Here is a 72,089-nt window from a genome sequence, read left to right as displayed (position 1 = left end):
ACATTTAATAAATAAATAAATAAAATAAGATATTAATTTATTAAGATATAAAGTGTATGTTTTTAGTATAGAGAGTATTAATATATATCAACACCCATATTTGACCAATTAATGTGAGTTTAATGTCAATAATCATAATAAGTGTAGATACTAGGTTACGTAAGCGCCAAAAAAGAAAATACATTATTTTAACTGATGTTGACCAATGTCTAAATTCTTTGTTATTTCCTTATTTCATATTTAATAAAGAAAAACTCAGTTAAATAAATATTTATAATAGCTATCGGTACGTAGGATCGAGCTTTTTTATAGAAGAAAAAGTTGCTTGCACATAGAAGGAATTAAATAAGGGATGTTCAATGCTTATGGTTTTATTTACCATATTCAAAATTTAATAATATATTTTTCTGACTACTTTTTCACATCATCAATATACACTTAACATTCTAAAATATTAATATTTTAATTGATTTATTTTACATTTTAATTTAAAATATTATTATATTATTATAAAAAGTTGGGAATTGTAACATCCTAAAATATTAATATTTTTATTTTATTTTTTAATTAAAAATATTATTATATTATTATAAAGAATTGTAAAGTGTGTGCTTTAGTATGAAAAGATAAGTTTTTCTTTTTCATGTAAACATGTTACACTATCTTTTCTAACAGGAGTAAATGTCCATAAGTCAAATTTAGCAGGCGTAAATGTCTCCAGAAGTAGTATTGACTGTTATACTGAGACTCTGAATTGTGAGCAGATGAGCATTCTATTTACTTACCTTGGCATAAAAGTGGGGGGAAATCCAAGGAAGAAGAAGTTTTGGGAGCCGGTTTTGAATAAGTTGAAATCCAGGCTCAATGTGTGGAAAGGAAGGTTCTTATCTATGGCGAGTAGGATATGTCTCTTAAAATCTGTTATCACAGCTATATCGCTTTACTATTTGTCCCTATTTAGAGCACCGGAGTCGGTATGCAAAAGCACAGTTAGCATCCAAAGAAGGTTTCTATTGGGGTGGGGAAATGAGAAGAGATCGATCTCATGGGTCAGTTGGAAGAATGTATGTAAACTAAGAGAGGAAGGAGGACTGGGCCTCATGGACATCCGCAATTTTAATACTGTGCTCCTGGCTAAATGGAGATGGCGCTATATCTATAATGAGAGAGGGAGGTGGAAGGAATGCTTGGAATCTAAGTATGATATGGATCTCGATAAACCCCAAACATCAGTAAAACTCCAATCCTGGTGGTGGTGGAGAGATTTAGTGAAGATATGTAAGGAGAGAGGTGGTGAAGGTTGGTTCCAAGAAGAAGTCAGATGGTCACTAGGAAAGGGTGATAAAGTGAAATTTTGGGAGGATGTGTGGATCGGAAATCAGCCCCTAAAAACCTTATTTCCTAGATTGTTCTCTATATCTTTAAACTAGGGTCAAAGGGTGGAAAAGATAGGTGCGTGGGAAGAATCGGGGTGGCGATGGAATCTGCCGTGGAGGCGAGGAAGATTTGAGTGGGAAATTTCGATGGAAGTGGAGCTTGGCATGCATATATTTATGGCAAATGTATCTAAGGATGAGAAGGATGCCCAAATGTGGAGAGGTGATGAATCTGGGTGCTTCTCGGTGAGCTTTGCATATGAATGCCTAACCAAGTATGAAAGAGGCCCTCAACTTGACGTGCTCAAGTATTTGTGGAAGATTAAGGCGTTCCCAAATGCGATGATCACAGCTTGGAGGGTGCTGCTAGGAAGAATGTCAACAAGAGAATGCTTGAGTAAGAGAGTGGTCTTGCTAAACACAACTAGTTGCGCCTTATGCCAAGTTGAGGAAGAATCGTATCACCACCTCTTCATAGAGTGTAAATATGCCTGGTGTGTTGGGTCTTTATGCTTTAAATGGATTGGAATCTTATCTGTACAACATAAAGAGATAATAATTCATTTTGAGAGCTTTCATCTGGCCCAATGTAGCAGTAACCAAAATCTGGTTTGGAAAGGGATATGGGCAGCTGTTGTGTGGTGTATATGGGAGCATAGAAACTTTGTTGTGTTTGACTAAGGTGTTGCAGATGCGGAAGAAATCTTTTCAAAAGCTAGCTCAAATCATGGCTTTGGATGAAGCATAAGGCACGTAACTTTAGCTATTCTTATGCAGAATGGGTCATGAACCCTTTATCATGTATAAGGAGTTGTAAGTAAGTTTCCTTAGGCGGAGCTATAATGGTTTTGAGTGGCGCTGTAAAATGTGGCCTAAGAAAGTTGGTTCTAATTATCCTGGTTTGGGCTTATGTAGCTCCTCTGTGGGGGGGAGCTGGGTTCATGGGTCATTGGTCGGGGTGTTTCTTGGTTGGTGTATGGTTGTTGTGGGGGTGGTATTAGGGGTGATGCAGAATGATTCTACTAGGGTCTATTATGTTCCTTGCGTTGTGGTCCGGATGGTTTTCCCTGCTTAGGGCTGGTAGGGTGTTATCCCTGTTGTTGCAGGAAGGAATATGGTTAGTAGGTGCACAGAGAACTTTGGAATTGTCGTAGATGAGTTGGTACATGGTGAGGTGTTGTGAAGGGTCTCATGGTGCAATCCCTTGCTTGATGCCAACAAAGCCTCATATAGATGTTGATGTAAGCTGAAGAGGAATGTATGCCCTGGGAGCATATGGAGCATAATGGCGTAGGCCTTCTCGAGGAGGTAAGTAGGTGGATATGTGGAAGATACATGGTGTAGTTTTTCCAACTGGTTCACGTGGAAGGTCTCTGTCACTGGCTAAAGGGAGGTTAGGCAGGTTGGCTACAGATGAAGGAGTGGTGGATGGGTAGCTTATGCAGGTTTTGTTGGAGGTTGCTGGTGTGGAGGAAATTTTAATACATGGCGCAATCTGCAAAGTAGATATGTAGAGGTTTCTGTTGCTTGACACCAATAACAAGTTGGCCTGCGGGTTACAATGGCTATTTGTCTTCTAGTGGACTTGGTCGCCCTTCAATTGCGCAGATGCAGTCCTTCTGGAAGTGTTTTTTGGTTAAAATTTTATTGGATTGGATCCATTGTGTTGGAATTCTCTCAGTTCCATATGTTCATCATCGTAGGGTCGACTTGATGGATTTGGCGCTTGGATGTTTGGTTTACTTTTGTTTGCTGACAAAGACTGAGTTTAGTTGTTGGACTTTTGTGTCTTGTCTTGAGAATGTGTTCCTTTGGAGGGTTGATGTAATTGTATATTGATGTGCTCTTGTATCTTATTATGGTATGTTAATGTTGTTGATGTGTCGTAATGTCTATTGGATCTCTAATTGGTTGGGTGATAAAAAGCTTGTGTTGGGATTATTTGTATAAGGGTTGGGACACCCTTGAGTGCCTCATTTTATTTTATTTATTCTTTGCTAATAAAAAAATGGTGAAAATACTCCATTAACTAGCAATACCATGGGAATGAGTGAGTTTAATACAAAAACTTACACAAGAAACATTTCCTCAATTGCAATTTCATATATGGATTGCATCTTATATGGTTAAGAGAGTATTGACTCCAAAACATGAAGTTGCTAAAAAAAATTAATGACATGATTATTGATAATTATTCGGGAAAACAACACCATTTATTGTCTTTTGACGAGGTTGAAGGAGACGCACATAATATATACCAACAAGAGTATTTGCACTCCATTGCTTTAGATGGCTTGCCACCCCATATTTTAAAGCTTAAAAAAGGGGGCACCATTCTTGTGAAACATAGACCCTAAATTTGTGTTATGTAATGGGACAAGATTACTATGTTGTGGATTTTACATGAACATGTTGGATGTTGAAATCTTAACAAGTCATCATGCTGGGAAAAGATCTTTCTCACCTATAATTAAACATAAAACAACAGAAAATGCAAGTCTTCCATTTATTCTTCTTAGGAAACAATTTCTCGTAAAATTAAGTTTTGTCATTACTATAATAAATCATAGGGACAAATTTCTCCTATGTGTATAAGAGAATGCATTTATTCTAATTCATTGTTTTTTCATATAAACTCATAGTTGTTGTAGCCATTTTGCAAAAAAAAAAAAACAAAAAAAAAAATCTACATTATGGTTCTTCCTGTTTATTCAATCTTTTATTATAGAATATATACTATTATGTTTATTCAATCTTTTATTATAGAATATATACTATTACCGTGTCATAAATATATTACATTATTTTCTTTTTATGTAATTTTTTAAAACTAAAGAAATTATGAATGATATGTTGAGGACGATCTTCACTTTCAAATTATGAATGCCTTTTGATTAAAAATAATTCATGGTTTATATTTATTTTTACCAATACACATAAATTCATAACATATGAATTAACATCATTTTAACTAAAACTAACTTAAATAAATATTAAAAATATATTATACTAGTGTTGACTTAATCGTCACTAACTTAAATAAGTAATAAAATAAAGAAATTAATGTTGATCTAAGTTACACTAACTTAATAAATATAAATAATAGAAATAGACAATAAATAATATTAGCATCAACTAGATTTATGCGAACCTTACTGATGGAAGAGGTCCAAGGACAAGTTCAAATACAAGTCCAACAAAAAGAAGATTCGGGCCTACCACTAGAGTTATGGCCAAGAAGATCCAAGAAGACTGGGATATGGCTACTGATGGTAGAGAAACTTCCCAATACATGATCAAAGATGTTGTAACTCTAGTTTAGAGTAGAATTTAATTAGAATAGGAAATTATTTGTATTTTTTCTTAGAATTAATTTTGGCACCTAAAACACCAACCTAGGTTAATTTAGGGTTTCTAAAACCTCTAAATTAACCAAGGTCGGTTTAGAAAGCTCATAAAGGGGGTGAGCGTACAACACTAGTCACACCCCTCCCATGTGTTTCATTAGGCGCCACTTTTTGGTGGAAAGTTCATTTGAATTTACCTCCACTTTCATTTGAATTTTCAGCCCTCAATTGTTATATAATGAGTGGCTTGGTTCATGTATTTGCAAGATTAATCATATGAGTGAATTGCTGGTTCATCTTTTTTCTTTATTTGGGTAATGTGCATAGTAACCAAAGGCATACAAGCTAACAGCTGTGGGGAGACCATTCCAATTCACGAGAGTTCTTTTTTGTTGACAACCAACTCCATCAACTGTTGCAGTCCATATTTTTGAAAGGATGATGACAACAGAAGCAAAGACACCACTTGCAGATAAATAAAAGAGTATACTCAAGTTATCCAACCAAACTGTGGGCAAGAAGATGAGGGCAACCATTATCACAAAGAATTGCATCCCACCAATTGCTAAGCCAGCCATCTGAACCTCCCCAATGGGGAACATGTTGCTCAGATTACCACCTTCAAGAATCAAGAATCCAATTTAAACTAATTAGAGTTCGGTGTACATGGATACTGACTATATCAGGGAAGATTCTAATGTTTGAGTTCTTGTCCATACATCGTTTAATCAGAAGGCCTGTGTAAAATGCAGCAGCGGCAATAGAAAACAGAAGAGCCAAGCTTAACCAGCCTCCTGATGCAAGAGCATATGGAACTGAGAGAATTCCAACACAATGGATCCAATCCAATAAAATTTTAACCAAAAAACTCTTCCAGGAGTATTAGGCTGTTAGAGTGTGTTTCTGTTATCACCGTTACAACTACATACTCTGTGTATATATATCCATGCCCCACGTATCTCAAGATACAGAATATAATAATAATATTCCTTCCAATCTATCTTTCTCTCTCTACATCTTCTAACATGGTATACAGAGCTTTCTTCTCATGATCTCTTCCGCTGCTTCTTCTTCTTCTTCTTCTTCTTCTTCCTCCCCATCCTCTTTTTCCTCTGTTTTTTCGCAACCAAACTCACCCATGGCTTTACCCTCCTTACATCATTTCTCTACTCCGATTACACTCAAACTCACAGATGAAAATTTTCTGACCTGGAAACAACAGATCCTTGCCACCCTCCACGGTCTTGACCTCATGCACCTTCTTGATGGCACTGATATTCCATCAGAGTTTCTTCCTTCTGATACTCCAGATCAAGAACCCACTGCAAATCCTATTTTTCTACACCATCATAAGCAAGACCAGTTGCTTGTAGCCTGGTTACTTGCCTCAATGTCATCCTCCATTTTAACAAAAATGGTAGGTTTAGACACTTCTACTGCCATTTGGAGTTGTCTGTCAACGTATTATGCGTCTCACACCAAGGCCACCGTCAAGAAGCTGCGTCTTCTTCTTCGAACACCAAAAAACGACAGAAACATTACCAACTATCTTCTTGATATCAAGAAGACTGTTGACTCTCTCTCCGCTATAGGTGCTTCCATTTCAACTGCGGAACACATTGATGCAATCTTAGATGGTCTCTCGGAAGAGTATGATAGTTTCATCACGGCTGTTCTCTCTCGATCTGAACCTTACACTGCTGATGAGATCGAGTCTTTACTCCTTGCTCAAGAAGAAAGGTTTGAAAAACACAAACTCTTGCAAAACTCTATTATTCAAGCTAATCACGTTTCTACGTCATGGTCTTCTTCTCGTCCGAACAAGAAATCCAATCTTCAACACAAACCCTATCGTGGTGGTCACACACCACAACGTTCCTCGCATCCCACAATGGTCAACTCTTTCCATGGATCAAGACCCAGTTTTCGTCCTCCTACACCTTGGAATTCCACCAAACCGCACTGTCAGATCTGCCACAAGCAAGGCCACACAGCTGATACTTGCTGGCATAGGTATGATCCCCCTGTTCATCCTTCTTACAATGTTAACGTATCCCAGGCTTCGTTCTCAGCAGATGATGACTGTGCTCCATCCATTCTGGGTGCACCTTCCACCATTGAGGATCCTCTTTGGTACCCTGACAGTGGAGCTACCAATCATATAACCAAAGATTCTTCTGTTTTTCACACCAAATCCCCTTATCAGGGATCCGAAACTTTAAAGGTTGGCAACGGCCAAGGTATGCACATTATACACACTGGCTCTGCTTTCTATATTGCACCAAACACAAACACGAAATTTCTTCTACGTAATCTGCTGCATGTACCGCATATTACCAAAAATCTCATTAGTGTTGCACAGTTTACAAAAGACAATAATTGTTATTTTGAATTTTATCCTTACTCATGCTTTGTTAAACATCAGGACACACATCAAATATTACTTCAAGGATTTCTTAAGGATGGTCTATATGTTTTTCCTTCTTCCACAGTTTCATTCTTCCACACTGCTAATCATGCTTCCTACAAACCGCATGTTCCTACCTTGCAACTCTGGCATAACAGACTTGGACATAGTAGTTTTCCTGTTGTTCAACATGTTTTAAAATCTTGTAATATACAATACACTTCTAAGAAACAGTTTTGTAATGCATGTGTGATTGGTAAGTCACACCAGCTACCTTTTCATGCTTCCACCACACATTACACTGCACCATTACAATTGGTTTTCATTGATATTTGGGGACCCTCTCCTGTATGTGCTTCCAATGGCTCAAGATATTACATTTCATTTCTGGATGCTTATAGTCGATATACATGGTTGTTTCTTATCTCACATAAGTCTCATGCTTCTATTGCTTTATCTCGCTTTAAGATCTTTGCTGAAAATCAAACTGGATATAAACTAAAAGCGATACAAACGGATAATGCAAAAGAATTTCTAAGTTTCAAACAGTTCACCATTGATTTTGGCATTCATCACCGTCTCACATGCCCTCACACACACGAACAAAATGGATCTATAGAGAGAAAGCACAGACATGTTACTGATATGGGGCTCACCCTTCTTTCTGCTGCTTCCTTACCTATCAAGTTTTGGGCTGAAGCTTTCATGACCGCTGCTCACATCATTAATTTAATACCCTCTCCTGTTCTCGGAAACAGATCTCCACATTCCCTTCTTTTTCCAAGTGCACCTGACTATACTCTTTTACGCACCTTTGGTTGTGCATGCTATCCTCTCCTTCGCCCCTATAACAGGTACAAACTCGATTTTCGTTCCTCATGTTGCATTTTTCTTGGATATAGCATACACAATCGTGGCTACATTTGTCTTTCTTCATCTGGAAAAATTTACATCTCTCGTCATGTTGTCTTTCAAGAAGATCTCTTTCCTTATAATATACCCCAATACAATTTTATCAAACCCTCTACCACTGACAATGCTACTTCTCATTCTACGTCCATTCCTTTAATTCATTCGCAACCATCATCTGTTATTCCTCATACTTCTTCATCTCCCCCCCCGTCTCCACCAACTCATCACACTGATAATAATTTTCCTACCATAATCGAGTCCTCTTCTTCCCCTGATTCTTGCAATGATCCAAACACCAATAATCATCCAATGACCACTCGCTCTAAAGCGGGTATTTTCAAACCCAAAACTTTCACTACTAAAACTGACATGCACTGCTTTATACCTGCCACTGTCACTGAAGCTCTTCACTCACCACACTGGTTTCAAGCTATGCGCATTGAATATGATGCTCTTCTTCAAAACAAAACCTGGAATCTCACGCCTCTTCCAAGGGGATCCAAAGTTGTTGGCTCCAAGTGGGTTTTCAAAAACAAATATAACGCTGATGGCTCTTTCCAGAGGCACAAGGCTCGCCTGGTTGCCAAAGGATTCAGTCAAACTGCAGGTACCGACTACACTGAAACGTACAGCCCTGTTGTCAAGCCAGCAACCATACGTGTTGTTCTCTCCCACGCTGTTTCTTCTGCATGGCCCATACATCAAATTGATGTCAACAATGCATTTCTGAATGGTGATCTTCGTGAAGACGTGTACATGCAGCAACCCCCAGGATTCGAATCTTCATCTCCTAATCTTGTGTGCATGCTACAAAAAGCCATATACGCCCTAAAGCAAGCACCACGCTCATGGTTTGAAAAGCTACGTTCCACTCTAGAATCTTTTGGTTTTACCTCTACTAAGAGTGATCCATCCCTATTTGTTAAGTTTCATCAATCTTACACTATTTTCATTTTAATTTATGTAGATGATATTGTCATTACAGGGTCCTCACCTACTCAAATTCAAACCCTGATACAACGTCTTGGCTCCTTCTTTGCACTAAAAGACTTAGGTCATCTCCACTACTTTCTTGGCATTGAAGTCCTGCATCTCAAAGATGGCAATCTTCTGCTCTCTCAAACCAAATATATCAATGACCTCCTTCAGCGCACTCACATGACAGACGCTCACCCTGTTCCCACTCCCATGCAGTCTGCGCTTCGTCTTTCCAAAGATGCTTCTCCTGCTGTTCAAGATCCCACCTTATACCGTTCTGTTGTTGGTGCTCTACAGTACATCCTCGTCACACGTCCCGAGCTCTCCTACGCTGTCAACAAAGCTTGCCAATTCATGCAAAATCCACAGGAACACCATTGGAAAGCAGTCAAACGTATACTCCGATACCTTGCTGGAACCACTTCGCATGGATTGCTTATTAGACGCAGTCATTCCATGGACATTCTTGCCTTCAGTGACGCAGACTGGGGCAGCGACGTTGACGATCGAAAATCTACAACTGGGTATTGTGTTTACCTTGGAGCCAATATTATTACTTGGTCTTCTCATAAACAGAAAGTGGTCTCGAGAAGTAGTACAGAGGCAGAGTACCGAAGCATCGCAGCTGTTCTCACTGAAGTCATTTGGATTTGTTCTCTTCTTCATGAACTGCACATATCCACTGGCCAATCCAAACTGTTTTCTGATAACCTGGGTGCTGTTTTACTCAGTGCAAATCCTGTCATGCACTCTCGTACAAAACATTTTGAACTGGATCTTCATTTTGTAAGAGACTACGTTCAAAAACAATTTGTCCAATTAATCCATCTTCCTGCTCGGTTTCAGGTTGCGGATGCCTTTACAAAGTCAATATCTGGGCCTTCATTTTCTAGCTTTCGTAGTAAACTTATGGTTACTATAAAACCATAACTTTAAGGGAAGGATATTAGGCTGTTAGAGTGTGTTTCTGTTATCACCGTTACAACTACATACTCTGTGTATATATATCCATGCCCCACGTATCTCAAGATACAGAATATAATAATAATATTCCTTCCAATCTATCTTTCTCTCTCTACATCTTCTAACAAGGAGGACTGCATCTGCGCTATTGAAGGGCGACCAAGTCCACCAGAAGACAAGTAGCCATTGTAACCAGCAGGCCAACTTGTTATTGGCGTCAAGCAGCAGAAACCTCTACAGATCTACTTTGCAGATTGCGCCATGTATTAAAATTTCCTCCACACCAGCAACCTCCAACAAAACCTGCATAAGCTACCCATCCACCACTCCTTCATCTCTAGCCAACCTGCCTAACCTCCATTGAGCCAGTGACAGAGACCTTCCACGTGCACCAGTTGGAAAAACTACACAATGTATCTTCCACATATCCACCTACTTACCTCCTCGAGAAGGCCTACGCCACTATGCTCCATCTGCTCCCAGTGCATACATCCCTCTTCAGCTTACATCAACATCTATATGAGGCTTTGTTGGCATCAGGCAAGGGATTGCACCATGAGACCCTTCACCGCACCTCACCCTGTACCAACTCATCTACGACAATTCCAAAGCTCTCTGTGCACCTACTAACCACATTCCTTCCTGCAGCAACAGGGATGGCACCCTACCATCCCTAAGCAGGGAAAACTATCCAGACCACAACGCAAGGAACATAATAGACCCTAGTAGAACCTATGTAGCACAGATACGGATAAGGACACTGACACGACACGGATATGGATACGGAGATAAGTATAATCTCTAAAATGTAGGATACGGAGATACAAATCTATATATTATATAATTTTGAATTATATAAATTGAAAATAAATATTTATGTGCAAAAGTATGTTCCAGATTCTTTGGGGAGCAGGAAGATATTTTTCATGACTGGTTCAAAAGAATTTGTTCTTATTTTTATAATCATAATAAAAATTTATACAATAAATTTGAGTTTTTAGAAAGTTATTGTATTTATACCTTTTAAAATTGTGTTAGAACCGTGCTATAATTTTCAAAAATCCAACACATATTTTTTTAAATTAAACACTTCACCAATAAGTATCCTACGAGTGTCGTACGAGTGTCGACACGGATACGTGTGTCCGACACGGATACGCCATTAGTGTAACATGTTTAAATGAAAAAGGAAAACTTATCTTTTGACACGAAAGCACACATTTCACAATTCTTTATAATAATATAATAGTATTTTTAATTAAAAATAAAATAAAAAAATTAATATTTTAGGATGTTACATTTCACAACTCTTTATAATATAATAATATTTTAAATTAAAAATAAAATAAAAGTAATTAAAATATTAATATATCACTTCTCAATAAAAAAAAGTTATCAGAAAAATATATTATTAAATTTTGAATATGGTAAATAAAATAATAAGCATTGAAAATCCCTTATTTAATTCCTTTTGTTTCCAAGCAACTTTTTCTTTATAAAAAAGCTAAAAATATTTATTTAACTGAGTTTCTCTATATTAAATATGAAATAAATAAAAAATTAGACATTGATCCATATAAGTTAAAATAATGTAATTTTTTTTAGTCCTTACATTTTTTTTAATAAAAAGAATTAAAAATAAAAATAAATCACTTCAGGGGTGTTCCTACCCTTATACAAACAACACTTTAAATTCTTTCTCACTCCCACAATACTAACATAAGACTCTCACATCAAAAATTCAAACTCATAAATCATTGGATCCAAACACCAATTAGAAAAAGAAAACATCCTAAAACGAGACTTAAAATAAATCCAAGACCAAATCTTGACTTGAACCATTGCAAACATTTCAGACACATTGACCTTTCCCCTATTAAAAATGACATTGTTCCTATGTTTCCAAATTTCACTCACGACTCCAACACAAATTGGGGAGGGAAGTTTGAAGATCGTTTGAATTTGGAGGTCGGAAACGGGAGAGAGGTTATGTTTTGGTCAGACAATTGGATAGACTCAGAAGACTTGAAGAGCAGATTTCCCAGGTTATTTTCTTTGTCTGTTAATAAAGAGGCATATTTATGTGATTGTGGAATATGGGAGAACGGGACGTAGGAGTGGAACCTAAGGTAGAAAAGGGGCCTGTTCACTTGGGAAGAGGGGCAAGAAAGTCAAATTTTAGAGTTGATCTCTAATAAGACGCTAGAGATGGAAACAGTCGATAGATGAGTTTGGAAGGATGATGATTCAATAGAGTTTTCAGTTAAGTCCACTTATGGGTTTTTAAGGGGAGAAGGAAGTGAGGAAGACTTAAAAAGATATAAATTTTTCTGAAAAATTAAGGCGCTCCCCTCAGCTCAAGTCACAGCTTGGAGAGTGATTGAAAACAAGGTTGCTTGTATGGTTAATCTGGAGAGAAGAGGAATCGAGATCGAGAGTAATCTGTGTTGCTTGTGTAGGAGGTCAGATGAGACAACAAATCATTTGTTTTGCGAATGCAGAGTTGCTTGGCTAATTTGGAATCTTTGTTATGACTGGTTAGGAATAAGATCAGTCGACTGTATGGATCATGGGTCTCATTTTGAACATTTCTAGATTCTAGATGCACCTATTTCACTTAATCTTATTATGGGCAACTTGTGGATTGCGTTGGTTAGCGAGATATGGAGCAATAGAAATAACTGTTTATTTAAAGGTGGAGTGGTTGATCATACTGAGGTTTTCTCTCTGACACATATTAAAGTTTGGTCCTGAATCTCATCAAAGATATCGTCAACTAATTTCTCATTCTCTGATTGGTGTCTTGAACCCTTGATATGTATGCATTCAATTTAGTTTTATTTAAAAGGTTGATCCTCGTGATTCTTTTATTATTGGTAGAGATGAGATAGACAGTAGGAGGCATTTTTGGTTGATATGTATATGGAAAGGTTCTTTGGGAGCATCATTTTGCTGTAATAGGGTTGGACCACCCGTGAAGTGGTCTCATTTAGTTTCATTGCTATTTGCTGAAAAAAAAACATAATAATTAAGAATTAGTGTTAAAAAAGTCTCCTTTTTTCTCATTAACATGGATTCAAAACCCTATATATTGTGTACAGTTGTGACATTCATAGAAAGTCTCTCTGTATCTAGTGTGATAGACATTGAATAGCATCCTCCTTCCATCCAACTTTTATTATGCTCTCTTGCACAATAGATTATCCATCAGCCCTATGATGATCTACATTTGCAATAAATTGCTACATATCCATGTTTTTCTTTTTCAAACACTTACTTACCTTTTCTCTTTTATTTTCTACAACCATATTCTTGAATTTCTTGTGTTTTAAGAATGATTCTAAAAATGTTCACAAGTCACTATCTCTTTGTTCTTTTTGGCATTCCAACTTTCAAGCTGTAATATTGTTGATGGCACTGATTTTTTCTTCTCACCACAGGGAGACTATGACAAAGTTGGGGTGTATTACATGGCATTTTTCAAGGAAGTCAACAAGCCCCACGACTTTGTATTTCCTTAATAAGATCAGTTGCTCCATAATGTTTGAAACTCTACCATTTCTGCAACTTTGAACGTACAATTATTAGATATGAAAGCCAATGTTGTAAAATCTTCATTGCTTACATGCTTTTGTACCTACCAATTGACACTTTAATAGCTTATGTTTATTGTGTTCTTTAAATAATCAATCTGCTTTTGTTTGATGACGTGATTTGGAAGTTATTTTCAATATCTATGATATTTTCTGAAAATTAGTTTCTGTTTAATTTTACAGTTTAGAAGATTCTTACTATCTATGTTACAATCCTACAACTAACAATCTTTCACCCCTTCCCTATCCTATATGAAATCTTCATTTTGACAACATTTCTTCAACATTGCTCACCTAATTCACTATTTTAATTTTTATTGCTTCCAGGTATGGGACAAGTGCAGGTAAAGTTGAGAGATTTTAAAAGTGCACTAAACTTTGAAAAAGGTCCTAGAGGTATACCCGGATAATTGTGAGACATTGAAAGTAAGTGCTTCAAATTGAAAGAAATTTTAGTTCACAACCCTCCCCCTCCCTCTTTTGCATCATTTCTCTTTCTAGGGCTTGAATGCTTTTGCAGCAGCAACCTAAGACTATTTTAACATCTAACATTAGGTATGCCATAGTGAAATGTGCTAGATTGGATAAAATCAGTTGGGTACGCCTCTTTCTATTTGGAGAAATTGGTTTAGACCATAAATTGTAGAACAATCTTTAAAATCATGCATTGTTGAACTTCAATAACTCCAAATTTCATGATCATCTATATATTTATGTATGCTAATAAGCTTACAATAATTGTTTTCTTCAAATCTGTTTGGGAAAAGTTGAAGAAGGAAATTCTTGGTAAAAATATTAGTTAAAGAAGGATTGGTTTACAAAATGTGAAAGATTTAACATTCATACACCAAAGTGGTCATTCACTTACTCATTGACCAATTAGGTTTATTAATTATTATTTAATTCAAAACATTTTTAACAAAAAAATATTTTTATAATTTCCCCAAATTTTCACAGAAAGTTATTGAATGATACCAAAGGTAATCAATGTAAAAGAAAGTTGTAGACTAAGGTACAAAATTGATGATTAAGTTTGTGCATAAAGTGAAAGTTGTTAGAACAACTAGATCATCTCTTTTTATCTGTCATTGGATGTTCTTTCTTCCATCTCTCGTATTGTTGTGTTGATATATTGTCTTTTTCTATAGGCGTTTGGGCATATATATGTTTAGCTTGGTCAAACTGACAAAGGCAAGACTTTATTAGGAGAGCTACAAAAATTGATCTCCAGATGCCTTGGTTAATGCTTTTGGTATTTTTTTTTTAATTTATTGAACACAGTTTGCATAGATATTTTTAATTATTTAGTGTTCCATGTGTTGTGCAGTATAATGTTTTGATACAATATTGTTTCATTACTCTTTGAGTCCTTGTTTTACGATGAAAAACTTTATCAGGTTCAAGTTGTTATTTATGTCTTTATTTGAGTTGGTGGAGATATTTAAAATTTCTTTTTCTAAATATGAGACTAGATATATTAGAATAAAAAAATTTATTTGCTCGGTGTCTTTTGTTTTTGGTGAAGTATTTTTTTTCAATTAATATTGTTGTTAGCTCTTCCTTTTTCTGATGCAATTCTTCATTTCTTCGTATATAATTTCATTAATTAAAATTCAATAGATTTCGAATTGATTCCTTTGGTGTTGCTAAAGGTGAAATTGATAATCGGACCAACATTCTTGATCTAGCTTCATCTTTTGGTTTGTTCTTGAAAAAGATTCATTATCTTGCAGGCATTTCTTGAGCTGGGAGAATTGTTTATTCTTTCCAACACATGAGTGCATTAAAAAATGTGAGGGATTAAGAGCTTATCATATGTTCTCTTTTTGGTTTGGAAATTTTATCTTTATGAATAGACTTTTGAAGTTTCATAATTTGTTATGATATAGATATTGTAATTGTGGTAGAGGCTCAGACTGAAGAGAGGTTAAGAAGTACCAATTGATTTACTAAATAATATTGGTGTGCTTCACTTTGAAAGGATTCAAGCTTGATTTTTTTAGTTCTAACTTATATGTCGTTCTTTTTTCTCAACATAATAGTTGTTGAATAGTTGAATTTAGAAGGGGAAAATATTCACTTTATTATTCAATAATGAGAATATAGTGTTACTATAAGGGCTATTTAACAACATTGTTTGAGAGAATGTAGTTCGTAGGTTCTACATATCATCCATATTTTCAGACTTTGGTTTATTTGAATAAACTTCTCCACAAGTTTTTTTTTTATACTAACTTGCCCAAAAATGTATTTTTTTTTAATTTTTTTTGCGTAAGGTAGTCTTAGCTTATTAAAAAACCTTATTGCATTTTTTATTTTTCTTTTATTTTCTCTTGTAAGTGTTCCTTTAGTAAATATTATTTCCTTTCCTAGGCTAATATTAATCGAGTGCAATTTCTCAGATTCACAAATACCCATATTTGTTGTATTCATAGCTGTATTAGAATTTTGGTCAACGTAGAATAGGTTCCAAGTAAATATGCATTGTCTGAAAAAGAAAACATTATCTATTTTTTTTTAGATGATAACATTGTTTATTTTCATAAATTTTGTTTGATAAAAATTATTAATATAATGAATTTATTTTTTATAAAAAAAATCAAACATAAATCTTTATGTATATTATTCTAACACCGGTCACTAAATGGATCTTAATGAATAAGATGAATAATTTAGTAATTTATCTTTATTTAAGAAATATCAATATAATTATTTGGTATTAATACGAAATTACTCCTATATAGTAAATAAAAAGTTGAAGAAGTTGAAGGACAATAATGTATTAATGTTTGGTGGTAGAAGAAGAACAAAGGGTTTGAGAAAATTGTTGGGCTATTTTGACTCAATATTTTTATTATTTATCACCTATTTTTATTTATATATACACCTTCTATAAGTAACGTGGGTTTAAAAATCGCTGATAACAATGAGTTAGAATTATCGAAAATAACATGATTTTAAAATCGTCGGGAATAACAGAAATTTAAAAACCGTCAAAAATTATGGAAATTCTCAAACCGTTGAGAATTACAGAGTTCTCAAACTATCAAGAATTACGAGATTCTCAAACCGCCGATAGTAATGGAGTTTCCAAACCGATGTAAAAACTCTTAGTCATTACAAAAAATAAAAAAAAAATCACATGTAAAAGCTCCTAATCATTACATATGGAAAAAAATCTGAAGTGAATACTCGTAATAATTATTACATACGGAAAAAAAATTCATATATAAATGCATCTAGTCACTAGGAAAACAAAATTCGTACGTAAAATTTCATATATTATTATTAATATTATTCTTAATAATAATATTATTATTTATTATTTTTATTCTTATTGATAATAATAATAATAATAATAAATATCATTACTACTTATAATAATAATAAAATTAACAATAAAAAAAATTATTATTATCATTAATAATAATAATATGATAATAATATTAGTAATAGTAATAATATCAATATTATTACTATATAAATTTAGTTTTTATATTATTATTATTATTACTATAATTATTATAAACATTATATTCAATTATTTCTCAAGACGAATCTCCAAATCTATCAACCCACACTACCTTCACCATACTGATGTTCATGCCTTTGAGCTGGGTACTCTGATGATTTTCAATCTTAATTGATTTTACTTTAAAAGACATGTTATCTTTGATTTGCACATTATCCATTTCCAGTTGCAAACTCCAAAGGCTTTATCCTCTAATCTGCATATGATTTCTGCCTACTCTGAGAGGCTTTCATCCTTTCATGTATCTGTCTCACCTTCTCAGTGGTATGCTTTAGTAACTCTGGCCCAACCAATGATGTCTCATCATCTTGGTACCAACCTAAAGGAGTTATGCACTTCCTCCCATACAGAGCTTCATATGGTGCAATTGTTGCAACAAACCACTAGGTCTCTAATGCTCTACATTTGCCTTCTTACATGTCAAGCATGCAACAACATATTGAGTTATTTCTTTCCACATGCCTGACCACCAAAAGTACTCCTTCAGATCTTGGTACATCTTATTCATAATGGGAAGTAGATTAAAATGATCCTTGTGACCCTCCTTTAGGATCATTCTCTTTAGCTCTTCATTTGCAGGTATGCAAGTTCTGCCCTTGAATCTTAAGATCCCATCTTCCCCCATCACAAAGTTCCTAGCTTGATTTGTACCTAGTAACTCCATTGTATTCTTCTGACTAGAATCCTCTAACTTTTTTTCCTTGATCATTCCAAGGAAATCATTAGTTATTGTTAACTTACTACAACTAATATGATCAACAAAGAATTTTTCTCCCAAATTCAGATTTCTAAATTGCTCAATCAACTTCTGCTCTTTATTTTTCATGGTTGACACTTGTATGACTTCCTGTTCAAAGCATCTGCAACTACATTAGCCTTCCCTGGATGATACATCAACTGAAAATCATAATCTTTCATAAACTCCACCCATCTTCTCTACCTCATATTCAACTCCTTTTAATCAAACAAGTATTTCACACTTTTGTGATAGTTAAACACCTGTAATTGAGCTCCATACAAATAATGTCTTCAAATCTTCAAAGTAAACACCACAACTACCAACTCTAAGTTATAAATAGGATAATTTCTCTTATGAACTTTGAGTTGCCTTAAAGCATATGCAACTGTTCTCTTCTCTTGCATTAAAACACAATTCAATCCTTTATGTGAAGCATCATAATAAACCTCGAAAGATTTTTCTATATGAGAAATCACCAACATTGAAGTACTAACAAACCTTTTCTTCAACTCCATGAAACTCTCTAGTATCTGTTAGTCAAAGCAAAAGTTTGATTTTCAGAAGTTAATTGTGTCAAGGTGCCTCCTTGAAAAAAATATCTGAAACAAAACTAGATTCACAAAACTCCTTATTTATATGACTATCTTATATGTTTCTTAGATATTCCTTTTAAAACACTGCCTTCCACCTCGACCAAATCTACGGAGATTTCCTTAGCTGATATCACATTCGCAAATAAATTAACTTCCTTAAGCTAGAACATCTCACTAAGTTGTATCTGTATTGTTATCAGAGTTGAATCTCGTTTCCTCTCTCAAACAACCCACAAGTTGTATCTCTATTGTCAGAACAATTGTCATATAATTCAATCACATTTTTAACGTGAGGCAACACGGAAGATATTCCAGCTACATTTTCTTTGGCTCTCGTTTATATACGTAAGTATTACGATGTGTTGGAGATCCCACATCGACTAGAGATTAGAGCCTTTCATTGTATATAAGTGGGTGCAAACTTCAACCCTATGAGCCGGTTTTATGGGGTTGAGTTAGGCTTAAAGTCCAGTTCGTAATATGGTATCAGAGCAATTTCGAGCATATCCTAGCATGTGTTTGTGTTGGGTCTATCGTGTCACCCGCTATCAGGCCGCTATCGGACCACCCATAATATATAGTCCCACGCATGAGTTGACAGTCTCGGCGTGAGGGGGGTGTTTTGGAGATCCCACATCGACTAAAGATTAGAGCCTTTCATTGTATATAAGTGGGTGCAAACCTCAACCCTATGAGTCGATTTTATCAGGAGAATTATCATGAATAAAATCATTAGTAAAAACATAACTTTGGGGAATGGGAAGAGATAAATTGTTGGGTCTTTTATTATTATCAACATTCAATTTATAAGGAAATTGATGTTCATGAAAAATTACATGCCTTGAGACCTCAATTTTTTTATTTTTGAGATTTAAGAAAACATAGCCTTTAGTATGAGGCTGAAAACCCAAGAAAACACCAGAAACAACACATGCATCAAACTTTTTTCTATTAGCAGTGATAGTGCTAGAATGACAAAGGCATCCAAAAACACGAAGGATAGTTAGATCATATGATTTAGCATGCAATTTCTCATGAGGAGATTTATTGTCTAATAAAGGAGTCGAAGTGCAGTTTGTCAAAAGAACAACATGTAAAGCAGCAAAATTCCAAAATAAAGGATGTAAGTTTGCTTAAAAAATGAGAGCACGAGTTACATTTAAGATATGTTGGTGTTTTCTTTCAGCAATATCGTTTTGTTCAGGTGTCTCAACACAAGTAGTTTGATGAATAATACCTTTAGAAGAGAAAAAAATTTCTTGGTAAATTCTACTTCGTTATCAGTACAAATAATTTTAACACTGCTTTCAAACTGATTTTTAACATATGCAATAAAATTTTCAATATGAATTCTAGTTTCAAATTTAGTGACCATGGGTATAAGCCAAGTAAAACGTGAAAAGTCATCAACAATAGTTAAAAAGTACTTATGACCATACATAGAAGAGACAGAACATGGACCCCAAATATCCATATGGAGTAATTCAAAACAGAAATTAGTACGGGAACTACTCAAATTGAAAGACAATTTCTTTTGATTTGCTCTATGGCAAGTATCACACACATGGGTTTTATTTGTAGTAATAAAAGGAAATTGAGTTCTCAAAACAAATAATCTCTCATCAGAAATATGACCCATTCTATTGCGCCATAGATTATGATTTTTATCAGTAGTACTGTAAGAAGAAGCAACAGTTTTGAAACTAGAATTACAAAAAACAGCAGAATCAAGAATATACAAGCCATTTGTGGTCTTAACTGTACCAATCCTCTCGTTGGTAAAATTGTCCTGTATTTCACATTTATTTGAAGAGAAAGTTAATCTGTAAACAAAATCAGAAGTAATTTTTTAGACAGATATCAAATTAAAAGCAAAGTTTGGTAGATACAGAACATTGCTAAGGTAAATTTTTTTATTAAAGACAACAGTGCCAAAATATTTAGCCAGAACATGATGACCATTTGGAAGATTTATAGGAACAGGTTTATATGAGGCAAAATTTGATAAAGAAACACATACATGATCAGTAGCTCCTGAATCCAAAACCCAGCAAGAATTAGTTTTGATAGAAAGATTACCTGTTGAAGGTTGATCCGTCACTTGGTGAGCTGAATGTGTGGAGAAAGATCCCACCTGATTCACTTGTGTTGGATTGATCATATTGTTGTTATTAGCAGTACCTTTACTTTGCTTGAATATGTCTGAAAGAATCTGGTACTGCAAAGGAGTGAGGGTAATGTTGCCCTCTTCCTGTCCTTTTTGACAATTTTCAGAGGAAACATCATCAATAGACACAATACTATTAATCTGACTGGGTTTTCCACCATTTGAAAATTTATATCCAGGAGGATAACCATGCTTCTTGTAGCAATTCTCAACAGTATGACCACTTATACCACAATGAGTGCAAATTTTCTTATTATTGTTGTTTTTGTACGTTCTATTGTCCTTATTGGGAAAGCCATTCTTTCGAAAACAAACTTTTTCAGTGTGACCAATCTTACCACAAAAGTTACAAGTAATAAAAGCAAAACTAGGGTTGCAGTTAACACTAATATTACTAACAACATTGTTAATATTGGTAACCAAGGTATTACTAACCAACTGATGTTCTTGTTGTACCACTAGAGAAAAAAATCTTTGATATGGGAGGAATTGGTTCCATCAAAAGAACGTGAGACTTGATGTTGTGATATTGTTCATTTAGTCCACGAAGAAACTGCGTTGCCTGTTCTTCAAGCTTTCTTTGATTCAGAAGAGTCATAACATCACAATAACAAGCGCAATTTGTCTTACAAGCACAGGTTAGGTTAGGTCTAAAATTCTCAATTTCATCCCAAATAATATGGAGTTTAGTAAAATAATCGGTAACAGATTGGTCTCCCTGACATAGGGTAGCAGCTTCCATTTATATATTAGAAAATCTAGAAAGTTACCTTGGGAATACCTAGTTTTGAGATCGTTCCACACATCAACAGTTGAATCCATCCAAATGATGCTCTTCCTTTATCGAAAGAGAGACTGAATGCACCAACCATGACTCCACCATGTTGTTACAACGATTCCATGCGGCATAAGTAGAATAATCCTTCGTTGGGCAGGGATGCGTGCCAAGGACAAATTCTAGTTTATTTTTCGCACTCAAAGTTGTCATGATTGATCTACTCCAGGAATGGTAATTCGTTGAATCAAGAACGGGTGATACCAAGCAGATTCCAGGATTCTCATTAAGATGCAAAGACAGATAGGTCTGATCAGATGTGGGATGATCAGACGTTTCTTTTGCCGCTTCTGCCATGACTGTGACGTTCATTGGGCGGAGAGGTGCTGCTAGGCTCCTTCATGCAATACAAAAAACAGCCCAAAAAGGGGACAAAGGGCAAAGCACGAAAGCGGAAGAAAAGGGAACAAAAGAAGATAGGAGCCCTAGAAGAAAAGAGGTGCTGGAAAGCTAGAATAGAGTAAAGATGAAAGGGGGAATTTTTTTTAAATTCTCTCAAGTTCCGTACAAGCAGAGAAGCGGAGAGTATATAATACATGTAAAACAAAAGAGAGAATGGGCCCTAAAACTATATGCAGCCCAATAACCCAAGAGAGAAAAAATAACATATATAACCAAAAATTTCATTAGCCCCCCTCAAGCTGGTAATAGATATTCTTCATTCCTAGCTTGGAATGTATTAAGATAAAGGTGTTGTGGGGAAGTGGTTTGGTTAGAATGTCCGCAACTTGCATGGAGGAGGAAATGGGAAGAAGTTTGAGAAGCCCAACTGCAACCTTTTCGCGAACAATATGGCAGTCAATTTCTATATGTTTGGTACGTTCATGGAAGACTAAATTGTTGGCTATTTGAATTACAGATTGGTTGTCACAATAGAGGATAGCAGGTTGAACACTAGTAACCCGAAAGTCTTGGAGAAGGTACATTAACCACTAGATTTCACATGTAATAGCTGTCATGGCTCTATAATCTACTTCTGAGGAGCTTCTTGAAATGGTCTGCTGCTTTTTGGATTTCCATGCGATGAGCAAATTGCCTAAAAAAACTGAAAATCCAGTAATGGGTTTCCTTGTTGTAGGACATGTTGCCCAATCAGAATCACTAAAGCATTTTAATTGAATGGAATTAGAAGAATGGAAGAATATACCTGATCCTGGTGCAACTTTGAGATACCGTAAAACATGAAAGGCATCTTGTTGATGTTCAGAGAGGGGAACACCTTGGGATGGAGAGAGTCGAGAAGAGTGGAGCATAGGAGTGGGCATGGGTGCACAATCCAACATCATGTAACAGATATAAAGTGTATTTTCTTTGACAGAGATGAATACCAATGGAGTTGTGTGCCACCTCAAGACCCTAGAAGAAGGTGAGGTCTCCAAGATTTTTTATTTTGAACTGTTGGTCCAGCAGATTTGTAATGTGAGAAATTTCCTCAGCATCATTTCCAGTGTGCCTTCCCGCTTGTCGAAGACCATACAAATCGTTGTAATTTGCAAACATGAGTACTATTAGGAAGAAGAAGGCCCCATGGAGGTTTCATGTAGACAGTCTCTACAAGGTCTCCATGTAGGAAAAAATTGTTGACATCCAGTTGTTTTAAGGGGATTGTGCCTCATTAACATGACCATCGGATTCAAAAGAATCACCAGATTGAATATGAACATCATTATTTCCAATGAAATCAATATTACCAGTCACAAGATTTTTCTCAGTATTATGAGCAATGTTATCGGCACATATGGTTGATGTTTGCATCCACTTATATACAATGAAAAACTCTAATCTCTAGTCGATGTGGGATCTCCAAAAGTAACAGAGTAACTGAGACTGAATATGTGCTTCCCACAAACAATGCAGCGTACGTAAACTGTTATATATATTCATCATATATATTCAAAATCTACCCCAACATAGCACAGTTACAAAACTGAAAAGTGTGTCTGCATTACAATATTAAAAGTATTTAGTCTCGTACATGATCATGAGTAGCAATGTGTACTAAAAGTACTTATGAACTGATTATAGTATTTCGAATTTGATAGAAATTAAAAATTAACTAGTACATTAGGAAATACTTTAATTTTAATTCGTTCAATATTATTGATAAAACTATCTTAAAAACTTTTCCGTGATTAGGATTTGATGATAATCGTTAATTTATAACATTCATAGTAGAAAAGATTTCATTAGTATAACATGTTTAAATGAAAAAGGAAAACTTATCTTTTGACAGTAAAGCACACACTTCACAATTCTTTATAATAATATAATAATATTTTTAATAAAAAAATAAAATAGAAATAATAAAAATATTAATATTTTAGGATGTCACATTTCACAACTCTTTATAATAATATAATAATATTTTAAATTAAAAAATAAATTAAATTAAATTAAAATATTAATATATCACTTCTCAATAAAAAAAAGATGTCAAAAAAATATATTATTAAATTTTGAATATGGTAAATATAACAATAAGCATTGAACATCCCTTATTTAATTCCTTCTATGTGCAAGCAACTATTTCTCGTATAAAAAAGCTCGGTCTTACATATAGATAGCTATTAAAAATATTTATTTAACTGAGTTTTTCTTTATTAAATATGAAATAAGGAAATAACAAAGAATTTAGACATTGGTCAACATCAGTTAAAATAATGTATTTTCTTTTCTGGCGCTTGCGTAACCTAGTATCTACACTAATTATGGTTGTTGACATTAAACTCACATTAATTGGTCAAATATGGGTGTTGATATATATTAATACTCTCTATACTAAAAACATACACTTTATATCTTAATATATTAATATCTTATTTTATTTATTTATTTTATAATTTAAAATATTATTATATTATTATAAATAATATCAAATGTATATTATTTACTTTAACAAAAAATTTAGTCAAAAAATATATATACATTGGCACATTTGTCGCATCTTGCTTAAAATAATATAAAAAGCAATATTATAATAAAATAATAATTTATTGAAATATAAAGTAAATGTTACAGTTTAGGATGAGTGGTATAACATCAGACTCCAGACTACTATAAATTAGGGACTTCGCATTGCTCATTCTCAAATTACAATTCTCTTATCAACAACAAACCATACATAGAAATGAAGTATCTAAGCTCCTACTTTACCTATGTTACTGTCATTGCACTCTTTTTTTCCTTTCAACCTTCTTCAGCAGATTCTCATGAAAACTTTGTTCGATGTCTTTACAATTATCCCCACATAACCAACACAATCTCCAATGTTGTTTACACCCAAACCAACTCTTCATACTCCTCTCTCCTAGATCATACCATTGAAAATCATAGATTCTCCAACTCAAGCTCAAAACCCCTTGTCATTGTCACACCACTGGATGTTTCCCAAATTCAAGCCACTATAATTTGTTCCCAACGCCATGACCTGCAGATTCGAACCCGAAGTGGAGGCCATGATTACGAGGGTCTCTCCTACGTTGCCCAGGTTCCATTTGTCCTCCTTGACCTCTTAAACCTTCGACAAATCACAGTTGACGAAGAAAACCGAACTGCATGGGTTCAATCTGGGGCAACCCTTGGTGAACTTTACTACAGCATTAGCCAAAAAAGCAAAACGCTAGGGTTCCCAGCTGGTTTGTGCTCTAGTGTGGGCATTGGTGGTCACATCAGTGGAGGTGGTTATGGACTCATGATGCGTAAGTACGGTCTTGCTGCAGACAATGTCATAGATGCTCACATAATCGATGTGAATGGTAACCTTCTTGACAGACAAGCCATGGGTGAGGATCTGTTTTGGGCCATTAGAGGAGGTGGTGGAGCAAGCTTTGGAGTCATTGTGGCTTGGAAGGTAAAACTGGTTCCAGTTCCATCAACCGTGACAGTGTTCGATGTTTCAAGGACATTGGAAGAGAATGCAACCGAGATCATTCAAAAGTGGCAGCTTGTGGCCCATAAATTGGACGAACGCATAATAATTAGGGTGGACATAGCAAGGGTTAATTCAAGTCAACATGGAAAGCTAACAATACAAGCCAGATTTGTGTCCTTGTTTCTGGGAGGAGTAGAAGAGCTTATTCCATTGATGCAAAACAGCCTCCCAGAGTTGGGTTTGGACAGAAACGACTGTAAAGAGACGAGTTGGATTGGCTCAGCTGTTTTCAACAATGCTTTGTTGATTGGATCTTCAGGAAATGAACCCCCCGAATCTTTGCTCAACAAAACTCAAATTCGTTATGGAAATTACAAAGGAAAATCTGATTATGTGAAAAAACCTATTCCTATCGAGGGATTACGAGGATTATGGCGTTTGCTTTGTGACGCTAAGGTTGAATATGCTCAACTTCAATTGGCTCCTTATGGGGGCATAATGAACGAGATTTCAGAGTCTGAAATTGCGTTCTCGCACAGATCTCAATACATTTTTCATATACACTATTGGGTCACCTGGCAAGAGGAAGGGGACGGGATAGCACAAAGACACATGAATTTTATTAGAAGAGAGTATAAATATATGGAACCTTATGTTTCAAATTCTCCAAGAGCTGCATATATAAATTACAGAGACCTTGACATTGGGGTAAATAACAATGGTTACACAAGCTACACCCAAGCCAGCATTTGGGGTTTGAAGTATTTCAATAATAACTTCAAGAGATTGGCTAAAGTGAAGACCAAGGTTGATCCTAAAAACTTTTTCAGGAACGAACAAAGCATTCCTATACTGTCCATGGAAGAATATTAAATTATTTTAAAACCATCTAGTATGTAGAATTCAAATAAAATAAATTTAATGAATGGTAAACCATCTAGTATCTACCCTTCAAATAAAATATGTTGTTATGCTTCTAATTTATGTTTTTTTATAGTAATTCAAATATTTAGAGTTACACTTAATAATAGTGTTCAGAAAAATGTCATGTTTTTAGAATATTATTGACAAAAGTGCAATATTATAAATTAGAGTTGATGACTACTCTAAAATGATAAAAAAAGTTGATAAACATAAAATCATTAGATTTAATTTTATATTTGTGAAATATTTACGTCAATTAAACTGATACTCGTTATTAAAAGAGAGTCAACTTAGCTAACTGTAAGTCAATATTAACTTTTCAATAAATAAAAGTATTCGTGTAAATGTCAAATTAATATTGGATTATCTAAAACTAATAAAGTTCACTTAATAAAATCATCCTTTAATAATTAAAAATATTTATATTAATGTTAAATTAGTGTCAACTTAGTCGATGCTAGGAGTCAATATTATTTATTTATTATTTATATTTATTAAGTTAGTGCAAGTTAGATCAACATTAATTTTTTCTAATGCTTATGGCAAAGGCAGATGAAACGATCTATTAAGATGTAAATTTGTTATACAGTCTTGTAATATTAAAATTGTTAGACGGTCTCTCAGTGTCAAACTCATTAGACAACACCTGGGTGTTTCTATGTTATTAAAAGAATAGTAAAAAACATATAAAGTATTGATTCATTAAAATATCCAACTATGCATAAACCCACTTTTTTTTATCTGTAAGAAAGAATAATAAATATGAACCATTTCAGGGTTGATCAAACCCTTATCTACCTCCTAACAACTGTGGAGGGCACACCCACCTACACCCAACCAAGGAAAACAAAACTGAAAAACACCTCTAAATCTAATACATGCAAGCCAAAGGATCAAGACACCATTCAGAATAAGAGAAAACAGTTGAAGGTACCTTGGATACAACCCACGACCAAGACTTTAGTTGAATAAGCGTAAACACTTTCGAAACATTCACCACTCCCCCTTTAAAAATTACCTTATTCTTGCGTCTCCAAATCTCGTTTACTACAGGAGTCCAAATGGTTCGCCAAATCACATTAACAGATTCTTATGCATTACACATCCTAAACTGTAGGAAGTGAAAGAAAGCATCAGAGTGGTCCACGGACGCCAAACCTAACCAAGCGTAACACTGACTCCTGACCAGCCAAGCTATTCTGCACTAAAAAATGATGATAGGACTCCTCTTCCACCCTGCACATAATACATAAAACATTCCTGAGCTCTACCCCTCTCCTTGCCAAATTTCCTTTGGTGGCTAACTTATTTTCAAATACCCTCCAAGCAGTGACGTGGGCCGAAGGAAAAGCCTTAGTCTTCCAAAACATAACAAACCCAGTATTGATCCCCCCTTCAGGCTCACCCCTTAAGATAACATAAGCAGAATTAACCGTGTACGTAGAGAACTCACCGTCCTTTCAGACCCAACCATCATCCATATCCAAAACTAGCCCCAATCCTTGGAGCACCTAAAAAAGTTGCCTTTCCATATCCTTTTTCCACTCGAACAGGTTCCTTCTCCAAACAAGATTCCACTTCTAGACTTCGTCAACCCAATACCCACACTCAGTCACTTTAGACTCTGGCAGACAGCTTAAAGAACACAATCTTGGAAAAACACTCTTTAGGTTACCGCGCGCCTCCCAATTGTCTTCCCAGAAACTGATAGACTTCCCATTTCCAATCTTCCACTTGAAACAATCTTCAAACCTCCTTCCTCAACTCTCCAACTCCCAAACCTCCTTCAAATATTTCCACCAAAGGGACATCTTAGTAGGACTCATTTGTTCTCTCAGACTTTTCCACCCTTCGTATTTAGACTCAATAACATCCTTCCATAAGTCGCCCTTATCTATCCCCAGACCTCAAACCCATTTCCCTAAAAGTGTTATATTGAAAACTTTCAAGTCAATAATACCAAGACCACCTGCCTCATGAGGCTCACAGACTTTCTTCCACGCAGCCCAAGCAATTTTCCTCCCCTCCGACCCCCACCCCCAAAAGGAAACGCCTATGAATTCTTTATAACTCCTTTAGTACAAATGTAGGCACTTTATAAAGGGAAAGGTAGAAAAGTGGAATTAACGACAACACAGACTTAATCAGGTAAATTCTCAGCCAAAGAAAGGATTTTGCCTCTCCATCTTCTCAACCTAGACTCCAATCTCTCAATCACCCCACCCCAGAAAACACCCCTCTTGTGATAACCCTCAACCACCAACCCCCAAGTATTTAAAAGGTGTTGTCATTACCTCAACACCAAGAATAGTCACGAATCGTTGCAACGTAGTCTGATCAATCCCCAACCCACCAATTCTACTCTTCATAAAGTTCACTTTAAGCCCTGAGCACAATTCGAACATTTTAATGTCACCTTAATGTTGAAAACACTCTTAGCATTAGCTTCACAAAAAACAAAGTATCATTTGCATATTAACATTAACTTTCTTATCTCCAATTTTCAAGTTGTCAATCAATTGTTTCTCATCTGCCATCCTTGACACATCTGTCGGGCCTTCAGTCGCAATAAGAAACAGAAAAGGTGTTAACGGATCCCCTTGTCGCAACCCCTTTTTTGGAATAAATTCCTTAGTGGGGCTCCCATTAACTAGAACCGACACTAAGGCAAACTCTAAACAAGACTTAATCCAATTAATCCATCTATCACAAAACCCAACCTCTCCCAACATATAGTAAATAAACTCGCAAACAATAAAGTCATATGCCTTTTCGTAATCAACCTTTAAAAAAACACAACTTCTCTTCTTTCTCTTCATTTCCTCAAGGGCATCATTGGCCACAAGCACACCGTCCAATAAACTTTGTCCTTCAAGGAAAGCAGACTTCCTAACATCAATAACTTTGTCAATCACCCTTTTCAATCTTAGAGATAGTGCTTTTGACATAATTTTATACATACATCCAACCAGAGAAATAGGTCTAAAATCATTAAGCTGTTGAGGATTGTCATTTTTAGGAATCAGGCATAAGAAAGACACATTTGACCCCCTAGGCCAGACACCTCTGGTCGCAAAATCATTCACTGTCGACATAACGTCCTCCTTAATGAACTCCCAACTGAACATTAAGAACCCAAAATTAAAACCATCCGGGATGCATATACCCACTGGACAGTCTCATAGTAGGACATGCCAGACAGTCTCTAAAGACATATCTAGTTAGATGTCTCTAGAGCTCGTGGAAAGTTCAACGAAACAATGCTACTGGTCATGCTAGATGGTCATTAGAGCTTATACATGATAGATTGTTACTTCATCTTCTACATTAATTCAACCCACATAAGTGATGGGTATGAAAGAGGAGTAGAAGAATTTATACAATTTGTGCAACGTAATGGCAACAATAGTGGTGTAGTAAACTTTAGGTGTTTGTGCATTAATTGTTTGAACGAGAGAAAATTGGATGTTAACAAAATTAGGGAGCACCTTTTATAATGGCTTTCTACGATCTTATACAACTTGGACTTAGCATGGTGAATTATTACATTCACCAAGTGTGTTTGTATCTCAAAAATATGTTTAGTCCATCATGGATGATGCAGTAGATGATGATGGATTGGACATGATTCGTGATGTTGGAGGCTGATTCTTTTACAGAAGTGCATGGATATGGAATCGATGCAGAGACTCCACTATATCTAGGATAAATTTAATTTAATATATTAAATTATTTGTTATGTTTTAACTAATTATACTTGTAGGTATTTGTATGGACTTTTTAGTAATTAGGAGAAATATGATATCTAAGGATTAATGGATCCCCAATTAATTAGTTCAGTGGAAAATAAGCAACTTGAAACGCAATCATACACCACCAAGTTTCTAGTTACAGAGGAAAACATATATATGAGTAAATACAATGTTTAAGTCGTTAATTATTATAGTATTTTATCCTTTAAAGTTTTACTAATTGTTTTCAAGAATGACGCAAGCGTCATTGACAATTACTTGTTATATCATTAATTGATAACACTGTTGTGTGATTATGTTCATTGCATAAGAAGTCACCGACATATTTCAAGTAATTAGTGGACATGTAATAATATTATCAACTTACTTGTGTATATTACTTAAACGTCTCCTAATAAGTTTGTTTTTATTAATTAGCTCATACATTGGATATTACACAGTGAGAGGTCAACCAAGTGCAATGTCCTAGAAGCTCACATGCTTGAACCTAAAGGTTTGTAATTTTCATTAATTAATGTTTTGTCTTTTTGTCTTCCTTGTTTGTCAAAATTTCAATATTAACTTTTCATTAATATTGAATTATAGTGTAATAAACAGACACGGGGTATGAGTGTGGCTATCATTATAAGAGTTAACATTAACAGAGGTTGGAAACAAGTAATCATATTTAAATTATTGTTTATAATAAATTATGTGTACATTAAACACTAATTTTAACTTATTTTGTGTTGTAGTATTTTATGGATGCTCAACCACTAAATTCAGAATCAATGAACTATGTGAAGAATGTTTGGGCCACATATTTCATTAGGTTCTATAACTCTAGGATAAATGATGAATAGTATAGGTTTAATTTATATGTTCTTAAGTGTTTTTTTTATATTACATATTTCTCATGTATAGGAAATTAGCCAAATAGATAGGAATATATATTAGTGGATATACTCATTTTAATTGATTTATCAATATATATATATATATATTTATTGTATAAATAAATGTGAATCTGGTTGTCTGAATATATTGTATATCTAGTTGGACTTTTAAAATGAACAGGTTAACTAAGAGGAGGAAATGCATTAAACAAATTGAACTAATAAACAAACTCATCGTGCACTACGGTTTACCGGTATGTATATGTGGAGCAAAGCTCTATGGAAAAGAAGGTGTCTGCAGAAAATTCTATGGAGCAAAAAACAGGATGAGCAAAGCTATATGTGAATCAATTTGGATGCTTGTTGTGCTGATAGATATTAACATGTAATCAGTTTGCTCTGTTTGTTTGATGTAGGATCTTGTATAAGGGTTGAGACACCTCAAAAGTGTCTCTTTAATTAAATTCATTCATTGCTGATATAAAAAATGCATTACGGTTCTGGCTATAATTATAGTTTATGATGGCTTCATGCAGTAAAATATAGAAGACTTATAGAAGGATATAAGCTAACGATTTTGTTAATAATCTTTGTCTATACCTTTGTATGAGTCTTCTATTTTTTATTTCACTTACAATATATACAATAATTCTGTTAATAATCATCATCTATAGTAATGTAATAGACTACGATTGTTTGGCTTTCTTGGCTTTCGTATATAATTCTAAACTATAAACGACGTGTTCATAAGTTACGGTTCTAAAATCGTCGTCTAGGGACTTTTAAAAATTGCTATCTAAAAGCATTTTTATAGTAGTGTTACCTCACTCATATGTTTACCTCATTTGACAACTTGTACATAAGTCTTGTTTGCGCCCTTCCTTATCGTCTCCTTGTGTTGTGCTTTCCACCCTTTCCAGCACCATTTATTTTGTACTCTAACCTCACGAATCCGAACCTCTCCCCTTTCTGATTCAGTTTCCTGGCAATTAATACCTCATGAATTCCCCAGCATTGAAAGATCCTTCTCATATCATTTTCTCCAAAGTCATTGTTCCATACAAAAAGTCATCCCAAGTAAGCATCAGGATGACCCTTAGAAATATTATTAAGCAACATCTCAAAATACCTAAGCCAAGCATGAGTTGTATGTAATAACTAAGGTTGTTATCAAACAAGATAAAAGTAATCATTCTCTACGATAAGAAACACAAAACGCAAGATATATCTAACAAGACACTTCTATTTGCTGATGGGTAGCTTACGTAGTTGCTGATGGAAGACTCTGGTTTTGTGAAAGCATGGTCTGTAGTTGTGGTCAATATGGATGGCGTGTCATTCCACTTACAGAGAGTGCTGATAAAATGTGTGACGGGGGAACTGAATTGGCAACCTCAACATGGGAAAGTGACTTGGCTGTCAGTGCTGGTGTTGATTGGCAGCTTTTATTGGCTGGACTGAATTTGGATGGTTTATTGAGGGCATATTCTTATGTATGGGACCCTGGAAGGAACATTTGTTGTGATGCCAAAGCTGGGAGGGGAAAGGGATGCTGGATTACATGGATGTTGGCTTAACTCATGATGCTGCTCTTACCAAAGAAAAGAAGGATACACTCAAGGGTCATATTTTGCCAATGATGTCATAACTGCTGGTGTTGATGTCAAGGCAAAGAAATCTATGTTGGGATTGTCTTGAAGGAAAGCTTGTGCTGGAACAAACTTAAAGACAGCAAGCAACATCTGCCGGAATTCTGTTAATTAACGTTTGTTTGTAATTTATCCAGGTATAACACAATCAAATTGCAGGGATGCAGGGTGATGCACGCTGAAGTGCTGGTGCTGCTGTTATAGATAAATTTGATGGCAGCCGAGGTAGCTTCTTTCCAAGGTGTAAGCAAGAGTTCTGCAGGATCAAAGTAGAGATCATGACATGAAGTAAGAAGGAAGAAGTAAGTGGCCAGGGAATATATCTAGCGGTAGAGGCTAGGGTCTTATCTTTGCCAATTTATGATGCTTTAAGATGCAGCTGGCCCTGTCAAGATGTAAAGGGATGGGAGGGACTTATTATCTTGTGTCTTTCCAGCAGCTGCTAATTACAGTGGTCTGTTTTTTATGCTGGTTTATGCGCAGAACAAGCTCCTTGGATTGGGATTCCTCCGTAGTTTAAGCCTTCTAGTGTTAGTGCTTTAAATCTTATCTCATTTTATTCTATTAATTTTTTTCTGATAAAAAAAACACTTTTATTTAGCTCATGTTTAAAACACGTAAAATGAGACTCTATATGTGTTTGTTACAAAATATATTTTTTTATCAACAATATTTTTATTGAAAGATATTTCAATCCTATTACATACAAAAAAAAATATTTTTTTTTTTTACTGTTCAAAATACTGCGTCCCTCATATCTCAGTTAGATCTGATGGTTCCTTATACAAATACAAAAATACAGATCTAAACTATAATGGAAAGCAAATATAATTGCTTCTATAAAAAACAACTGTGAATTTGAGTTTATACATTTCAAATCAAACAAAACAGTACATCCTGTCAAATAGTGATAACTGTAAATAGATGTTCGTAAAAGAAATCTCATACCTTATACTTTGTTCTTTAAAACAGTTTGAATTCTGCTACTATGTAACACACATAAACTATTATATGATTCAATAATTTTTAACGTGATAGTTTATTCTAAATATATCTATTGAAAGTTATGTTTATAAATTCTTTTATTGATACAAACATATTTAATACCTCATTTATATATCTACATATATATTAAAAATGTTATAATATATGAAACCTTTAAAATATATAAATAACCATTTAATTATTTTCATATTTTATTTATTTTTATTAAATTTGACATCAACAAGGTAATATATATAGGTATGATACAATTATCTTAATAAAATTTTCCATCATTATGATTTGATGATAGCCGTTAATTTATAAAACCCATATAAGAAAATATTTCACTGATGTAACATCTGTTGTTTAAGTATTTACTAGGATCTTATCAGAAAAACAATATAATATTAAAGTTCGAATTAATACTGCAAATAAATAAAAATAAGCGTTAAAAATCCTTCTTTAATTCCTTCTCGTACAAGAAACTACTTGTATAAAAAGCTCGATCCTACATATATACCGTCATCTATTAAAAAATATTTTTTAGCTGAATTTTTCTTTATTAAATATTAAATAACAAAATCATATATTAAAAATCGTAGTCTCTTTTAGAATAGTATTAAAAAAGGAAAAAAACACTTCAGTACCTTCCATGCATCTGTAAAGTCAAAGTAAGATAAATGGTAGTTGAGAAACCTTTGTTAATTCACTTTTAGGATAACATCGCCATTAAAAAATAATTTTTTTTATTTATAATAAAAATAAAGAATAAAATAGTGGATGCAAAATGAATATAAAAATTTATGAGGTATCAAAATATTATAGTGCAATAAGTAAACACATCTAAAAACATGAGATACTTAACGTTACATTTACTATTTTATTCTTCATCTCGTTTTTTTTTACAAATACAAAAATTTAGTTTTTAATAACACATCACCTCTATAGATAATTAAAGTAATGAATTTTTGACTTTTTTTATTTTTATATAACCATCTCATAATCTTAATATAATAATAAGATATCTAAGAAAGACAATTGTTATTACTATTATATATATAAAGACAAATATTATGAAAATATTTTTTTTTGTATTTAAAAAAGGACAGAAAATGGGAGTACGAGCATAAAATTTCTTTGAATATCGAAGGCTTAAGACAATAACAAAAACATCTTAAAAAAAATAATTGTTCCATTTTATGAAGGATTTTCAAAATGATGCAGTCAACATTCTCTTGCACATTGCGTGCGCATATGGATGAAATGCAAGTTTTGTCATCGAGTACTTCTTTTTCTTCTTCGTATTATGTCATCGTGTGAAGCTTCTCCACCACGTATAATATGTAGAATAGTCTTATACTACTTACTTCTCGTACTTGAATTGTCTCCTCCCATGTGGTACGTTTATTTTATTTTATTTTTGGATATATAGGCAAACTTTTTATGAATGATTTGGTTAAAATTCAACTCCAAACTACTATAAATTAGAGACTTCCCATTACTCTTTCTCATACCAACAACAAACCATCCACAAAAATGAAGTGCCTAAGCTCCTATTTTACCGTAGTTACTGCCATTTCTCTTTTCTTTTCATTTACACCTTCTTCAGCAGATACTCATGAAAAGTTTGTTCAATGCCTTTACAATTATTCTCATAACACCAACTCCATCTCCAATGTTGTTTACACCCAAACCAACTCTTCATACTCCTCTGTCCTGGATCTTACCATTCAAAATCTTAGGTTCTCCAACTCAAGCTTAAAACCCCATGTCATTGTCACACCACTGCAAATTTCCCACATTCAAACCACCATAATCTGCTCCCAACGCCATGGCCTACAGATTCGAACCCGAAGCGGAGGCCATGATTACGAGGGTCTCTCCTATGTTGCCGGGGTTCCCTTTGTTATCCTTGACCTCCTAAACCTTCGACAAATCACAGTTGACGCAGAAAACCAAACTGCATGGGTTCAATCTGGGGCAACCCTTGGTGAACTTTACTACAGCATTAGCCAGAAAAGCAAAACACTAGGGTTCCCAGCTGGTGTGTGCGCCACTGTGGGCATTGGTGGCCACTTCAGTGGAGGTGGTTATGGATTCTTGATGCGCAAGTACGGTCTTGCCGCTGATAATATCTTAGATGCTCACATAATAGACGTGAATGGTAATCTTCTTGACAGAAAAGCCATGGGTGAGGATCTGTTTTGGGCCATTAGAGGAGGTGGTGGAGCAAGCTTTGGTGTCATCGTGGCTTGGAAGATAAAACTAGTTCCAGTTCCATCAACTGTGACAGTGTTCAGACTTGAAAGGACATTGGAAGAAAATGCAACCGAGATCATTCAAAAGTGGCAGCTTGTGGCCAATAAATTGGACGAGCGCATAATGATTAGGATGGACATGGCAAGGGTAAATTCAAGTCAACATGGAAAGCTAACAATACAAGCTAGTTTTGTATCCATGTTTCTGGGAGGTGTAGAAGAGCTTATTCCATTGATGCGAAAGAGCTTCCCAGAGTTGGGTTTGGTCAGAAAAGACTGTAATGAGACGAGTTGGATTGGCTCAGTTGTCTTCATGAATGCTGGGTTGATTGGATCTACCGGCAATGAAGCCCCTGAAGTTTTGCTTAACAGAACTCAAATTCGTTCAGGAAAATACAAAGGAAAATCTGATTATGTGAGAAAACCCATTCCTATTGATGGATTACGAGGCTTATGGCGTTTGTTATATGACGATAAGATTGAATATGGTCAACTTCAATTCGCTCCTTATGGAGGTAGAATGTCAGATATTTCGGAATCTGAAATTCCTTTCTCACACCGATCTGGATACATTAATCATATTCACTATGTTGTTGTTTGGGGAGAGGAAGGGAACGAGGCAACACAAAGGCATATGGATTGGATTAGAAGACTCTATAAATATATGGAACCTTATGTTTCAAGTTCTCCTAGAGCTGCATATATAAATTACAGAGACCTTGACGTTGGAGTAAATAATAACAATGGTTACACAAATTATACTCAAGCCAGCATTTGGGGTTTCAAATATTTCAATAACAACTTTAAGAGACTGGCTAGAGTGAAGACCAAGGTTGATCCTCACAACTTTTTCAGAAACGAACAAAGCATTCCTACACTGCAGAAGGAAGAAAAATATTAATTAGTTGTAAACCATCTAGTATCTACATTTCAAATAAAATAAATGATGTATATCTATGTTTTAAATTTATAAAAAATAACTAATAAGACTCTACTAAATATTAAAGGTTTACCTTTTAATATATTTGGAATAAAGTCACTTATTGTAATAACTTTTGTTTACCATTTTTAATTGAGAAAAAAATATATGCGCCATTTAATTTTAGTTGAAACAGTACTAAGTTTAAGATTTTTACTAATTTTAATTTTACAAAGCTTTTATATCCTAAAGATAAAAATTTAGAAAAAAAGTATATTTTACAATTTTTATAAATTAATTTACTCATAAAATAAGTTTAACTTATAAAAAAAATTATTTTTGTTAATTATTTTTCTAAGAAATTTGTGAAAAAAAAATCTATCTAAACTAACACTACAATAAAATCATCAAATAGAAACCAATTTTTAGAGACAAAAATAATTAGGTGCAATAGTAACTAAATTAGAGACCATTTTAGAAACTAAAAAATTTTTGGTTTCTAAATTAGTTTATATTATTGTGAAATAGTTTCTAAATTGGTATCTAATTAGCTATCAAAGTTTTAACTACCAATTATTTAGATTCTAAATTTAGTAGCAAAAACCTTAGTTACTAATTAGATACCAATTTAGAAATCATTTAACAATAATATAAATTAATTTAGAAACCAAAAATTTATTCAGTCCCTAAAATTATCTCTAATTTAGTTACTATAACCACTAATTATTTTCTGTTTCTAAAATTGGTTTCTATTGCATGATTTTCTTGTAATGTAACTTTTTTTTATTTATTTTACCAACTAACCGAATTAACCTAAACTATAGGGAAATCATTGTGAATTACTCCTATAATATTATTTTTAAAAAACATCTCTTTTTTTTATCAGCAAAGAATAAATTAAAATTAAAATGACACTTTAGGGGTGTCCCAACCTTGTAACAGCTACATAAAAATCCACAGGCTAACAAAAAAAGCTAAATTGTTGACCAAAGATGCAACAATGTCCTACCAAATTTGCAAGAGTTACTAACCAGACAAAATAAATGTTCCCAACCCAACCAACAGGTTAAATCTTCCTATGTTTTCCATCCTTCAGCTCGTTGATCCATCAAAGGAGAATTCACCTTCATTCTTGCAGCCCAAAGTTATAGTTGATGGAAAAATGCACGCGGAAACAACACACACAATCACGAATCAACTGCAGAAAATAAACAACACATGATTTAACGTGGTTCGGTCGTCAACTGCAACCTACATCCACACAGACAACTATTAGGTTTACATTATATATTGTTGCACACCAATTACAAGTACAATGATCTCTTTAAATAGAGATAATAAAGGGACACAATGATTAAGCCCACTCACTAAAACATGGTGTCTACTCAGCCCAACTCAATTGATCCTGACTTCATACCCAACAATCTCCCACTTGAAGTCACGGAACAATGTTCACCTGCGCTTCAACTGTGTATATGGTGTCTTGTCAACCCAACCCAATTGGTCTTGACTTCATACCCAACAATCTCTCACTTGAAGTCACGAAACCACTACAAGAAAAATTGGAATTACATACAGCCAAAATCCGTATGTAAGGCCCAAAATCCGTATGTAAAACAGGTTTACATACGGACAAAAATCCGTATGTAAAATTGTTGTAGGTAAGCTTTACATACGGATCCAGAATCCGTATGTAATTACATACGGAAAAATCTGTATGTAATATCCGTATGTAATTACATACGAATTTATCCGTATGTAATGCAAAAAATAAAAATAAAAATAAATCTTTATCATTATTATCTTTATTAATATTCATATTATTATTATATTCATATTATTAATATTATATTTATTTTATTAATATTAATAATATTATATTCATATTATTAGTATTATAAAATATTTTTAGTATTATTAGTATTATAAATTATTATTAGTATTATTAGTATTATTAATATTATTAGTATTATTAGTATTATTAATAATATTAATATTATTAGTATTATTAATATTATTAGTATTATTAATATTATCAGTGTTATTAATATTATTAGTATTACTAATATTAATAAAATGTAACTGATTTTGAAAATAAACCAAATTGTTCCCCCACCTTTCTTTCAATTCATAATTGTTCTTCCACATCTCTTTCAATTCAAAACCACTATTCCACCTCTCTTTCAATTCAAAACCGTCTCCACTACGTATACCAAATATTGTAGAAAAAATAAAAAATGACACAATGAACATAATACAATAATAAAATTAAATATTAATATAAGGATAAAATGAAAAAAAAAAATGAAGAGTAGTTAAGAGGGGAATCCCCTTTATATATAGGTATAGATTATTAGTATTATTAGTATTATTAGTATTATTAATATCATTAGTATTATTAGTATGATTAATATTATTAGTATTATTAGTATTATTAATATTATTAGTATTATTAATATTGTTATTAATAATAAGTATAATAAAAAATCATAATAATACTAAAGAAGTTGACTGTTGTAGTGGTTAAATTTTTCTTAGTCAACAATACACTTCATACCCAACAATAGTTCCCTAAGTAAGCCTCGTCCCATTCTCCTTAAAAAAAATGAAGTTGTAAAACTCCTCCAAACCCTTCACTAGACACTTCTTCAAGCGGTCACGAAGGACCTTACATACTTCTTTAAAAAATCATCTCAATTAGAATCAAGAAAGTCTTAGAAAAACTTAATCATTCACAATCTACATTCATATCTCAAAAAGGTATTCCAAAGAGGTTTATTAGATAGTATACTCGTGACAAATGAGGTTTTTGACTAATTGAAAAGAAAAAGAAAGAGAGCATGGTGATTAAAATTGACTATGACAAAACTTATAATTCGGTTAATTGAGAGTTCTAATACTATATGATGAGTATAGATGGATTTTGTAGTCAATGGGTACAATGGATGAGAGCATGCTTAGAATCCTCTTCAATTTCTATTTTTGTTAATGGTAGCCCTACCAAGAAATTCAAAACTTTCTAGAGATCTTAGATAAGAGATCTAATTGCATCTTTCCTGTTTCTAATTTGTGACACAAGGTTTATCAGGCTAGTAAATCAAGTAGCTAGAAAAAATCTTTTTACAGGTTTTAAAATTGGGGTTAACAAAGTGGAAGTGAAGTTACCACAGTTTGTTATGACACACTCTTCATGAACCCTGCCTTCAAAACATCTTGGCTATTAAATCACTGCTTAGATGCTTCAAAGTAGAGTCTGCTAAGATGCTTCAAAGTAGAGTCTGGGCTAGGGTGAATTTCCACAAAATTAAAATTGGTGCTTTAGGGGTGGATAGAAATGTGGTACAATCTTTCTCCAAGGTCCTTCAGTGTACCATAATGGATATTCCTTTTAAATATTTGAGCTTGCTGGTGGTAACTCTGCTAAGACAATGTTTTGGGGTGATGTTAGTATTTGGTATTGGATATATGTTAGGTGACTCCGCTATATAGTTTTTACATATTGGGTGCATAGCAAGCTTCATCATATACTGCTATGTTGGTGGTGGTGTTAGTTCCTTGTTCTGGTTTTTGAGTTTGTTATGAGACTTTCGCACCTATTTAGGTTGGTATCTAAATCTTATCACATGTTTAAGATCTCTGAAGTAAGACAAGGAGTGAAAATTATATAAAACTGGTGAACGTTTGAGATAATCTAAGGAATGATGTTAATAGGATGTGTTCGTTTGATCTAACAAAAGGTAGGTGCAGAAATGCACCATGAAAAAGAAAGAATGCAGGCGATCTAGCACTGCTCTTTCATCAGTCTAGCATGGAGGGCCATTTGAAACTGAATTTCCATTGGAATATACTTCCTTTTTGTAAATGTGTCAACTAAGTTGTTTTATTGATGTTGATAGATTGTTTATTTAAATTGTTGGGATGATTTTTTTCTTGTTGTATTGTGTAAATGTGCCCAGAAAAAAGAGAAAAAAAAACATCATCACTAGAAAGACGTTGAACAAACTACTCTATCAGTTTTATCACGTAAATTTCAACTCAATCAACAACACATTGATAACGTGTCTAATGTCTCTATCGGAAGGAACTTCTCTATTATTGAGAGTTGTTTGGAAGATTGGCAATGGGTTACAAGTTACAATAGTAAATGTATATTGCTCGGGCTCCTTACGGGCTCCTTACGGGAGAAGAAAGAGGTTTGGGAAGAGATTAATAGTTACAGGTTGAATCAACGTTCAAAGGCCTGGTGCGTTATTGGAGACTTTAACTCTATTAGACGGCAAGAAGAGAGGAAGAGTATGTTATCGGTGTCAGATTATTCTAGAGAAATAAAAGGTTTTAACGAGTTTATTGAAAAATCAGAGTTGGTTGACATCCCGTTGGTAGGCAGGAAGTTTACTTGGTATAAACCCAATGGATTGGTAAAGAGTAGGATTGACAGGGTTCTTGTATCAAAGGAATGGCTCGAAGCCTGGCCTCGTTGCCAACAGTTTGTCCTTAACAGATCTATTTCTGACCATTGTGCAATTGTCCTTAAGGATGTGTTTGTTGACTGGGGACCAAGACCCTTCAGGAGTTTGGATGTATGGCAAAAAGACAGTAGATTTAAAGACTTTGTGAGTTTGAAGTGGGCTAGCTACGATGTTCAAGGAAGTGGGATTTATATCTTCAAAGAAAAATTGAAAAAGCTTAAAGCTGACCTAAAAGTTTGGAACAAAGAAGTTTTCGGGGACGTTAATTTTGCTAGTGAAGAATTACAAAAAAGGATTAATGAGTTAGATACACTGGATGATGATAGGGGGTTAGAAGAGTCTAAAAGGGAGGAGAGAAGGTTGCTCCTTGCTGAACTTACTACAGTTATGTTTAAGCAAGAGGCAGTCATCTTTCAAAAAGCAAGACAAAAGTGGTTGAAACAGGGGGATCTTAATACAAAGTTTTTTCACTCGTCAGTAAAGTGGAGAAGGACAAGGAACGAGCTCCATGGATTGTTTGTTGATGGAAGGTGGTGCGAGGATAAGGTTGTGATCAAGGAAAAGGTCAGGGATTATTTTGAAGATAGGTTTGCCAGGAACGAAACTTGTGCGGTTAGGTTGGATAATGTAAGGTTCAATTCTATCTCGGAAGCTGATAACGAGATGTTGGTTCGTGACTTCTCTGAGGAAGAAATAAGGGTTGCGGTTTGGAATTGTGAAAGTTCAAAAAGTCCTGGTCCTGATGGATTTAATTTTGGTTTCTTAAAGTTTTGTTGGGATTTTATAAAGTTGGATGTGGTGTCAGCTGTGAAGGATTTTGCGGAAAAAAGTCATTGGCCTAGAGGCTCAAATGCCTCTTTCCTTTGTCTTGTCCCGAAAGTAGAAAATCCTATGCAACTCGGTGAGTTCAGACCTATTTCGTTAGTTGGTTGTTTGTATAAAATTATCTCAAAAGCGTTGTCTCTACGTTTGAAAAAGGTAATTAGTAAAGTTGTTGATATGAGACAGTCGGCTTTTTTTGAAGGTAGGGGTCTGTTGGACAATGTACTAGTAGCTAATGAGGTGCTGGAGGAATATAAAAGAAAAAGGAAGAGTTGTGTGTTCTTCAAAGTCGACTATGAGAAGGCGTACGACTCGGTAAGTTGGGATTTTATTTATTATATGCTAAAAAGGTTGGGTTTCTGCGATTTATGGATCCGGTGGATAAAGTGTTGCTTAGAATCCGCTTCAGTTTCTGTGCTTGTTAACAGTAGTCCAACTAGGGAGTTTATCCCTAGGAGGGGACTATGCCAAGGCGATCCGCTAGCTCCGTTTCTCTTTCTTTTAGTTGCAAAAGGGTTGGCTGGAGTCTCTAGGATGGCAGAAGAGAAGAATTTGATTGATAGTCTAGAAGTTGGGAGAGATAGAGTGAAGGTAAACATGTTGCAATATGCTGATGATACTTTATTCTTTTGCGAAGCTAATTCTAAAAGTATCTTTAATATCAAGGCGATCTTGCTGTGTTTTGAACTTGCTTCTGGGCTTAAGGTGAATTTTTTAAAAAGCAGGTTGGGCGGGATAGGGTTGGATCAAAGTTCGATCCAGCGGTTCGCGGTTATGCTTAATTGTAATGTGATGACAACTCCCTTTGTGTACTTGGGACTACCGGTAGGTGGGGTGTCATAAGCGTGGTGCTAGGCAGGTGCTTGTCAATGGCAGGGAGGATTTGTTTGATCAAGTCTGTTCTCTCCTCTATCCCGCTTTTCTTTATGTCTTTGTTTAAAATGCCCTCTGTGGTGGCGGACAAGTTAGTTCGTATACAAAGGAATTTTCTTGGGGGATGGGGCTCCGAAGGAAGGAAAATTGCTTGGGCTTCTTGGAACAAGGTGTGCGAGCCTCGAGACGTTGGTGGTCTTGGAATCGTTGAGATTAGGAATTTTACTTGACATTGTTAGGAAAGTGGATTTGGAGACTGGGAACGGATAAAGGAGGGTTGTGGAAAGAGATTCTTGTTTCTAAATACGGTGGGTGGAGAAGTTTAAGAGAGGGTGGTAAGGTTAGTAGGGGCTCCTATGGTGGAAAGATTTGAAGCAGGTTTGGGATTCAGAGGGTTGGGGAAGAAGTTTTGAAGATGGGTTTAAGTGGAAAGTGGGTGACGGTAAAGATATCTCTTTCTGGGAGGATAGTTGGTTGAGTTGTGGTGCTTTGAAGGGAGTTTTTCCGAGATTATACTCTCTAAGTTCGGCCAAAGAGGCAAAGGTGGCTGAGCTTGGACATTGGCTTAATGATGTTTGGGTCTGGCAGTTAGACTGGCGAAGATCTTTTTTCGACTGGGAGAAGGCTTTGTTGGAACAGCTGGTTCAGAATTTACAAGAGGTGAAGCCGTTTGTGGGAGAGGAGGACGTTTGGGTTTGGAAGGTTGGGGGGTGTCTAACTTATGTTGTAAACTCAGCATATGTTCACTTAAGGAGGGTTCAAGGTGGGCAGTCTTCTTCGGTGTACAGTAAGTTGTGGAGGTGTAAAGTCTTGCCTTCGGGTTTGATCACTGCTTGGAGGGTGTTGGAGAATAGGGTTGCCTCTAGGGTTAATTTGGCAAGGCGTGGAGTGGTGGTTGAAAATTCTTTGTGTTGTCTGTGTGGGGAGGAGGAAGAGTCGTCTTGTCACTTGTTTTTTGTTTGCAGGTTTGTTTGGCGTGTTTGGTGTTTGTGCTTCGAGTGGCTTGGTGTATCGTTCGTGTTCCACAAGGACCCTTTGACAAACTTTTCACAGTTCAGGATGAGTCAGGCTTCTGAGTCTGTTAATGATGTCTGAAGTGCAATTTGGGTTGGTATAGTGAGCGAAATTTGGAAACATAGGAACTCGATCATCTTCAATAGAGGTGTGATAGATCTGTCTGAAGTGTTTGCTTCGATGCAAGTAAAGGTGTGGTCTTGGTTTGTTGCAAAATCTAATTCTGTTTATTTCCCTTATTCTAGTTGGGTTCTAAATCCTTTGGCTTGTATGAGGCTGTTTCATTGATTCTGGTTAGAGTTGGTTTGGGTGCCGGTGTGTTGGGTTGGTAGACGCGTTTTTAGGTGTTTGATGTCTTGTTTTTCTGTATAAGGATTGGACCACCCTTGAAGTGGTCCCTATTTATTTATTTTTTATTGGTGATAAAAAAAAAAAAAAAACCCCAATTATACATCAGATTGCTTGTAATAGTTTCAATTAATACTAATTTATTTTCTTCTTATTTTTTCTTAACCAACAATAAAAAAATCAAATTATTAACTTATTCCAAATTTCGTCTCAATAATTTTAAAACTTTTTAATTCTATTTGTTTTAAATATATGTGATATTTATACCTAACGAAAACAAGTACCGTGATAGTAATTATTGTTATTAATTAGGTTTTTATGTAATATTAAAAAATTATTAACTAAAAACTAATTTTAAAATAAAAAATAACTAATAAATATCTTAACTAAATTAGATATTAATTTAAATATTAAAAAATTATTAATATTTAAATTAATTTTTATAATTCATAAATAGTTTTTAAATTAATATTTAATTATTTATAAGATTTTATTAATAGTTAAAAATTTAATAACAAATTAAATACAAATTTAGAAAATATTTATACTAATTTAGATATTAATAATTTTATTTAATATAATAATTAATTATTATTTATCTTTAAATTAAATTTTATTTAATGATCTTCAAGTAATAATGTCTTTCAGTTTTCCTGTTTCAGATTTTCTAATTTTCTTTAAGTTTTATGTTTTTTTTTCACTTCTATGTATATAGGGATTGTTTTTCTTTTGTAATATACGTACTTCTGCATGCATTTAGCATGCTTCTTGTCAACCCTCAACTCAATGATAAGCTGATCATGGATTGTATTTTATAAAATTTAATCCAAATCTAATCCAAAATTTCACACTTTATATTCAAATTCATATTTTTTATAAAAATAATTTAGAATTTTATAAATCTAAATTCAAATATTTAAATTGGATTTTAAATTCAAATTCATATTTTTATTAAAAAGAAGTAATTGAATTATATTCTAAATTTATATTTATATTTTTTTTAAATTAATATAATATTAATATAATAATATGTAAAAGAGTTTAATATTATATAAATATTAAGAAAATATAATAAAATTATAATTTAATAATACTAAAAAATAACATTACAAATAATCATTATTAATGACTGTTACAGAGAAAAAGTAATTGTATACAATTATAAACTATACATAAAATTGGTGATTTTTTTAATATGATTATTAAAATAATGAGTGTAAAAAATCAACCATTAGATTTATATTTTACTGAAAAAAATATCCTCTAAATATAAATATATTTTTAATAAAAAAATTTAATAATATATGTGATATTTTTTATTTTATTTATGTAGATATATAAGAACTAGTGTTTCTATACGAACATAAGTTTTTTTTCCACCATAGTAAACATATAAAAGTAAAAAATGTATTAACTTGCATGCGTATATAAATTAAAAATATTTAATGTATAAATTAATTTGTAGAAATTATCATACAGTTTTTCTAAATTTTTACTTAACTTGTATAGAAAATGATTTTAATTTATGAAAAAGGAATTTTATTTATTTATTTTAAATATTTTGTGAAAAATAATGTCCATAAACTTTTACATCTAGTATATTAAAAAAATGTTGGTCATGTTTCTAAGAAGTATCACATATCGGATAAATGTAGTAAAAAAATAGATGCTCCATGAGAACGGGTAATATGAATTTAATTTATGTAAATAATTGGTAAATAATTGATGAAGCTAGAAAACTTTCTCTTTTTTTTTTTTTGTTTGAATGAAGCTAGAAAATTTGGAAGGTAATCTTCAGGGAAACTACATATGCATGCTGTGAGTTATAATCTCATACGAATTCATAGATCCATGATTGAGAAATTTCTATTTTTCCTGGATATAATTTAATTACGTTATCACCTTTGACTTTTCAGACTATCCTATGAAGAAAATGTCAATAACTTCAAAGGTTATGAATTCTATCTACTTTATTTTTATAACAAAATCTTAGATGAAAGGTCATGGCGTTTTATTTTAATTGTGATGTATTATGTGACATTTTTTTAGATTTTTTTTTTCAATTTTTATTTTAAGAGATCTGTAAAACTCACAAAGATTCTAAATAAGATCTGAATATGACCCTTCCATTATAAATTTCTGTGTAAATATATTTAAACTTAAGAACAATAATCTATCAACACAAAATTATAGAGATGGATAAATACAAGGATTAATACACCAAAAAGAAAAACGTTGAGTATTTCTTATCTTTAACATTCAATTATGTCCATCATTATATCAAGTCCAGAAATAATTGAAATGAAAAAACATCCCAAAACACGATATTGTTGTATATTATTTAAATAAATCATAACACTGCATGTAAAAGAATATTTAACAATATGTAACTTTTTTTTCTTAGAGAGAGAGAAACTTGATATAGTGATCAGAAATACTGTAAAGGAGCATCTCAAAATAGCAAAGTCAAACTTAACAAGATTGTTATTGAACAAGATAAAAGTAAGTGGTTATTATCTTTCTTTCTGTTAAGAAAGAGAACACGCAAGATTTCTCTTACAACTAAGACACTTCTTGTTTGCTCACTTGAAAACACATTAAATCTATAAATTTTTTATTAGCATTTTAACATATATAATTTATAGAAAACAATTTTAGTTAGAAAATTATTTAAAAGGATATTGAAATAGTCTTCCAAATTTTAAAAGAGAGTGTATGAATTTTTATGATTTATTAATATTTTTAAACAAATTTTTGTTATAAATATTTTATTTATGATACCTACCCAATAAAATAACTTTCTTTTTGTATCAAGGAAGTAAACAAACTTTCAAACTGACTCGACCCCAGTGATTAAGGAAGTATTAACCACTAGACCAAATAAGTTCTTTGATCATATTATCATTTTTATTATACTTATTATTATTAATATAATTTATACATATTATTATTATTAATAATTATATTATTATTATTATTAATAATATAAATTATACTCATATTATTATTATTAATAATAATAATAAGTATAATAAAAATCATAATATTACTAAAGAATTTGTTTGGGGTAGTGGTTAAATTTTCTTTGGTCCCTAAATGAACCTGGTTTTGAATCCCATCCATTGCAAATTTTATTTTATGATGCCAAAGTTGCATACAGATGTAATAATCCGTATATAATTCACGTTTTTCTTGTAGTGAAATAAAGACTCATAATCATCCAAAATTGAAGTCTAATTATGTCTCTACAAAATCCTAAAACATTTCAAACAAGTAAGTACACATACAATTTTTACAAGGCTAAGAAGAAGAAATTTCAAATTTTCTACTTTGTAAAGTAATATAGTCTTCTTTTTCTAAACTTCATCTTCTTCCATCCTTTTAGCCATGGATCTAATGGGTGAATGTTTTTTCACCAACCTGACCTTTGAAGGTTTTATTCTAAAGTCTCAAGTCAAAGGTGTTGATCTTAAAAGAACTCTTGAAATGGGGAAAGAAATTTCTAGACTCAAGTATGAAGGACTGAAAGTATGTAAAGGTAATACTTGTGCTATTGAGAACTTCAACAAAGTTCAATATTTCAGAAGCTGTTTGAACAAATCTTTTGTTTCAATAAAAGGTTTTCATACTGGAGAACTTAAGCTTGAAATAAGATTGTTGGCCTTCATTGTTGCTTGACAGATTACACCTAGGGCAGTAATCAAGACATGATGAATGAAGAGGACTTGGTTTTAATAATGTATTGAATTCAAAGCATGATTCAGGTGAACTGTATTTATGTCATCAAGGATCACATGCTAAAATCTAAGAGGTTATCAGATTATAGGTTTCCCTATGTTGTGTTGATTTCTAAGTATTTTGTATACTTTGGAGTAAATCTTAAGGGGAGCTATTTGAGGTGATTAAAGGAACATATATGAGATCACTGATGTGACACTTCATAAGATGGATTTTACCAAAGTAGATGATCATTGGGTGAAAAAAGATGATGAAGATTCTTCTGTTGCATCAGAAAATGAAAAAGTTAATAAAGTAGGTCCCAACAACACTCAATTATGTTATTAATGCACTGATTTCTTACATTTCATTAGTTGATTGTGGCATTCCATTGTCACCTTTTGAGAAGTTGTTATTGACAAGGATAAACACCATGATAGATGACCAAAAATATCATTGAGTTGTGCTGCGAGATTTCAGTACCTAAATGATCATATAAGAGTAGTTGAAGATTAGAATGATGAAGTCAAGTTTGCTAAGGATAATTAGGATTGACATTTCATCATATTTTCTTATGTGTTGTTGTTTTTCATGTTTATTTATGGTTTGTAATCTTTAATTGCATTTGCATTTGCATTTTTTTTAATGTTTGATTTCTACCCTATTTGATGTAGTCAATTTTATGTTTTTAACTAATTGATGGCTTATGTATTTATGTGTTGTCACTATTATTTATGTGCTCTTCTACATTTTTTTTTCGTGTATTATTGTATGTTATTTTAGCATAATTTCTATAGAAATCTACACATACTCAATTGAAATGTGTTCATCAAATAGGTGGAGTTTGTTGAAGTTGATGATGTTGCGATATTTAACGAGTCCACTCTTAAAGAAGTCTTGAAGATTGATGACTTAGTTTTGTATAAGTGTATGTTTGTGTCTCTTTTGATTTGTTTTTATCTTTCCTCTTTATAATTAGTTTAATCTTTATAAGAACTTAAGAAAATTGATTTAAATCTTGGTTAGAAAACATTTTGGTTGAAAGATAATTTTAATTGATTAAAAGATAATTTAATCCCTTAAAATATTCTTATTTAAAATCTCATAAATTTTATGTTTATTATACTTTTCTAGATGTCGTGTACTTATTACTAACCTCAAGGAAAATTTAGTAGATAACTTGAATTTGCTTTTTGTATTTAGTTTAGAGAGATATTGTATACTTGGATAGGAAAGATGAATTTTATATATCATTATAAAGGATAAGTGAGAGTGATAAATTTTATTTCAAATAATGAAACTCATTATATTTAGGATTGGAGAACTAGAATAGCCTATTTGGATGAACGAATATGAAACTATATTATTATTATATATATTGTTGGTTGGCTTTTTTTTAAAAAAAATTATGAAAATATTTATAAAATCATGAGATGAACTTGTTTAGGTATAATAGGTCTACCGTGAAAGGTTCTGTAAAAGAACCTTTATATATTAATATTTTTAAAGATCTTTTATGATAAATATTTTTAAGTAGATTTTTTATATATTATAAGAACTTAAAACATGTGAAAGGATTTTATGTATATATAAGATGGAAGAACTCCATGATTTTAAGAAAATGTTCAAAACTACAAAAAAATTAATGAAAATAATAAAGTATAAACTTGGAGAAGAAAAGTAAAAGGAGTTAATATGTTTTTTAAGATATTTTAAGAATTATTGATCATAACTAAATGTTCATTTTGACTAGCCTTTCATATAATAGAATCTCATTTTTGTTTTTAAATTTGACCCATAGATTTCCGGTTATGGTCATTATTATTTAGTAATAACGAAAATAAAGATTTTTCTATTGTTTAATTAAAACTTTATCAAACTATTTTTCTTAAAAAAACAAGGTATAAACTGTAAATGGGCATCAGTTCCGTCTTCAATGAAGAAAAAAAAAGAATTATGTTTAAAGGAAGAAAATTTTAAGAAGCAACAAAAAATAGAGAATATAGAAAAGTCTCAAAGCTTTTGGTGGATTTTTTTTTAGAAGTGGTATTCATAAATGATACTAAAAATTACAGGCAATCTATCGAAAGTCCACCTTAAAAATAATTTATCAAAATTTCTATATTTTAAATACTATCTTTATAAGTTTAGTTTTATTGTGTTCTTTAAAAAAAATTATTATCCAAGCTTAATTTATATTATTTGAAAGTTTGATTGAATATCTTAATTTAATATAAAGACCTTTTTCGTAAAAAAGGCAAAAGAATTTTTGAAATTATAACCTAATACCATTAACCTATTTGTCAAAGTAACTCTAAATATTTGTGAAAGACCAACATTTTATGGGAGATTCATTATATATTAACTACTTTTTGGATTCTAAACATGAGTTTATATATTGAATAGAATTGAGTAAGATCAACAAATTATTTACTGTTTTAAAGTTTTAGATCGAAAACGGTATCTTGATGTGTTAATAGTTTATTGATATTAATTATTTTTTTGACGTTTTTCATCACAAGAACTTAATAAATATATTTGTAATTATTTTACTAATAAGATTATTATTAATGCGTAAAATGGAAATGGTTTATGACACGATATCTTGTTGATCGATGAATTAGTATATAGTCTATATATTGCCAGCAAGGAATAGACCATTTCCAATGCTGTGTGATCAGGAGTCCTTAATGAATATTGACTTTCAAATCTGGTGTAATAATTTTTCGGAAAAATAAATAAAATTTAAATAAAGATCAGTTTTATGCGATATTGTTATTTTTTTTTATAAAAAAACAAAATAAAACTAAACACAACCACATCAAGACATTCAAGACAACAAAATCAATCAAAGAACACAAATTGACTTGACATGGTTGCAGAAAAAAAAAGTTTTATACGATATTGTAGTATCGGTATATGTGTTTGATATATATAGTTGTAATTTATCTCAACTAATACACAATTCAATAACTTTTAATGGATAATTTATTCTAAATACATATGGTGCATTGAAAGTTGTTTTCACCAATACTCTATCTATAAAAATGTACCCTAAACCATAAATTCTAAATAAAAAAATAAAAAACAAATTGCTGATAAAAATTAACAAAGAAAAATTATTAATACCTTATATCTATATTAAAAATGATTATAAAAAAATATTATCAGTGTAATGTAGGTAAGTTACATTAATATAATTTGATATATTCTCTTTATATATAAAACCACATATCTTCGACGTAAATTAATTTTGATATTACTAATTAAAATAAAATTATTTCATGTAAGTTGATTCACACGACATACATATTTAAATCTTAACAAATTTATTTTAGTATCCTTTTATATTGTTCTGGAAATGAGAATGTGATTTAATGCAATTAATTTTTGTATTCAATATATTTATTAAATACTAAATCGAAAAAACATCTTTTATGAAATTTTGTTTCTACCATTTTATTCATAATTTAAAAAAACAACACTTATAAAGTTAATCCAGTTCTTGGAATTTGATAGAAATTACAAATTATTGATTTTATTATAACTACCAAATAATTGTTGATAATGACTGACGATAACTGATAATTTATAAAATTTATATTGTGATCAAATATTTCAATCTAACAGATAAAAGTCTACGATATTTAAAAAAAAAAATATTAAAGTTTGAATATTGAAAATAAAATAAAAATTAATGTTATGTTTCTTACTCAACCCTATTTTCCTACTTGAGAAAATAAATTAAGCTTAATAGACCATTCCTCATTAATCTCTTATACGTGCAAGCAACTTTTCTTAATTGAAAATCTGGGCCCCACCCTACGTTTGAATTGGTGAGTGAAATAAAGGAAAAATTGACCCTTTTTAGATTGTAAACAGCCATCCAACATCTATTACAAATATTTCTTTTACTGATTTTTCCATTTATTAACTACTAAATAATAAAATAATATATTATAAGTCATATCATTTAAGGTTTTTTTTAATTGTTATATATATATATATATATATATATATATATATAATTCTTAAAATAGAAAGGAAACCAACTATTTCAGTATTACCTTCTGCAAATTTAAATGATCTGTAAAGTAAAAATATACACACGTGCACACACAAAAATGGGTGGTTTATTTAACAAATGGGCTAGAAAAGGCGAGTACGAGGATACAAATTTACTTCCAATATAGATAATTTAAGACAACAAACAAAAATCTTAGAAAATAATTGTTCAATTTTACGAAGGATTTTCCAAATGAAGCAGTTAAGATTCTATTGCATAATTGCGTGCATATATATGCATGAAAAGCAAGTTTGCTCATGTATATGCCTCATGTATGCTATATATATGATTATTAGTGTCTTATCTTTGGTTTCTTTTTTCGCTTTAACTTTTTAACTTGTTGCTTGCAGGGTGTTTATGTTTTTTTTTTGTTGGATCACCTTAAAATGATTATATATATATATATATATATATATATATATATATAATATTTGGTCAGCGTATAATTTGTAGAATAGTCTCATAGTTTACGTGATTGAATTGTCTTCTCTCATATGGCAGAATTTGGCATGCGCTGACCTTTTTTATATACACAAAATTTCGTTAACGTAAGGCTTTCGTTGATAAATCTAGTGTCTACACTTAAGGACCATAACATCAAACTCCAGACTACTATAAATTACACGTTCGGCATTCCTCATATTCAACTTGCACCTCTCATACATGAACAACAACATACACAAAAATGAAACGTTTAAGCTCTTATTTTATCGCTGTTACTGCAATTGCTCTTTTATTTTCACTTACACCTTCTTCAGCAGATTCTCATGAAAAGTTTGTTCAATGTCTTTACAATTATCCCCATAACACCACCTCAATCTCCAATGTTGTTTACACCCAAACCAACTCTTCATACTCCTCTGTCCTAGATGTTTCCATCCAAAATCTTAGGTTCTTCAACGCAACCTCAAAACCCCTTGTCGTTGTGACTCCACTCACTGTTTCCCACATTCAAGCCACCATAATCTGTTCCCAACGCCATGGCCTGCAGATTCGAACCCGAAGCGGAGGCCATGATTACGAGGGTCTCTCCTACGTTGCTGGGGTTCCATTTGTTGTCGTTGACCTCATAAAGCTTCGAGGAATCGTAGTTGACGTAGAAAACAGCACTGCATGGGTTGAAGCTGGGGCAACTATTGGTGAACTTTACTACAGGATTAGCCAGAAAAGCGAAATACTAGGGTTCCCAGCAGGCGTGTGCCCCCCTGTGGGCGTTGGTGGCCACTTTAGCGGTGGTGGCTATGGATTCTTGATGCGTAAGTTCGGTCTTGCTGCTGATAATGTAATTGATGCTCACATAGTTGACGTCAATGGTAATCTCCTTGATAAAGAAACAATGGGTGAGGATCTATTTTGGGCCATTAGAGGTGGCGGTGGAGCAAGCTTTGGAGTCATCGTGGCTTGGAAGATAAAACTAGTTCCAGTTCCATCCACTGTGACAGTGTTCCGAGTTCCAAGGACGTTGGAAGAAAATGCAACGGAGATTATTCATAAGTGGCAGCGTGTGGCAAACAAACTTAACGAGAGCCTAACCATTAGGATCAACATGGGAAGGGTAAATTCAAGTCAAAATGGGAATCTAACTGTACAAGCGCAGTTTGAATCCTTGTATCTCGGACGTGTAGATGACCTAATACCCTTGATGCAAAATAGCTTCCCCGAGCTGGGTTTGGTGAGAGAAGACTGCACTGAGATGAGTTGGATAGAATCAATTCTCTACATGGCTGGGTTCACAAACGGTGAATCCACCGATGTTTTGCTGAACAGAACTCAATTAAACGGCTTATCGTTCTTCAAAGCAAAATCTGATTACGTGAAAGATCCCATTCCAGATGTTGGGTTACAAGGGTTATGGCCCTTCCTTTATGAAGACGAGGCTGAAGATGCTTTCGTTCAATTCACTCCTTATGGAGGCAGAATGAATGAGATTTCAGAATCCGAAACTCCATTCCCACACAGATCTGGCAACATATTCCACATTCAATATGGGGTGTCTTGGCAAGAAAAAGGGGATGTAGCAGCTCAAAGGCACGTGAACTGGATTAGAAGAGTGTACAATTACACGGAAGCTTATGTTTCAAAGTCTCCTAGATCTGCATATCTGAATTACAGAGACCTTGACATTGGAGTTAATAACAATGGTTACACCAGCTTCAGCCAAGCCAGGATTTGGGGCACAAAGTATTTCAATAATAACTTTAACAGATTGGCACGGGTGAAGACCAAGGTTGACCCTCGAAACTTCTTCAGAAACGAACAAAGCATACCTCCTCTTATCTCTAAGGGACGTAAATAGATTTCCTACGGTGCATTACATGTCATTGTAAAATAAGCTGCTTTGTTAATTTACTTTTACGTTTATAAAATGCAGCATTCATCAATATTCCTTAGTAAGTTTTGGTGTATAGTTTGGTCCATAATAAATGAGCACCGATTGGTTGAAACCCTAACTTGTCATTTACATTAATTTTGATTTTTAAATAAATTATTATATTACTATTTACTTGTCATTTATTTTAATTCAACATCTAAATAAATTATTATTTTATTATAATATACTCGTTTTTCCATAATAAATTTATTTGAAGTACGTGACTACAAGAAAAATATAAATTAGTCTATATCCAAAGCTATCAAATAAAGAAAAGTGGGAGATAATTTTGGGTCGATAAAGAAAAGTCGAGTTAATTTTTGTGTCACGTTAAAAGTATGAAAGCTAACTAGTACTTGACTTTTAGAGATGGACGATTGCATAATCGACTTAGTAAATATTAAATACGACTTTGTTTTTTAAATTAATTTTTATTTAAAGTATTTATTTGTCTCTAAGTCAATATTTAAATTAATTTTTATATTTCATTATTTTTCTTTTTGGTATATGTTGAGAATTAGTGCTCTGAGGCTAGATATCACTTAAGTGGTATCTCATTGTCAAATGACATCCAAGAACTAACAGGTACATGAACTATCCTGATTGGATTATAGGTCTTATTATCTGCTAGAACATATTTAAGATGAATGAGTTGTTTGAAAGGTATAATATGGCAAATACATTTTGAATTAAAAATGTAATTGAAGATTTTTGTAAGATATTCTTTTGATATAATTATATATGGTGTTTGTGTTAATATTAATTATACCGAGTAATATATATGTTTATTAAATCTTATATTACAAGTAGTACAACAAAAATTAGCACTGAAGAAATCTTGATCCAAGAATAGTTTATATGTTATTTATGGTAAATTATTTTGTAATTATTATGAAATATGTTATAAATATGTTATATTTATTGACAACAATTTTTCACTCGTTGATATAAAAATAAAATAAAATAATGGACCAGAATAAATAAACTTGCCCGGTCGATTAATATAATAGTTATTTACTGAAGTTTAAAACATTTTTTTATATGTTTCAAGGAAAAAAATAGCAACAATATTTTGTTTAATTAAATTTTAAGTTTTTTTTTTTTATAAATTTGAGTATTTTTAGTTGAGTTTTTATTAAACTTTTTATTTTGATGAGTATTGTTCTTGTCGGTTGACTTTCTCGTTGGTTGACTTTCATGCTGGTTGACTTAAGTCAAAAGCTCTGCTTCTAACCTGTCTCCTATAGATTCTGTTTTGCGTCTTCTCGTTGCACTGGAACGTGGTTTTGTTAAGACAGAGTGGACTCTACCTGTTGATCATGTTGAAGATGGTTGCTGCCCCTTCAAGACATGTGTTTGATGAAAACTTTTATGTACAATTCATGTATATTTCCTTTTGCTTTAAGAATGTCTTAGGTAGTGTTTAGAGGTTGTTTAAGAGTAAGCTTTTTGCTGAGTAACTCACCTCTTAACCCCTGACCATGTGATAAGAGCAAGCATAAATTTCTTAAACTGTTGTTCACATGTTTTACAAAAAAAACACCTTTACTGCATAAAAATAAATCTGTTCTTTTCCAAATAAACAAATTCTTTTTTAAACTGATGCTTTGGCTAAGTCTTGTGAAAATCAGATTTTGTGCATCAAGTATTTTGACTAAGTCTTCTACCTTTCAAAACGACTGTGTTTTAATAGTTAAGCTTTTTCTGTTATCGTTTTGAAAAATAAATCTGTTCATCTATAAATGAATGGATTCTTTTTAGTCTGGTGCAATGCTTATCTTAAACGGTTTTTAGTTTTGTCCCTGCACCAGAATGGTTGACTAAGTCTCCTCACATAACAGATTCTCTAACTGCTTTTGAAAATAAATATGTTCATTTTATTTTCAATATGTTCTTTTTATAACAGCTTTAACTGTTTTTCAAAAATCTGTTATAAGTTGGTTTTCTATAAAAAGAAAACTTGTTTTTGAGTTTAAACATCGAATCATACATTTGAGAAAACAAATTTTTACATCAGAGAATTAAGGATTTACAGAGAATTAGCATGTTTTCTTGAAAGATTTCAAAAATCAAAAGTGTGTTTGTTCTTGTTTGGTTCCAAAGCTTGGTGAGAGGTGCTGCTACTGTTTAAGCGATCTGTTCTACTAGTTTAAGGCAGATTTCTGCATCCTCTATCAGGTGTATTCGTTTCACATTTCATTTCTTGTAAAAGTGTGGTTGTACACTCTTCTTGATAGGGTTTCTTGAAGAGTGTGTATGCTGAAATAGGGTTTTTAGCAAGTGTACCAAAGTTCTTGTAAGGTTCAAGAACAGTGGTGTTTGTGGTTGTTTGAATTGTGATTTAGTGAATTTCACCTTGGTTTAGGTGAAGACTGGATGTAGCTCATTGGAGTGAACCAGTATAATTGCTTTGTGTTCATTCTCCCTTAATCTCTGCACTCTAATTCACGCTTATCTGTTAATCTGCCAGAAATTGAATTTGTTCAATTAAAAATAAATCTGTTCTTTCTGGGCTTGTTCATACCGTTCTTATTTTCTGGAAAATCAGCTTGGTTCTGTGAAGAAGATTTATGATCTGTTAAATACAACTGCAACAGGTTGATTGTGATAGGTTACCCAATTGATTGTCAAGCTAAATAATTGAACCTTTATCACTTGCCTATAAAATTGAAGGTCATTGTTTTGTGTGTTTCATAATATACTCCTAAAATCAGAGTGTGTATCTGGAAAATCAATTTGCATAATCTCGTGATTAACTTGGCTGATATAAACGTTTTCAAACATAAACAGTGCCAAAATAAATCTGTTCATTTCCAAATAAATCGATTTATTTTTTGTGTACTGTGATAAATACTGATTCTGCGAGAAACTTTTAAAAGGTCAATTCACCCCCCTTCTTGAACTTTGGCACTATTAAACCCAACAATTGGTATCAAGAGCTAGGACTTGTATTTTAATAAAGTTTGTTTGTAATAATGTCTGAGTTTAAAGTGCTTTTTGCTGAGGGATCTGCTGTTAATAGCACCTATGTTCAATGGAATGAATTATGCATTTTGGAAAATTAGAATGCAAATTTTCATGGAATCTATTGATGCATTAATTTGGGAAGCTGTGGTCCATGGACCTTATGTGCCAATGCAGGTTGTCAAGGATGAAGAAGTGGTGAAGCCAAGATTTGAATGGAATGAGATCGAAAGGAGGAAGGCTTAATATGATCTTGTGGCCAAGAACATCATAACCTCTACATTAACAATGGATGAGTTTTTCAGGATATCCCAATGTAATTCAGCTAAGGAGATGTGGGAAGTCTTAGAAGTCACTCATGAGGGTACTGAAGATGTGAAGAGGTCAAGAAAACATTCTCTCATCCAAGAATATGAATTGTTTAGAATGCAACCCGATGAGAGAATTGCTGATGTGAATCACCTTACTGGTTCGGGAAAGGAATTTGACAGAGAAGAACTCAACATAAAAGTGTTGAAGTGCCTCAACAGAAGCTGGCAACCCAGGTGACTACCATATCAGAAAGTTGTGATCTGTCAAAGCTGGGAACTGCTGCACTCTTTGGAAAATTAATGGAGCATGAGATGGAGCTCAAGAGACTCAAAGAGCAGGAAACAGCAGAAAGAAAACCCAAAAAAATGAGATCAAGGAGGAAAAAGAAGATGCTAAAAATGATGAAACAATAAGTCTTCTTACAAAGAGATTCAGCAGATTCTTGAAGAAGAAAAGAAGAGATAAGAACTAGCAGAAAAGAAGGTATCCTAAACCTAATGATTCAAATTCCTCTAACTATACTTGCTTTGGCTGTGGCAAAATAGGGCACATCAAAATGGATTGTCCAAACAATCAATCAAAGGACAAATCTGCCAGCAAGAAGGTTGAAAGGAGCAAGGGAAGAAAAGCTTACATCTCATGGGAAGAAAATAAAGTATCTTTAACCAGCAGCTCTTCAACTGAGAGTGAGGAAAACAATCTGTGCTTCATGGTGAAGGATGAAGAGTCAATCTCTGATTCAGTAAGTGAATTCTCTATGGATTATGATAACTATGATCAATTGCTTGCTGCTTTCAAGGAAACACATGATGAAGCAAATAGGATTGTTGTAATATGCAGTAAGTTGCAAAAGGTAAATAATGTGCTTGCACCTAAAGTAAAAACACTTGAGTAAGAACTGCATAAGGCCAAAACAGATTTGGTAAGCCTTGAACTAACATGCTTGCATGCCTCTATTAAAACCTGTGAAAACTGCAAAAAATTGGAAAAACAAGTGGAGTATTTGCTAAAAACCCTTTCCAATTTCACCAAGGGAAGAGAAAACATCGAGTCTCTCCTTGGCTCACAGAATGTTTTTTTCAATAAAAATGGTCTTGGTTATACCCCTGGAAATGTAACCAATGTCAAAAAGCTTTCAAGTTTTTTTGTTCCAGCAAAATCAGTTTTTTTCAGCTTTTAACAGTGGCAAAAAGGCATCTCAAGTAACCTGTTTTTATTGCATGAAATCTGGTCATACCTCTAGGCCATGCATTGCTAGAAAGCATCTTGTTCCTAAGAATTTAGCAAAATGGCTACCAAAGGGAAGATTTTAATCTATGTTGGACCCTATATTGAAAAGGGTACCATTTGTATCATTTTTATTCTGTTTTGCAGATGTGCGGCAAAGAAAATCTAGGTAAGTTTGATGCTAAATCTGATGAAGGTGTGCACATTGGTTATGCTTTGAATGGTCATGCATATAGAGTCTTCAATAAAAGGTTGCTTATGGTAGAAGAATCAATGCATGTTGTATTTGATGAAGCTGATCATAGCATATCTAAAACTGCTGTTGATGACCTTGACTATAATGAATTTAAATCTTTTTTAAATCAAAATAAATCGATTCATTTTGATACCGCTAATACACATGCTATGCAAGAACCTACTGTGTCTGCAGGTTTGCCAAAAGAGTGGAAAACCCCGAGAGACCTAACCCTTGATAATGTCATTGGGAACATTGAGAAAAGAGTATCAACTAGGAAATCCTTGAACAACTTCTGTGAAGCAATGACCTTTGTATCTCAAGTGGAACCCAAAAATCTGAATGAAGCTCTCAAGGACAGTAACTGGATTCTGGCCATGCAAGAGGAACTGAATCAATTTGCTCTTAATGAGGTCTGGACTCTTGTTCCTAGAATACCTGAGATGAATATAATTGGAACAAAATGGGTATTCAGAAACAAGATGGATGAGCATGGGGTGATTACCAGAAATAAGGCTAGGCTAGTGGCTAAAGGGTATAAAAAAGAAGAAGGAATAGACTATGATGTGACATATGCACCAGTGGCTCGGCTAGAAGCTGTCAGATTGCTACTTGCCTTCTCCTGCATCAAAGGGTTCAAGCTATTCCAAATGGATGTGAAGAGTGCCTTCTTGAATGGTTATATAAATGAAGAGGTATTTGTTTCACAACCACCAGGTCTTGAAGACCATCTGCATCCAGGACACGTGTTCAAACTCAAAAAGGCTCTCTATGGGCTCAAGCAAGCTCCTAGGCAATGATATGAGAGGCTAAGTGATTTCCTCATCTCACAAGGCTATGACAGAGGCACATCAGATAAGACCTTATTCATCAAGAAGAAAGGGGATGACACAATTCTAGTACAAGTTTATGAAGATGATATCATATTTGGATCAAACAATGGGGAATTGTGTGAAACTTTTGTGGAAATCATGAAGAGTGAGTTTGAAATGTCAATGATGGGTGAGTTGAACTACTTTCTAGGCTTGCAAAGGATGGCATTTTTTTAAATCAAGCTAAGTATTGCAAAGATCTGCTGAGGAAATTTGAAATGGATAAGTGCAAACCAATTAGCACACCCTTCTCAACAAGCTGTCACTTGGATCTTGATGAAGCTGGAATTTCTGTTGATGAAACCAAATACAGAGGACTCATAGGATCACTACTGTATCTCACTGCTAGCAGGCCTGACATAATGTTTGCAGTGTGCATGTGTGCTCGGTTTCAATCTGCTCCTAAAGAATCACACTACAATGCTGCCAAAATGATTTTGAAATATTTGCAAGGAACTAAAGAAGTTGGCTTGTGGTATCCAGGTAACATTTCATTAAGCTTAACTGGATATTCTAATTTAGACTTTGCAGGTTGCAAAATTGATAGGAAGAGCACCAGTGGAACCTGTCACTTGCTTGGATCAAGCTTGATCTCATGGCAATGCAAAAAACAATCTTGTGTTGCTCTCTCCACAGCTGAAGCAAAGTACATTGCAGCAGGGAGTTGTTTTGCTCAAACGATATGGCTAAGACAGCAATTGAATGATTTTGGTATCTTACTTAACCATATACCTCTGTTGTGTGATAACACAAGTGCAATCAACTTAACCAAAAATCCTGTCATGCATTCAAGAACCAAACACATTGAAATTAAGCATCATTTCCTAAGGGAACACATTTCAAATGAAACATGTGAGATTAAGTTCATTGGTACAGATTTACAGCTTGCTGATTTGTTCACAAAACCATTGGCTAAAGATAGGTTTAATTTTCTGCTTAATGAATTGGGAATTATAAATGTCAATTGTGCCTAGCAGTGAAAAATTAAATCTGTTTATTCGTAATTGAATGTGTTTATTTTTGGTACTGATATGCTTTGATGACTAGGAAAGAGAATTTCTGATCTTTGACTGATTGACTGACTTAGTGGGCATTAACCACTGTACCTTTGATGGTTTTGGTCATGGTTATGTAACCGATTTGATGCTTTGGTTGCTCAATGAAGGTATGGTATGTGTGCATCGTGACCCTAAATATTTGCTGCATATTTTCAAAGATTCTCTGCACAATTTCAGAGCATAATATCTTCGTACATATCCATTCATAACTGCTCCATCATCTCATTTTACAATATAAATATGTGTAAAAAATTTTCTACCCACATTGGTTGTCCATTTTCGGTTTTCACCATTTCAAACACAAAAATTGTGGTTCAACCATGGCTTCCTCCTCAAGACACAAAAAGAAAAACTAGGAAAAGCAAAGCACCTTTCAAGGAGTGCTAGAAAGCTGGTTCGCTGGAGATGAAGAGGGTATCAATGCCTACATTCATGAGATGAGCAGGAAGCAGATTAACATACCCAAGGTGCTGGATTTCAACTGGTTGAAATCAGAAAAATTGGCAGAAACAAGGGTTGCATTAAAGCACCCGAAACTGAAAAAGCTGCTGGAATTAACGGGTAATGTATATCCTGATTTAGTTAAGGTGTTTTACACTAATCTAACCTTGGATGGAACGAACATTGTCTCCTATGTGAAAGGGATCAAAATGAAGGTCACAAGTGATGTTTGGAATTATGTGGCTGGAATTAAGTATGCTGGACTGAAAGTGGGAAAAGGGAACACCAGTAGGATTCAAGAATTCAATAAACTGCAATATTACAAGAGCTGTATGAGGACCCCTACCCAGAGTATAAGCAGATTCCATGCAGGTCATTTGAACCTTACACCACGTCTTGTTGCCTACATTATAGCATGGCAACTCATCCCAAGAGGTACAAATCATGTTGTTTTACATGAAGAGGATTTAATCCTTTTATATTGCATCATGAACCAGATTAAGGTAAACTGGGTTTTTATCATCAATGAACATATGCTGAAATCCAAAAGGTTGGCTGATTATCGCTTTCCTTATGCTATACTTGTTTCAAAATTGATTGATTTCTTTGGTGTTGATGCTTCAAATGAGTGAAACGAACCCATTAAGGCTATAAGTGAGATTGACAATTCAACTCTCACAAAAATGGGATTTCACAAAGTAGAGGACAATTGGGTGGTTCTCAAAGGCAAGAATCCTCAAGAAGAACATGGAGCCTCAAACCTCAACAATGAAGATGGAGATGAGGCTGTTCCCATGGAAGATGACACGGTTCAAGCTGCAGAACACTCATGTTATGTTATCCATCACTCCTACGAGCAAGAGCCATCTGTTGGTCATGCTGGAAGTCATAGGACAAGCTCCCCATCTGTAGAAGTCAGAGAAGACTCACCTCCTCCCCCAATCAGTGCATGAAGAAGCTGTTGCAACTCATCAGAATGCCATTGTTGCCTATCAAACTCCAGAATACCGAGGTGAACCATTATCCATGTTTGAAAGGCAAGTTTTGTATCGCCTTGATGTCATGACTGCAGAACAGAGGGCATATTTTGAGACCACTCAAGCAAGGTTTCAGCATTTGGATGATCAAATTGAATGAGTTCAGTTGCAGCTTGCAGAGTTATATTACAAAGATTAGAAGTATCTTGCTTTTCATGCTTTCTTTTATCAGTTTTTTTAAAATTCTGTCATGTTCAACAATTTGTCTTTATTTTCTGGACTATTATGGTTATGTTTCTGTTTTATTTTTCCCTATGCTTAAATGTTGTTTGATGAATCCAAAGGGGGAGAAAAATAACTCACCATGCTAGGTGAAGCTAGCTGAAATAGGAAGTCACATTCTGCACCTTAAAACTGATTCACATGCTATGCAATGTTTCAACTTTCTATAAAGCAACAAAGCTATAGGGATTTGTCTCCATAAAACAAGGGGAAATTGTTGAAGATGGTTGTTGCCCCTTCAAGACATGTGTTTGATGAAGACTTTTATGTACAATTCATGTATATTTTCTTTTGCTTTAAGAATGTCTTAGGTAGTGTTTAGAGGTTGTTTAAGAGTAAGCTTTTTGTTGAGTAACTCACCTCTTAACCCCTGACCATGTGATAAGAGCAAGCACAAATTTCTTAAATTGTTTTTCACATGTTTTACAAAAAAAACACCTTTACTGCATAAAAATAAATCTGTTCTTTTCCAAATAAACAGATTCTTTTTTAAACTGATGTTTTGGCTAAGTCTTGTGAAAATCAGATTTTGTGCATAAAGTATTTTGATTAAGTCTTCTACCTTTCAAAACGATTGTGTTTTAATAGTTAAGCTTTTTCTGTTATCATTTTGAAAAATAAATCTGTTCATCTGTAAATGAATGGATTCTTTTTAGTCTGGTGCAATGCTTATCTTAAACGGTTTTTAGTTTTGTCCCTGCACCAGAATGGTTGACTAAGTCTCCTCACATAACAGATTCTCTAGCTGCTTTTGAAAATAAATCTGTTCATTTTATTTTCAATCTGTTCTTTTTATAACAACTTTAACTGTTTTTCAAAAATCTGTTATAAGTTGGTTTTCTATAAAAAGAAAACTTGTTTCTGAGTTTAAACATCGAATCATACATTTGAGAAAACAAGTTTTTACATCAGAGAATTAAGGATTTACAGAGAATTAGCATGTGTTCTTGAAAGATTTCAAAAATCAAAAGTGTGCTTGTTCTTGTTTGGTTCCAAAGCTTGGTGAGAGGTGTTGCTACTGTTTAAGCGATCTGTTCTACTAGTTTAAGGTAGATTTCTGCATCCTCTATCAGGTGTATTCGTTTCACATTTCATTTCTTGTAAAAGTGTGGTTGTACACTCTTCTTGATAGGGTTTCTTGAAGAGTGTGTATGCTGAAATAGGGTTTTTCAGCAAGTGTACCAAAGTTCTTGTAGGGTTCAAGAACAGTTGTGTTTGTGGTTGTTTGAATTGTGATTTAGTGAATTTCACCTTGGTTTAGGTGGAGACTGGATGTAGCTCATTGGAGTGAACCAGTATAATTGTTTTGTGTTCATTCTCCCTTAATCTCTGCACTCTAATTCACGCTTATCTGTTAATCTACCAGAAATTGAATATGTTCAATTAAAAATAAATTTGTTCTTTCTGAGCTTGTTCATACAGTTCTTATTTTCTGGAAAATTAGCTTGGTTCTGTGAAGAAGATTTATGATCTGTTAAATACAACTGCAACAGGTTGATTGTGATAGGTTACCCAATTGATTGTCAAGCTAAATAATTGAACCTTTATCACTTGCCTATAAAATTGAAGGTCATTGTTTTGTGTGTTTCATAATATACTCCTAAAATCAGTGTGTGTATCTGGAAAATCAATCTGCATAATCTCGTGATTAACTTGGCTGATATAAACGTTTTCAAACATAAACAATGCCAAAATAAATCTGTTCATTTTCAAATAAATCGATTTATTTTTTGTGTACTGTGATAAATACTGATTCTGCGAGAAACTTTTAAAAGGTCAATTCACCCCCCTCTTGAACTTTGGCATTATTAAACCCAACAGATCACACTCATTGACGACTTCTACCTCTGGAATCCCTTCTAGCTCCCCTTCCTGAACATTGATTGCGTAAGTTCTCCTATTCTTCAGGCTACTCTCGTAGCACTTCCACGTTGTCTTCTAGTCCACCGCACCCAACCTATTTAAGGAAGGTCGCCCCAAAAGAAAGTTACAAGCTCAAGATGCCTTAACAATGATATACGAGATGGGGATCGTCCTGGCCACAATATCGTCTAAGAAGGTCGTCTTAACTCAACGTACCCTCGTACTACTACTTGATCTCCCGCGAATACGACCAAACACCCATCGTATGGCCTTAGTTGGTCGGGGGACAACTGTAGGCTGGTGAATATTGTTGATCAAGAATGATCAAGTGCTTTGAAGAATCCAAATCCAAGTGTTTGATCAAAGGCTAGTGTTGTTGTTGTTTCTGGGAGGCATCTGGGTAGAATAGAATGTGAATCCACTCCTTTGTTGAATCTAAAACTGATGTGATCTAAAACCTTTTTGAAATGAAGTGTTTTTCCAACTAAGTGAAAAACAACATGTTGTTTTGTCGAATCAACTGGTTGTTTTACTCTTAGGAGTTTTGAAAAGGTTGAAATTTATTTTAGTTTGGTTGACTAAACTGTCAAGCCAAACAATCAGTTTTTTCGTGGTTTCAATCTATTGTTTATTTGAAAATCCTAACAGAATTCTGTTTTGGTTGTTGAATGTGCTTTAAATGTTTTTCAACTGAATACGCTCCTTCATTAATTGCTTAGACCAATCTTTGGAAAATATAAATGGTTTGTTTATGTATTCAAACAAGCAAGAGAAACAAATATGAGTTTTTCAGTTGTGACAAAGTTAATTTTATGATTTGAAACATTCACATCAAGCTTTGGGTTTTCAAAGAGAGTGGAATAGGATTGCAATTGTATTGATTTCAGTTTGTACTGTGAACAAGTGCAATCCCTTCTAAACCTACTGTATTTCTGGTGTTGTGTTGCCAAGGAGTGTTGTGTGTTCTTGAGGTGGTCAAGATCAATACTCTTGGTGTGTTTTGCCAAAGGGAGTGTGTTTCTTGAAGGGTTCAAGTTCACTACTTTGGTGGTTTGTGTGTTGTAATCTGGTTTGATTGCTTAGTGGATTACCCAGTGGTTTTCTGGGGACTGAATGTAGCTCTTGGCTTAAGAGTGAACCAGTATAAACTGTTGGTGTATCTCTCTCTCACTCTGAACTTATTTAATTTCTGTTTTTAACTTTATTGGTATAAACAACCGATTGTTTTTTTGTTGCTTTGTTGTTTAATTGTTTATATTCTTGGCTAACTTGATTCTTGTTTTGGATTCATACAAATAATTTTGTTAAACCTGAAAAAGTTTTCAAAAACCCCTATTAATTAATTCACCCCCCTCTCGTTTAAGGTCATATATTCTAATAAATGTTCCCCAAAACATCACATTAGCCGAGTTCCCCTGATCAATGAGAACTTTGTGTACCTTCCTTCCCGCGGTGACAACAAATATCACCACCGGATCATCCTCGTGCGGAACCATGTCTTCCAAGTCAGAGCTCGTGAAGCAGAGATCGAGCTCTGGTGGATGGTCACGTCTGCTCGCCTCCATTACGTGTATCGCTTACGCTTGGAAGCAAAGCTCTTTCCTACAGAAAATCCTCCTAAGATGGTGTTCATCTCTCCAAGGATTGGTGTCCCATGCACTTGGTCCCTGAGAGCAACTGCTCCCTTTGGCTCTTCCTGATAAGCCTCAAGGTACTCCTTCAGGAACCCTTCCTTCACCAAGCTCGCTAGTTGGTGACCCATAGTTATGCACTTCTCGACGTTGTGCCCAAACCCCTCATGGAACTCGCACCAAACGTTCTTTCGTGGCCCCAGATTCCTGTCAGTCTTCTGAGAAAACTTCAGTTTGTCGACTACCCCTGGCATGCCTAGCCATTCCTTGTAGGATACTTGGAACTTGGGTCAGAATGTTGACTCCTCCCTGGCCTTTGACTTGGGCTCATTTCTCTTGGTTGCGTATGGTGCGTACCTCAAGTATGTTCTCTTCTCGGTTGAGGTTTCGTTAACCCTCAAAGGTTGGGTTCGGCTGCTCTCCTTAGGCTTAGGATGCCTTGAAGACGAGTTGACATCCTTCGTGGTCATAGCCTCCTCTGCACTAATATGGGCAATAACCCGTTGCCGTATCTCGGAGAATGTCTCCATCGGATTTCTGATAAACGAATCGTTGAATGGTCTTGCCGTGATCCCTTGTTCAAAACCGCTGACCATCACAACTTCATCATGGGTTTGGAGTCTTACCGTAAGTGCCCAGAATCTGTTGAGGTAATCCTTCAACGAATCCCCCTCCCTCTGTCTCACGTTTAAGAGATCATACAACATTGGAGGCTTAACCTGGTTGACAGAGAACTATTCTTTAAACAGTCTGGAGAACTGCTTAAAAGAGGTGATGTCGCCATCAGGAAGCCCACTGAACCATTGTAGGGTTGTACCTGTGAATGTGCTCATAATCATTTTGCACTGAATAACATTCCTTCCTCCAGAAACAATCATCTGGCATTGAATGTCGTGAGATGATTCACAGGGTCTTATACCCCTGTGAAAACAATCTTGGGCGTGATGTAGTGCGGTAGTGATAAGTGTCTAATTTCAGTAATATTTCATATTAAAATATAGGCACTTATGAGGATTTATTGCTAATTTACATATAAAATAATCCCTAATTTATGAATTTATACCTTTTTACATTTTTTATGATCTTTATTTGAATAAGAGTATTTTATTCCCAAATTTGGTGTTAATTGCAGATTTCTGAGGAAGATTGGAGATTTGGATTAAAGATGAATGATTTGAGCCAAAAAGATAAAGATAGAAGGTCCCAGAATGAAAGAAAAAAAGAAAGAAAGAAAGATTGGGCCTTTTTATGTTTTATCATTTAGCCCATTAGCGCGACACAATAAACAACCTAACCCTAGAAAACTAGGATAAATAGAGGGCTAGAGGCTCAACCTCAGTGTGCCAGATTGAGAGGAAAACACCATAGAGTGAATTGTAACCCAATTGGGAGAATGGAAGGTGATAGAAGTATGCGTGGCTAATTCTACCCTTTGGGATTGGGAGTAATCTGCTCAAACTCTTATGTATTGAGGTGATATTTTATATATTAATATTCAGTTCTTGATTGATTATTGATATTGTTGTTTTACTTTTAATTCTCCGTGACAAATTGAGAATCTTAAATCTGACCGGGAGGTATTTTTAGGGTTTGGACCTAAACAACAATACTTAACATATTTGAGTGCTAGGAATAGACTTGAAATGTTAATTGCTATTAAACGTCTGAGCTTCGTTCTAAGTTGTTCTTATAAGTATGCGAGGGATCGATAGTTAGGGAACATTCTTAAGGATTTTATATGCGAGGAATCGATATAAATGATTTTTATACGGGCATCAATTTCAATTAAAGAACTTAATATTAACATGCTAATCAAAATACATGAGAGTGAGAGAGATGAAACTTAATCCCAATTTTTCCAATTGAAGCAACTAATTCTTTGTTTGTTTTCTTATTAATCAGTGCCAACATAATCACTTCAAACTCTTTTTTATTGTTCTGTTGTTATATTTAGCGAATATTTTACTCGATAATTCACTGTTCTTTGTGGGATCGATATCCGTCCTTAGGGACAATTATTACTTCTGACAAACGCGGTGCACTTGCCGTAAAAAGTCATCAAGTTTTTGGCGCCGTTGCCGGGGACAGGTTTTGATTTGTTGAGTATAATTTCCTAAATATTGTGAATATTTTAATTGTTTTGATTTGTTTTTATTTTTTTTATTTTTTTTTACAGATTCTTTTTTATTTTATTTGATTTTATTTTAGTTTGCTGATTTGCTATTATTATTTTAATTCTTATTTTGATTTTAGTTATTTCTATTTATTTTCAGATTTAGTTTGATTTTATTTTATTTTAGTTCTTTTTAGGTTTAGTTACGTAGTTTTATTTAGGTTTAGGTAGTTTTTATTTATTTGTTTTAATTATTTATCTATTACTAGTTTTAGCTTGTATTTTTACGTTAGTTGTTTACGTTTTATTTTATCTGTTTTATTCTATTTTGTTTTTATTTCTAGTATTTATTTTATTCTGTTTTTATTTCTTGATTTTAGTTATTTCTCGTTTTCATTGTTTTCTTCTATTCTGTTTTAGTTTTTATTTTATTTATATATTTTTATTTTTATTTTTGTTATATTTTTTATTTTTATTTTTTTCTGAATATCTTTGTTTTATTTTCTTAGTGTCATTTTACTGTTTTGTTTTTGTTTTATTTTATCTTTAAGTTTTAATTTGTAGTTTATTGATTTTATTTTAGTTAGCTATTTAAATTCTTGTTTATTTTTGAATTTTTGAATAAAAAAAAATTAAATAATAATATAAAATATAAAATTGGGGTTATTACTTGTGATTTTTTCCTTCTAACCCTTGCATTAGTTGTTTTTATATGATATTGAGAGGTCAAATTCCAGAAGACCACTTGCTATTTGAAGCAGAAATTGAGAAGGTGGCCAGAAAAAATCGAAAAATCAAAGACAAAAGAGAATCAAGAAGATAATAGAGAGTATTCTTCAACATCTTCTTCTTTTTCCATTGATATTTTTCAGGAGAATAACAGGGGGAGGAAACACCACCTCCTAGGAGAACTCTTGGAGATTACGCCATACATCAAGGGCCTAGACACTTTTCTAGCATTGCAGTGCCTGCAACTGACAGGGCCTTGGAGATGAAGCCTGCATTCCTTACCCTCATTAGTACCAATCAATTCACGGCGATGGATCATGAGGATCCTCATACACACTTGGCTACTTTTTATGAATTGGTGGGAACTATGGGTTTCCAATCAGGTGATCTTGAGAGTATATACATGCGTTTATTTCCTTTTTCTTTGGCAGGGAAAGCAAAGGAGTGGCTTATATCTCATCCTAATCAGAGTTTAACCAAATGGAAGGATGTGGAGGAAAAAATTTTGCAAAGATTTTTCCCAATCTCTCGCTACATCAATGCTAAGTCTGAAATATCTATGTTCAGACAAGGGGTAGAAGAGTCTTTCTGTGAGGCATGGGAGAGATTCAAGAGGATGCTGAGAAAATGCCCAAACCATGGGTTTGAAGATATTGCTCAACTGAGCATATTTATTAATGGTCTCAGATCAAATACAAAGATGCTCCTAGATGCCGCGGCTGGTGGCACAATGATGGTTGTTGATGCAGATCAAGCAACGAGGATTATAGAAGCTTTGGCCACAACTGACTATCAAGCTCAACATGATAGACAAAATCATCAAAAAAGAGGAGTATTGGAGTTAAACACTGCAGATGCATTGCTAGCTCAAAACAAAATTCTGACACAGCAACTTGAGCAACTGACCGCACATATGACCCAATTACCCCAAAAGTTGCATGTTGTTCAATCACTCAAAAGTCAGAATGTACCTCTCAGGTGTGATTTTTGTGGAGGTGATCATCCTAATGGTCACTGTTCTTATCAGAACAACGCATCCGAAGTTGAGGTGAATTATATGGGCAATCAAGGAAGGCAAGGCGGTTTTTCCAACAATTATCCTCAAGGTTGGAAAAATAATCAAAATCAGAATTTTGGATGGAAGCAAGACTATAATTCATCCAACAAGCAAGGGCCTTTCCAACAGCAGCATCAATCGAATTCTCCATCTATTCCTGATAGGATGAATAAAGTGGAAGATGTTTTGTCAAAGATTGTGAGTACACAGGAAAATGGTATGGCTACGATTAGGAGCATGGAAACTCAGATAGGACAGCTAGCTAAACAAATGTCACAACTCACACAAACTGTAGAAGGGAAAATTGGCCAATTTTCAGCTAACACTACCACCAACCCCAAGGAGCAGTGCAATAACATCACTACTGAGGGAGAAGAAAATGATGAGATGGTGAAGGTTGAAAAAGAAAAGGAAAAAAATAAGGAAGAGGGAGAAAATTGTGAAATTGTAGAAATCGCAAAAGAAATATCCCACAGGAACATAAAAAAAGAAAAGGAAGGATTATTTTCTGACAATTTGCTTCCAAAAAATTATTTTGCAGGATGGCCAGAGAAAAAGACATATTTTGATGAAGTTAGAAGGAAGATATGTTGTTTTAAAAATAAATATGGAGAGAAGGAAGCAGGGAGCAGTTTCTCAAAAACTTTGCCAAAGAAATTCAGGGATCCAGGGAGTTTTACTATTTCTGTGTCAATTGGTAATTTATTTGTGTATAATGCTTTATTGGACTTAGGGTCAAGTGTAAATTTGATGCCATTATCCATGTTAAGACAGATAGGTAACTTGGAGGTTAAACCCACAAAGATGCAGTTACAATTGCCTGACAGAACAGTGAAGTATCCCTATGGTGTGGTTGAAGATGTCCTTATGCAAATAGACAAATTCATATTTCCGGTGGATTTTGTTATCCTGGACATGAAAGAAGATGAGGATGTCCCTTTGATTCTCGGCAGACCTTTAATGAAAACTGCTAAAGTCATAGTTGATGTTGACAAGGGAGAAATTCTTGTAAGGTCTCATGATGAAGAGGTAAAATTTAATCTTTTTAATGATGTAACCAAGTGTACTGCAGATGAGACTGAGAAACAAGAGGAAATTCCAAGAAATAGTGAAAAGATGAAGAGTTCAAAGTCAAAGGAGAAAGTTATACGTCATGAAAAGTTAGAGGCAAAAGGAGACAATCAAGGAAAGCTAGTGGAAGGAGAGGAGTATCGTCCAGGACAACCTATCATGCTCAACGCAGGTAGGGGTAGAGGAAGGAAGAAAACAAGAAAATTATGGGTCATCAAGGAATTGAAGAAAGACGGAAAAATTGAAGTTGAAGAGCCATATTCAAGACGGATAAAAGTGATAACAAAAGCACGGGTGGAACAAGATAAATATCCTCCTTGAAATAAACAGGCGTCAAGCTAGATGACGTTAAATGAGCGCTTACTGGGAGGCAACCCAGTCCACATTTTAGTTTTATGTTGTTACCTTTGTTTATTTTATTTTTCAAAAAAAAAAAAAAAAAAATCTTGTATGCCTCCTAATCATTTTGCAGGTTATGTATTTTGACCTGAGGACAGGTTCTATTAGTTAAGGGGGCAGATCCAGCAAATGAAGCAAGACTATAGATAAAATTTTTAACAAAAAGCTGGATGACTTCTTAAGAAGAGAGGATTGAGCAAAAATATGGTTCTATCTCTCTAATTCTCTTTTCTTTTCAATTATTTAAATTTTATTTTCTGTTTCGTTTTTATTTATTTTATTTTATTTTTTGGTTATTTTGTTTTTTTTATTTGTTTATTTTTTTAGTTTGTTTTAATTGCTTATTTTGTGTTTTGAATAAATTTGTTGTTTTTGTTAGTTTGTTAGTTTTAGGTTTTGAATTATCGTTCTTGAATAAATTTTCAGTTTTAATTTGTTTGCTTTATAGTTTATTTTTCTCAAATAAAAAAGAACTAGAATATTAATTTTGAATTGTGGAAAAAA

At 33.6% G+C, this 72,089-nt stretch overlaps 5 protein-coding genes and 1 pseudogene across 5 annotated transcripts; 4 read left to right on the top strand and 2 right to left on the bottom strand.

The window, feature by feature from the left end:
* Positions 1-22,374: 22,374 nt before the first annotated feature.
* LOC137809436 (uncharacterized mitochondrial protein AtMg00810-like) lies at positions 22,375-22,707 on the bottom strand. Its single transcript, XM_068610548.1, has one exon. The coding sequence runs from the start codon at positions 22,705-22,707 to the stop codon at positions 22,375-22,377; it is 333 nt and encodes a 110-aa protein (XP_068466649.1).
* Positions 22,708-24,535: 1,828 nt separating this feature from the next.
* LOC137809734 (tetrahydroberberine oxidase-like) lies at positions 24,536-26,264 on the top strand. Its single transcript, XM_068610822.1, has one exon. The coding sequence runs from the start codon at positions 24,570-24,572 to the stop codon at positions 26,184-26,186; it is 1,617 nt and encodes a 538-aa protein (XP_068466923.1). The 5' UTR covers positions 24,536-24,569; the 3' UTR covers positions 26,187-26,264.
* Positions 26,265-35,015: 8,751 nt separating this feature from the next.
* Positions 35,016-36,790, top strand: LOC137811771 (tetrahydroberberine oxidase-like). Its single transcript, XM_068613604.1, has one exon. The coding sequence runs from the start codon at positions 35,034-35,036 to the stop codon at positions 36,654-36,656; it is 1,623 nt and encodes a 540-aa protein (XP_068469705.1). The 5' UTR covers positions 35,016-35,033; the 3' UTR covers positions 36,657-36,790.
* A 15,623-nt stretch (positions 36,791-52,413) lies between these two features.
* On the top strand, positions 52,414-54,433 carry LOC137811769 (tetrahydroberberine oxidase-like). Its single transcript, XM_068613603.1, has one exon. The coding sequence runs from the start codon at positions 52,669-52,671 to the stop codon at positions 54,277-54,279; it is 1,611 nt and encodes a 536-aa protein (XP_068469704.1). The 5' UTR covers positions 52,414-52,668; the 3' UTR covers positions 54,280-54,433.
* Positions 54,434-58,186: 3,753 nt separating this feature from the next.
* LOC137809435 (uncharacterized) lies at positions 58,187-59,892 on the top strand. Its single transcript, XM_068610547.1, has 4 exons — positions 58,187-58,483; positions 59,005-59,080; positions 59,288-59,452; positions 59,675-59,892. Exons 1-4 carry the CDS (start codon positions 58,187-58,189, stop codon positions 59,890-59,892), a joined length of 756 nt encoding a protein of 251 aa, XP_068466648.1.
* Positions 59,893-69,597: 9,705 nt separating this feature from the next.
* On the bottom strand, positions 69,598-69,703 carry LOC137813180 (small nucleolar RNA R71; annotated as a pseudogene).
* Positions 69,704-72,089: the final 2,386 nt, after the last annotated feature.

Source organism: Phaseolus vulgaris, chromosome 2 (assembly GCF_000499845.2).
Source record: "Phaseolus vulgaris cultivar G19833 chromosome 2, P. vulgaris v2.0, whole genome shotgun sequence".
In the NCBI taxonomy this organism is placed as follows: domain Eukaryota; kingdom Viridiplantae; phylum Streptophyta; class Magnoliopsida; order Fabales; family Fabaceae; genus Phaseolus; species Phaseolus vulgaris.
The sequence above is the reverse complement of the archived record's forward strand: the minus strand, read 5'-3'. Positions and strand labels throughout refer to the sequence as shown.

Excerpts from the sequence above, each read along its gene's own strand:
- LOC137809436 (XM_068610548.1), bottom strand. The coding sequence starts at position 22,707 with ATGCCCACTCCTATGCTCCACTCTTCTCGACTCTCTCCATCCCAAGGT.
- LOC137809734 (XM_068610822.1), top strand. The coding sequence starts at position 24,570 with ATGAAGTATCTAAGCTCCTACTTTACCTATGTTACTGTCATTGCACTC.
- LOC137811771 (XM_068613604.1), top strand. The coding sequence starts at position 35,034 with ATGAAGTGCCTAAGCTCCTATTTTACCGTAGTTACTGCCATTTCTCTT.
- LOC137811769 (XM_068613603.1), top strand. The coding sequence starts at position 52,669 with ATGAAACGTTTAAGCTCTTATTTTATCGCTGTTACTGCAATTGCTCTT.
- LOC137809435 (XM_068610547.1), top strand. The coding sequence starts at position 58,187 with ATGGATTGTCCAAACAATCAATCAAAGGACAAATCTGCCAGCAAGAAG. Across the intron at positions 58,484-59,004 it reads TATGCAGTAAGTTGCAAAAG|ATGTGCGGCAAAGAAAATCT; the intron begins GTAAATAATGTG and ends TCTGTTTTGCAG. Across the intron at positions 59,081-59,287 it reads CATTGGTTATGCTTTGAATG|GTTTGCCAAAAGAGTGGAAA; the intron begins GTCATGCATATA and ends CTGTGTCTGCAG.